Source organism: Lampetra planeri, chromosome 17 (genome assembly GCF_965212315.1).
Source record: "Lampetra planeri chromosome 17, kcLamPlan1.2.h2, whole genome shotgun sequence".
In the NCBI taxonomy this organism is placed as follows: Eukaryota; Metazoa; Chordata; class Hyperoartia; order Petromyzontiformes; family Petromyzontidae; genus Lampetra; species Lampetra planeri.
The window spans coordinates 12,598,936-12,671,024 of NC_136123.1; the positions used below are offsets into that span (position 1 = coordinate 12,598,936).

The 72,089-nt window shown below is 54.9% G+C and overlaps 1 protein-coding gene across 1 annotated transcript; it reads right to left on the reverse strand.

Moving 5' to 3' along the window:
* Nucleotides 1-34,501: 34,501 nt before the first annotated feature.
* LOC144723382 (chymotrypsinogen B-like) lies at nucleotides 34,502-38,083 on the reverse strand. Its single transcript, XM_078602122.1, has 7 exons — nucleotides 37,946-38,083; nucleotides 36,414-36,517; nucleotides 36,162-36,241; nucleotides 35,961-36,042; nucleotides 35,613-35,793; nucleotides 35,286-35,425; nucleotides 34,502-34,797 (listed from the first exon to the last, which is right to left on the reverse strand). The coding sequence occupies exons 1-7, from the start codon at nucleotides 37,995-37,997 to the stop codon at nucleotides 34,636-34,638; spliced, it is 801 nt and encodes a 266-aa protein (XP_078458248.1). The 5' UTR covers nucleotides 37,998-38,083; the 3' UTR covers nucleotides 34,502-34,635.
* Nucleotides 38,084-72,089: the final 34,006 nt, after the last annotated feature.

Consider the following 72,089-nt stretch of genomic DNA (forward strand, 5'->3'; position numbering starts at 1 on the left):
CACCACTCACCCTCACCACTCACCCTCACCACTCATCCTCACCAATCACACCCTCACCAATCACCACTCACCCTCACTGCTCACCTTCACTTCACTGCTCACCCTCACCACTCAGCACTCACCCTCACCACTCACCATCACCACTCACGCTCACCGCTCACCACTACCATTCACCCTCACCACTCACTAATCACCACTCACAACCGCCACTCACCCTCACCACTCACTCTCATCACTCACCCTCACCACTCACCCTCACCACTCACCCTCACAACAACCACTCACCCTCACCGCTCACCACTCACCCTTACCACTCACCGTCACCACTCACCACTCATCCTCACCAATCCCACCCTCACCAATCACCACTGACCCTCACTGCTCACCCTCACTGCTCATCGTCACCGCTCACCCTCACCACTCAACCTCAGCACTCACTACTCACGATCACCCTCACCACTCACCCCTCACTAATTACCACTCACAACCACCACTCACCCTCACCACTCACCCTCACGACTCACCACTCATCCTCACCAATCACACCCTCACCAATCACCGCTCACCCTCACCACTCACCACTCACGCTCACCACTCACCCTCACCACTCACTAATTACCAATCACAACCGCCACTCACAACCGCCACTCACCCTCACCACTCACCCTCACCACTCACCCTCACTACTCACCACTCATCCTCACCAATCACACCCTCACCAATCACCACTCACCCTCACCACTCACGCTCACCACTCACCATCACCACTCACTAATCACCACTCACAACCGCCACTCACAACCGCCACTCACCCTCACCACTCACCCTCACCACTCACCCTCACTACTCACCACTCACCCTCACCACTCACCCTCACCACTCACCATCACCACTCACCCTCACAACAACCACTCACCCTCACCACTCACCACTCATCCTCATCAATCACACCCTCACCAATCGCCACTCACCCTCACTGCTCACCCTCACAATTCACCGTCACAACTCACCACTCACCAATCTCCCTCACCACTCACTCTCACCACTCACCCTCACCATTCACCCTCACCACTCACCCTCACCACTCACCAATCACCACTCACCCTCACCACTCACCCTCACCAGTAACCCTCACCACTCTCCCTCACCACTCACTCTCACCATTCAACTCACCACTCACCAATCACCACTCACCCTCACCACTCACCCTCACCAGTAACCCTCACCACTCAACCTCACCACTCACCACTTACCGTCACAACCACCACTCATCCTCACCAATCACCACTGACCAATCACCACTCACCACTAACCCTCACCACTCACTCTCACCATTCAACTCACCATTCAGCCTCACCACTCACCCTCACCACTCAGCACTCACCGTAACAACCACCACTCACCCTCACCACTCACCCTCACTACTCACCACTCATCCTAACCACTCACCGTCACCACTCTCCACTAACCCTCACCACTCAACCTCACCACTCACCCTCACCACTCATCACTCACCACTCACCCTCACCACTCACCCTCACCACTCACCACTCACGCTCACCACTCACCCTCACCACTCACCCTCACCACTCACCACTCACGCTCACCACTCACCCTCACCACTCACCCTCACCACTCACTAATCACCACTCACAACCGCCACTCACCCTCACCACTCACCCTCACCACTCACTCTCACCACTCACCCTCACCACTCACCCTCACCACTCACCCTCACAACAACCACTCACCCTCACCGCTCACCACTGACCCTTACAACTTACCCTCACCACTCACCACTCATCCTCACCAATCACACCCTCACCAATCACCACTCACCCTCAGTGCTCACCCTCACTGCTCATCGTCATCGCTCACCCTCACCACTCAACCTCAGCACTCACCAATCACGCTTACCCTCACCACTCACCCCTCACTAATTACCACTCACAACCACCACTCACCCTCACCACTCACCCTCACTACTCACCACTCATCCTCACCAATCACACCCTCACCAATCACCGCTCACCCTCACCACTCACCACTCACGCTCACCACTCACCCTCACGACTCACTAATCACCACTCACAACCGCCACTCACAACCGCCACTCACCATCACCACTCACCCTCACCACTAACCACTCTCTCACCCCTCACCACTCATCACTCACAACTCACCCTCACCACTCACCACTCACGCTCACAACTCACCCTCACCACTCACCCTCACCACTCACTAATCACCACTCACAAAAGCTACTCACCCTCACCACTCACCCTAACCACTCACTCTCACCACTCACCCTCACCCTCACAATAACCACTCACCCTCACCGCTCACCACTCACCCTCACCACTCACCCTCACCACTCATCCTCACCAATCACACCCTCACCAATCACCACTCACCCTCACCACTCACTCTCACCATTCAACTCACCATTCAGCCTCACCACTCAGCCTCACCACTCAACCTCAACACTCACCCTCACCACTCACTGTCACAACCACCACTCATCCTCACAAATCACCACTGACCAATCACCATTCACCACTCACCCTCACCACTCACTCTCACCATTCAACTCACCATTCAGCCTCACCACTCACCCTCACCACTCACCACTCACCGTAACAACCACCACTCACCCTCACCACTCACCCTCACTACTCACCACTCATCCTAACCAATCACCACTCACCACTCACCCTCACCACTCTCCACTAACCCTCATCACTCAACCTCACCACTCACCCTCACCACTCATCACTCACCACTCACCACTCACGCTCACCACTCACCCTCACCACTCACCCTCACCCTCACCACTCACTAATCACCACTCACAACCGCAACTCACCGTCACCACTCACCCTAACCACTCACCCTCACCACTCATTCTCATCATTCACCCTCACCACTCACCCTCACCCTCACAACAACCACTCACCCTCACCGCTCACCACTCACCCTCACCACTCACCCTCAGCACTCACCATTCAGCCTCACCACTCACCCTCACCACTAACCCTCACCAATCTCCCTCAGCACTCACCCTCACCACTCACCACTCTCCCTCACCACTCACTCTCACCATTCAACTCACCATTCAGCCTCACCACTCACCACTCACCACTCACCGTCACAACCACCACTCACTCTCACCACTCACCCTCACTACTTACCACTCATCCTCACCAATCACCACTGACCAATCACCACTCACCACTCATCACTCACAACTCACCCTCACCACTCAACACTCACGCTCACAACTCACCCTCACCACTCACCCTCACCACTCACTAATCACCACTCACAAAAGCCACTCACCCTCACCACTCACCCTAACCACTCACCCTAACCACTCACTCTCACCACTCACCCTCACCCTCACAATAACCACTCACCCTCACCACTCACCCGCACCACTTATCCTCACCAATGACACCCTCACCAATCACCACTCACCCTCACTGCTCACCCTCACTGCTTACCCTCACCGCTCAGCACTCACCCTCACCACTCACCCTCACCACTCACGCTCACCACTCACCACTACCATTCACCCTCACCACTCACTAATCACCACTCACAACCGCCACTCACCCTCACCACTCACCCTCACCACTCACTCTCACCACTCACCCTCACCACTCACTCTCACCACTCACCCTCACAACAACCACTCACTCTCACCGCTCACCACTCACCCTTACCACTCACCCTCACCACTCACCACTCATCCTCACCAATCACACCCTCACCAATCACCACTCACCCTCAGTGCTCACCCTCACTGCTCATCGTCACCGCTCACCCTCACCACTCAACCTCAGCACTCATCAATCACGCTCACCCTCACCACTCACCCCTCACTAATTACCACTCACAACCTACACTCACCCTCACCACTCACCCTCACTACTCACCACTCATCCTCACCAAATCACACCTTCACCAATCACCGCTCACCCTCACCACTCACCACTCACGCTCACCACTCACCCTCACGACTCACTAATCACCACTCACAACCGCCACTCACAACCGCCACTCACCCTCACCACTCACCCTCACCACTAACCACTCTCTCACCCCTCACCACTCATCACTCACAACTCACCCTCACCACTCACCCTCACCACTCACTAATCATCACTCACAAAAGCTACTCACCCTCACTACTCACCCTAACCACTCACTCTCACCACTCACCCTCACCCTCACAATAACCACTCACCCTCACCGCTCACCACTCACCCTCACCACTCACCCTCACCACTCATCCTCACCAATCACACCCTCACCAATCACCACTCACCCTCACCACTCACTCTCACCATTCAACTCACCATTCAGCCTCACCACTCAGCCTCACCACTCAACCTCAACACTCACCCTCACCACTCACTGTCACAACCACCACTCATCCTCACAAATCACCACTGACCAATCACCACTCACCACTCACCCTCACCACTCACTCTCACCATTCAACTCACCATTCAGCCTCACCACTCACCCTCACCACTCACCGTAACAACCACCACTCACCCTCACTACTCACCACTCATCCTAACCAATCACCACTCACCACTCACCCTCACCACTCTCCACTAATCCTCACCACTTAACCTCACCACTCACCCTCACCACTCATCACTCACCAATCACCCTCACCACTCACCCTCACCACTCACCACTCACGCTCACCACTCACCCTCACCACTCACCCTCACCACTCACTAATCACCACTCACAACCGCAACTCACCCTCACCACTCACCCTAACCACTCACCCTCACCACTCATTCTCACCATTCACCCTCACCACTCACCCTCACCCTCACAACAACCACTCACCCTCACCGCTCACCACTCACCCTCACCACTCACCCTCAGCACTCACCATTCACCCTCACCACTCACCCTCACCACTAACCCTCACCAATCTCCCTCACCACTCACCCTCACCACTCACCACTCTCCCTCACCACTCACTCTCACCATTCAACTCACCATTCAGCCTCACCACTCACCACTCACCACTCACTGTCACAACCACCACTCACTCTCACCACTCACCCTCACTACTTACCACTCATCCTCACCAATCACCACTGACCAATCACCACTCACCACTCATCACTCACAACTCACCCTCACCACTCACCACTCACGCTCACAACTCACCCTCACCACTCACCCTCACCACTCACTAATCACCACTCACAAAAGCCACTCACCCTCACCACTCACCCTAACCACTCACCCTTACCACTAACTCTCACCACTCACCCTCACCCTCACAATAACCACTCACCCTCACCACTCACCCTCACCACTCATCCTCACCAATGACACCCTCACCAATCACCACTCACCCTCACTGCTCACCCTCACTGCACACCCTCACCGCTCAGCACTCACCCTCACCACTCACCCTCACCACTCACGCTCACCACTCACCACTACCATTCACCCTCACCACTCACTAATCATCACTCACAACCGCCATTCACCCTCACCACTCACCCTCACCACTCACCCTAACCACTCACCCCCACCACTCATTCTCACCATTCACCCTCACCACTCACCCTTACCCTCACAACAACCACTCACCCTCAGCACTCACCATTCACCCTCACCACTCACCCTCACCACTAACCCTCACCAATCTCCCTCACCACTCACCCTCACCACTCACCCTCACCACTCCCCACTCTCCCTCACCAATCACTCTCACAATTCAACTCACAATTCAGCCTCACCACTCACCCTCACCACTAACCCTCACCAATCTCCCTCACCACTCACCCTCACCACTCACCCTCACTAATCACCACTCACAAAAGCCACTCACCCTCACCACTCACCCTAACCACTCACCCTAACCACTCACTCTCACCACTCACCCTCACCCTCACAATAACCACTCACCCTCACAACTCACGCTCACCACTTATCCTCACCAATGACACCCTCACCAATCACCACTCACCCTCACTGCTCACCCTCACTGCTTACCCTCACCGCTCAGCACTCACCCTCACCACTCACCCTCACCACTCACTCTCACCACTCACCCTCACCACTCACCCTCACCACTCACCCTCACAACAACCACTCACTCTCACCGCTCACCACTCACCCTTACCACTCACCCTCACCACTCACCACTCATCCTCACCAATCACACACTCACCAATCACCACTCACCCTCAGTGCTCACCCTCACTGCTCATCGTCACCGCTCACCCTCACCACTCAACCTCAGCACTCACCAATCACGCTCACCCTCACCACTCACCCCTCACTAATTACCACTCACAACCTACACTCACCCTCACCACTCACCCTCACTACTCACCACTCATCCTCACCAAATCACACCCTCACCAATCACCGCTCACCCTCACCACTCACCACTCACGCTCACCACTCACCTTCACGACTCACTAATCACCACTCACAACCGCCACTCACAACCGCCACTCACCCTCACCACTCATCCTCACCACTAACCACTCTCTCACCCCTCACCACTCATCACTCACAACTCACCCTCACCACTCACCACTCACGCTCACAACTCACCCTCACCACTCACCCTCACCACTCACTAATCACCACTCACAAAAGCTACTCACCCTCACTACTCACCCTAACCACTCACTCTCACCACTCACCCTCACCCTCACAATAACCACTCACCCTCACCGCTCACCACTCACCCTCACCACTCACCCTCACCACTCATCCTCACCAATCACACCCTCACCAATCACCACTCACCCTCACCACTCACTCTCACCATTCAACTCACCATTCAGCCTCACCACTCAGCCTCACCACTCAACCTCAACACTCACCCTCACCACTCACTGTCACAACCACCACTCATCCTCACAAATCACCACTGACCAATCACCACTCACCACTCACCCTCACCACTCACTCTCACCATTCAACTCACCATTCAGCCTCACCACTCACCCTCACCACTCACCGTAACAACCACCACTCACCCTCACTACTCACCACTCATCCTAACCAATCACCACTCACCACTCACCCTCACCACTCTCCACTAATCCTCACCACTTAACCTCACCACTCACCCTCACCACTCATCACTCACCAATCACCCTCACCACTCACCCTCACCACTCACCACTCACGCTCACCACTCACCCTCACCACTCACCCTCACCCTCACCACTCACTAATCACCACTCACAACCGCAACTCACCCTCACCACTCACCCTAACCACTCACCCTCACCACTCATTCTCACCATTCACCCTCACCACTCACCCTCACCCTCACAACAACCACTCACCCTCACCGCTCACCACTCACCCTCACCACTCACCCTCAGCACTCACCATTCACCCTCACCACTCACCCTCACCACTAACCCTCACCAATCTCCCTCACCACTCACCCTCACCACTCACCACTCTCCCTCACCACTCACTCTCACCATTCAACTCACCATTCAGCCTCACCACTCACCACTCACCACTCACTGTCACAACCACCACTCACTCTCACCACTCACCCTCACTACTTACCACTCATCCTCACCAATCACCACTGACCAATCACCACTCACAACTCATCACTCACAACTCACCCTCACCACTCACCACTCACGCTCACAACTCACCCTCACCACTCACCCTCACCACTCACTAATCACCACTCACAAAAGCCACTCACCCTCACCACTCACCCTAACCACTCACCCTAACCACTAACTCTCACCACTCACCCTCACCCTCACAATAACCACTCACCCTCACCACTCACCCTCACCACTCATCCTCACCAATGACACCCTCACCAATCACCACTCACCCTCACTGCTCACCCTCACTGCACACCCTCACCGCTCAGCACTCACCCTCACCACTCACCCTCACCACTCACGCTCACCACTCACCACTACCATTCACCCTCACCACTCACTAATCACCACTCACAACCGCCACTCACCCTCACCACTCACCCTCACCACTCACCCTAACCACTCACCCCCACCACTCATTCTCACCATTCACCCTCACCACTCACCCTCACCCTCACAACAACCACTCACCCTCAGCACTCACCATTCACCCTCACCACTCACCCTCACCACTAACCCTCACCAATCTCCCTCACCACTCACCCTCACCACTCACCCTCACCACTCCCCACTCTCCCTCACCACTCACTCTCACCATTCAACTCACCATTCAGCCTCACCACTCACCCTCACCACTAACCCTCACCAATCTCCCTCACCACTCACCCTCACCACTCACCCTCACTAATCACCACTCACAAAAGCCACTCACCCTCACCACTCACCCTAACCACTCACCCTAACCACTCACTCTCACCACTCACCCTCACCCTCACAATAACCACTCACACTCACCACTCACGCTCACCACTTATCCTCACCAATGACACCCTCACCAATCACCACTCACCCTCACTGCTCACCCTCACTGCTTACCCTCACCGCTCAGCACTCACCCTCACCACTCACCATCACCACTCACTCTCACCACTCACCCTCACCACTCACCCTCACCACTCACCCTCACAACAACCACTCACTCTCACCGCTCACCACTCACCCTTACCACTCACCCTCACCACTCACCACTCATCCTCACCAATCACACCCTCACCAATCACCACTCACCCTCAGTGCTCACCCTCACTGCTCATCGTCACCGCTCACCCTCACCACTCAACCTCAGCACTCACCAATCACGCTCACCCTCACCACTCACCCCTCACTAATTACCACTCACAACCTACACTCACCCTCACCACTCACCCTCACTACTCACCACTCATCCTCACCAAATCACACCCTCACCAATCACCGCTCACCCTCACCACTCACCACTCACGCTCACCACTCACCCTCACGACTCACTAATCACCACTCACAACCGCCACTCACAACCGCCACTCACCTTCACCACTCACCCTCACCACTAACCACTCTCTCACCCCTCACCACTCATCACTCACAACTCACCCTCACCACTCACCACTCACGCTCACAACTCACCCTCACCACTCACCCTCACCACTCACTAATCACCACTCACAAAAGCTACTCACCCTCACTACTCACCCTAACCACTCACTCTCACCACTCACCCTCACCCTCACAATAACCACTCACCCTCACCGCTCACCACTCACCCTCACCACTCACCCTCACCACTCATCCTCACCAATCACACCCTCACCAATCACCACTCACCCTCACCACTCACTCTCACCATTCAACTCACCATTCAGCCTCACCACTCAGCCTCACCACTCAACCTCAACACTCACCCTCACCACTCACTGTCACAACCACCACTCATCCTCACAAATCACCACTGACCAATCACCACTCACCACTCACCCTCACCACTCACTCACACCATTCAACTCACCATTCAGCCTCACCACTCACCCTCACCACTCACCGTAACAACCACCACTCACCCTCACCACTCACCCTCACTACTCACCACTCATCCTAACCAATCACCACTCACCACTCACCCTCACCACTCTCCACTAATCCTCACCACTTAACCTCACCACTCACCCTCACCACTCATCACTCACCAATCACCCTCACCACTCACCCTCACCACTCACCACTCACGCTCACCACTCACCCTCACCACTCACCCTCACCCTCACCACTCACTAATCACCACTCACAACCGCAACTAACCCTCACCACTCACCCTAACCACTCACCCTCACCACTCATTCTCACCATTCACCCTCACCACTCACCATCACCCTCACAACAACCACTCACCCTCACCGCTCACCACTCACCCTCACCACTCACCCTCAGCACTCACCATTCACCCTCACCACTCACCCTCACCACTAACCCTCACCAATCTCCCTCACCACTCACCCTCACCACTCACCACTCTCCCTCACCACTCACTCTCACCATTCAACTCACCATTCAGCCTCACCACTCACCACTCACCGTCACAACCACCACTCACTCTCACCACTCACCCTCACTACTTACCACTCATCCTCACCAATCACCACTGACCAATCACCACTCACCACTCATCACTCACAACTCACCCTCACCACTCACCACTCACGCTCACAACTCACCCTCACCACTCACCCTCACCACTCACTAATCACCACTCACAAAAGCCACTCACCCTCACCACTCACCCTAACCACTCACCCTAACCACTCACTCTCACCACTCACCCTCACCCTCACAATAACCACTCACCCTCACCACTCACCCTCACCACTCATCCTCACCAATGACACCCTCACCAATCACCACTCACCCTCACTGCTCACCCTCACTGCACACCCTCACCGCTCAGCACTCACCCTCACCACTCACCCTCACCACTCACGCTCACCATTCACCACTACCATTCACCCTCACCACTCACTAATCACCACTCACAACCGCCACTCACCCTCACCACTCACCCTCACCACTCACCCTAACCACTCACCCCCACCACTCATTCTCACCATTCACCCTCACCACTCACCTTCACAACAACCACTCACCCTCAGCACTCACCATTCACCCTCACCACTCACCCTCACCACTAACCCTCACCAATCTCCCTCACCACTCACCCTCACCACTCACCCTCACCACTCCCCACTCTCCTTCACCACTCATTCTCACCATTCAACTCACCATTCAGCCTCACCACTCACCCTCACTACTCACCACTCACCACTCACCGTCACAACCACCACTCACTCTCACCACTCACCCTCACTACTCACCACTCATCCTCACCAATCACCACTGACCAATCACCAACTCACCACTCACCTCTCTCCACTAACCCTCACCACTCACCCTCACCACTCACCCTCACCACTAACCACTCTCTCACCCCTCACCCTCACCACTCATCACTCACAACTCACCCTCACCACTCACCACTCACGCTCACAACTCACCCTCACCACTCACCCTCACCACTCACTAATCACCACTCACAAAAGCTACTCACCCTCACCACTCACCCTAACCACTCACTCTCACCACTCACCCTCACAATAACCACTCACCCTCACCGCTCACCACTCACCCTCACCACTCACCCTCACCACTCATCCTCACCAATCACACCCTCACCAATCACCACTCACCCTCACTGCTCACCCTCACTGCTCACCTTCACCGCTCAGCACTCACCCTCACCACTCACCCTCACCACTCACGCTCACCACTCACCACTACCATTCACCCTCACCACTCACTAATCACCACTCACAACCGCCACTCACCCTCACCACTCACCCTCACCACTCACTCTCACCACTCACGCTCACCACTCACCCTCACCACTCACCCTCACAACAACCACTCACCCTCACTGCTCACCACTCACCCTCACTGCTCACCACTCACCCTTACCACTCACCCTCACCACTCACCACTCATTCTCACCAATCACACCCTCACCAATCACCACTCACCCTCACTGCTCACCCTCACTGCTCATTGTCACCGCTCACCCTCACCGCTCACCACTCACCCTCACCACTCACCCTCACCAATCTCCCTCACCACTCACCCTCACCACTCACCCTCACCACTCCCCACTCTCCCTCACCACTCACTCTCACCATTCAACTCACCATTCAGCCTCACCACTCACCCTATCTACTCACCACTCATCCTCACCAATCACCACTGACCAATCACCAACTCACCAGTCACCACTAACCTCTCTCCACTAACCCTCACCACTCACCCTCACCACTCACCCTCACCACTCATCACTCACAACTCACCCTCACCACTCACCACTCACGCTCACAACTCACCCTCACCACTCACCCTCACCACTCACTAATCACGACTCACAAAAGCCACTCACCCTCACCACTCACCCTAACCACTCACTCTCACCACTCACCCTCACCCTCACAATAACCACTCACCCTCACAATAACCACTCACCATCACCGCTCACCACTCACCCTCACCACTCACCCTCACCACTCATCCTCACCAATCACACCCTCACCAATCACCACTCACCCTCACTGCTCACCCTCACTGCTCACCCTCACCACTCAGCACTCACCCTCACCACTCAACCTCACCACTCACGCTCACCACTACCATTCACCCTCACCACTCACTAATCACCACTCACAACCGCCACTCACTCTCACCACTCACCCTCACCACTCACCACTCACCCTCACAACAACCACTCACCCTCACCGCTCACCACTCACCCTTACCACTCACCGTCACCACTCACCACTCATCCTCACCAATCCCACCCTCACCAATCACCACTCACCCTCACTGCTCACCCTCACTGCTCATCGTCACTGCTCACCCTCACCACTCAACCTCAGCACTCACCACTCACGCTCACCCTCACCACTCACCCCTCACTAATTACCACTCACAACCACCACTCACCCTCACCACTCACCCTCACGACTCACCACTCATCCTCACCAATCACACCCTCACCAATCACCGCTCACCCTCACCACTCACCACTCACGCTCACCACTCACCCTCACCACTCACTAATTACCACTCACAACCGCCACTCACAACCGCCACTCACCCTCACCACTCTCCCTCACCACTCACCATCACCACTCACCCTCACAACAACCACTCACCCTCACCACTCACCACTCATCCTCATTAAACACACCCTCACCAATCGCCACTCACCCTCACTGCTCACCCTCACAATTCACCCTCACAACTCACCACTCACCACTCTCCCTCACCACTCACTCTCACCACTCACCCTCACTGCTCACCCTCACTGCTCACCCTCACCGCTCAGCACTCACCCTCACCACTCACCCTCACCACTCACGCTCACCACTCACCACTACCATTCACCCTCACCACTCACCCTCACCACTCACTCTCACCACTCACCCTCACCACTCACCCTCACCACTCACCCTCACAACAACCACTCACCCTCACTGCTCACCACTCACCCTCACTACTCACCACTCACCCTTACCACTCACCCTCACCACTCACCACTCATTCTCACCAATCACACCCTCACCAATCACCACTCACCCTCACTGCTCACCCTCACTGCTCACCCTCACCGCTCAGCACTCACCCTCACCACTCACCCTCACCACTCACGCTCACCACTCACCACTACCATTCACCCTCACCACTCACTAATCACCACTCACGACCGCCACTCACCCTCACCACTCACCCTCACCACTCACTCTCACCACTCACCCTCACCACTCACCCTCACCACTCACCCTCACAACAACCACTCACCCTCACTGCTCACCACTCACCCTCACTGCTCACCACTCACCCTTACCACTCACCCTCACCACTCACCACTCATTCTCACCAATCACACCCTCACCAATCACCACTCACCCTCACTGCTCACCCTCACTGCTCATTGTCACCGCTCACCCTCACCGCTCACCACTCACCCTCACCACTCACCCTCAGCACTCACCATTCACCCTCACCACTCACCCTCACCACTAACCCTCACCAATCTCCCTCACCACTCACCCTCACCACTCACCCTCACCACTCCCCACTCTCCCTCACCACTCACTCTCACCAGCCAACTCACCATTCAGCCTCACCACTCACCCTATCTACTCACCACTCATCCTCACCAATCACCACTGACCAATCACCAACTCACCACTCACCACTAACCTCTCTCCACTAACCCTCACCACTCACCCTCACCACTCACCCTCACCACTAACCACTCTCTCACCGCTCACCCTCACCACTCATCACTCACAACTCACCCTCACCACTGAACACTCACGCTCACAACTCACCCTCACCACTCACCCTCACCACTCACTAATCACCACTCACAAAAGCCACTCACCCTCACCACTCACCCTAACCACTCACTCTCACCACTCACCCTCACAATAACCACTCACCCTCACAATAACCACTCACCATCACCGCTCACCACTCACCCTCACCACTCACCCTCACCACTCACGCTCACCACTCACCACTACCATTCACCCTCACCACTCACTAATCACCACTCACAACCGTCACTCACTCTCACCACTCACCCTCACCACACACCCTCACCACTCACCCTCACAACAACCACTCACCCTCACCGCTCACCACTCACCCTTACCACTCACCGTCACCACTCACCACTCATCCTCACCAATCCCACCCTCACCAATCACCACTCACCCTCACTGCTCACCCTCACTGCTGATCGTCACTGCTCAACCTCACCACTCAACCTCAGCACTCACCACTCACGCTCACCCTCACCACTCACCCCTCACTAATTACCACTCACAACCACCACTCACCCTCACCACTCACCCTCACGACTCACCACTCATCTTCACCAATCACACCCTCACCAATCACCGCTCACCCTCACCACTCACCACTCACGCTCACCACTCACCCTGACCACTCACTAATTACCACTCACAACCGCCACTCACAACCGCCACTCACCCTCACCACTCACCCTCACCACTCACCATCACCACTCACCCTCACAACAACCACTCACCCTCACCACTCACCACTCATCCTCATTAAACACACCCTCACCAATCGCCACTCACCCTCACTGCTCACCCTCACAATTCACCCTCACAACTCACCACTCACCAATCTCCCTCACCACTCACTCTCACCACTCACCCTCACCATTGACCCTCACCACTCACCCTCACAACTCACCAATCACCACTCACCCTCACCACTCACCACTCACCCTCACCACTAACCATCACCACTCTCCCTCACCACTCACTCTCACCATTCAACTCACCATTCAGCCTCACCAATCAACCTCACCAATCACCACTGACCGTCACAACCACCACTCATCCTCACCAATCACCACTGACCAATCACCACTCACCACTCACCCTCACCACTCACTCTCACCATTCAACTCACCATTCAGCCTCACCACTCACCCTCACCACTCAGCACTCACCATAACAACCAACACTCACCCTCACCACTCACCCTCACTACTCACCACTCAACCTCACCACTCACCCTCACCACTCACCACTCATCCTCATTAAACACACCCTCACCAATCGCCACTCACCCTCACTGCTCACCCTCACAATTCACCCTCACAACTCACCACTCACCACTCTCCCTCACCACTCACTCTCACCACTCACCCTCACTGCTCACCCTCACTGCTCACCCTCACCGCTCAGCACTCACCCTCACCACTCACCCTCACCACTCACGCTCACCACTCACCACTACCATTCACCCTCACCACTCACCCTCACCACTCACTCTCACCACTCACCCTCACCACTCACCCTCACCACTCACCCTCACAACAACCACTCACCCTCACTGCTCACCACTCACCCTCACTACTCACCACTCACCCTTACCACTCACCCTCACCACTCACCACTCATTCTCACCAATCACACCCTCACCAATCACCACTCACCCTCACTGCTCACCCTCACTGCTCACCCTCACCGCTCAGCACTCACCCTCACCACTCACCCTCACCACTCACGCTCACCACTCACCACTACCATTCACCCTCACCACTCACTAATCACCACTCACGACCGCCACTCACCCTCACCACTCACCCTCACCACTCACTCTCACCACTCACCCTCACCACTCACCCTCACCACTCACCCTCACAACAACCACTCACCCTCACTGCTCACCACTCACCCTCACTGCTCACCACTCACCCTTACCACTCACCCTCACCACTCACCACTCATTCTCACCAATCACACCCTCACCAATCACCACTCACCCTCACTGCTCACCCTCACTGCTCATTGTCACCGCTCACCCTCACCGCTCACCACTCACCCTCACCACTCACCCTCAGCACTCACCATTCACCCTCACCACTCACCCTCACCACTAACCCTCACCAATCTCCCTCACCACTCACCCTCACCACTCACCCTCACCACTCCCCACTCTCCCTCACCACTCACTCTCACCAGCCAACTCACCATTCAGCCTCACCACTCACCCTATCTACTCACCACTCATCCTCACCAATCACCACTGACCAATCACCAACTCACCACTCACCACTAACCTCTCTCCACTAACCCTCACCACTCACCCTCACCACTCACCCTCACCACTAACCACTCTCTCACCGCTCACCCTCACCACTCATCACTCACAACTCACCCTCACCACTGAACACTCACGCTCACAACTCACCCTCACCACTCACCCTCACCACTCACTAATCACCACTCACAAAAGCCACTCACCCTCACCACTCACCCTAACCACTCACTCTCACCACTCACCCTCACAATAACCACTCACCCTCACAATAACCACTCACCATCACCGCTCACCACTCACCCTCACCACTCACCCTCACCACTCACGCTCACCACTCACCACTACCATTCACCCTCACCACTCACTAATCACCACTCACAACCGTCACTCACTCTCACCACTCACCCTCACCACACACCCTCACCACTCACCCTCACAACAACCACTCACCCTCACCGCTCACCACTCACCCTTACCACTCACCGTCACCACTCACCACTCATCCTCACCAATCCCACCCTCACCAATCACCACTCACCCTCACTGCTCACCCTCACTGCTGATCGTCACTGCTCAACCTCACCACTCAACCTCAGCACTCACCACTCACGCTCACCCTCACCACTCACCCCTCACTAATTACCACTCACAACCACCACTCACCCTCACCACTCACCCTCACGACTCACCACTCATCTTCACCAATCACACCCTCACCAATCACCGCTCACCCTCACCACTCACCACTCACGCTCACCACTCACCCTGACCACTCACTAATTACCACTCACAACCGCCACTCACAACCGCCACTCACCCTCACCACTCACCCTCACCACTCACCATCACCACTCACCCTCACAACAACCACTCACCCTCACCACTCACCACTCATCCTCATTAAACACACCCTCACCAATCGCCACTCACCCTCACTGCTCACCCTCACAATTCACCCTCACAACTCACCACTCACCAATCTCCCTCACCACTCACTCTCACCACTCACCCTCACCATTGACCCTCACCACTCACCCTCACAACTCACCAATCACCACTCACCCTCACCACTCACCACTCACCCTCACCACTAACCATCACCACTCTCCCTCACCACTCACTCTCACCATTCAACTCACCATTCAGCCTCACCAATCAACCTCACCAATCACCACTGACCGTCACAACCACCACTCATCCTCACCAATCACCACTGACCAATCACCACTCACCACTCACCCTCACCACTCACTCTCACCATTCAACTCACCATTCAGCCTCACCACTCACCCTCACCACTCAGCACTCACCATAACAACCAACACTCACCCTCACCACTCACCCTCACTACTCACCACTCAACCTCACCACTCACCCTCACCACTCATCACTCACCACTCACCCTCACCACTCACCCTCACCACTCACCACTCACGCTCACCACTCACCCTCACCACTCACCCTCACCCTCACCACTCACTAATCACCAATCACAACCGCAACTCACCCTCACCACTCACCCTAACCACTCACCCTCACCACTCATTCTCACCATTCACCCTCACCACTCACCCTCACCCTCACAACAACCACTCACCATCACCGCTCACCACTCACCCTCACCACTCACCCTCAGCACTCACCATTCACCCTCACCACTCACCCTCACCACTAACCCTCACGAATCTCCCTCACCACTCACCACTCACCACTCTCCCTCACCACTCACTCTCACCATTCAACTCACCATTCAGCCTCACCACTCACCACTCACCACTCACCGTCACAACCACCACTCACTCTCACCACTCACCCTCACTACTTACCACTCATCCTCACCAATCACCACTGACCAATCACCACTCACCACTCATCACTCACAACTCACCCTCACCACTCACCACTCACGCTCACATCTCACCCTCACCACTCACCCTCACCACTCACTAATCACCACTCACAAAAGCCACTCACCGTCACCACTCACCCTAACCACTCGCCCTAACCACTCACTCTCACCACTCACCCTCACAATAACCACTCACCCTCACCACTCACCCTCACCACTCATCCTCACCAATGACACCCTCACCAATCACCACTCACCCTCACTGCTCACCCTCACTGCTCACCCTCACCGCTCAGCACTCACCCTCACCACTCACCCTCACCACTCACGCTCACCACTTACCACTACCATTCACCCTCACCACTCACTAATCACCACTCACAACCGCCACTCACCCTCACCACTCACCCTCACCACTCACTCTCACCACTCACCCTCACCACTCACCCTCACCACTCACCCTCACAACAACCACTCACCCCCACCGCTCACCACTCACCCTTACCACTCACCCTCACCACTCACCACTCATCCTCACCAATCACACCCTCACCAATCATCACTCACCCTCAGTGCTCACCCTCCCTGCTCATCGTCACCGCTCACCCTCACCACTCAACCTCAGCACTCACCAATCACGCTCACCCTCACCACTCACCACTCACTATTCACCACTCACAACCGCAACTCACCCTCACCACTCACCCTAACCACTCACCCTCACCACTCATTCTCACCACTCACCCTCACCGCTCACCACTCACCCTCACCACTCACCCTCAGCACTCACCATTCACCCTCACCACTCACCCTCACCACTAACCCTCACCAATCTCCCTCACCACTCACCCTCACCACTCACCCTCACCACTCTCCCTCACCACTCACTCTCACCATTCAACTCACCATTCAGCCTCACCACTCACCCTCACCACTCACCACTCACCACTTACCGTCACAACCACCACTCACTCTCACCACTCACCCTCACTACTCACCACTCATCCTCACCAATCACCACTGACCAATCACCAACTCACCACTCACCTCTCTCCACTAACCCTCACCACTCACCCTCACCCTCACCACTAACCACTCTCTCACCCCTCACCCTCACCACTCATCACTCACAACTCACCCTCACCACTCACCACTCATGCTCACAACTCACCCTCACCACTCACCCTCACCACTCACTAATCATCACTCACAAAAGCTACTCACCCTCACCACTCACCCTAACCACTCACTCTCACCATTCACCCTCACCCTCACAATAACCACTCACCCTCACCGCTCACCACTCACCCTCACCACTCATCCTCACCAATCACACCCTCACCAATCACCACTCACCCTCACTGCTCTTCCTCACTGCTCACCCTCACCGCTCAGCACTCACCCTCACCACTCACCCTCACCACTCACGCTCACCACTCACCACTACCATTCACCCTCACCAATCACTAATCACCACTCACAACCGCCACTCACCCTCACCACTCACCCTCACCATTCACTCTCACCACTCACCCTCACCACTCACCCTCACCACTCACCCTCACAACAACCACTCACCCTCACTGCTCACCACTCACCCTTACCACTCACCCTCACCACTCACCACTCATCCTCACCAATCACACCCTCACCAATCACCACTCACCTTCACTGCTCACCCTCACTGCTCATCGTCACCGCTCACGCTCACCGCTCACCACTCACCCTCACCACTCACCCTCAGCACTCACCATTCACCCTCACCACTCACCCTCACCACTAACCCTCACCAATCTCCCTCACCACTCAACCTCACCACTCACCCTCACCACTCCCCACTCTCCCTCACCACTCACTCTCACCATTCAACTCACCATTCAGCCTCACCACTCACCCTCACCACTCACCACTCACCGACACAACCACCACTCACTCTCACCACTCACCCTCACTACTAACCACTCATCCTCACCAATCGCCACTGACCAATCACCAACTCACCACTCACCACTCACCTCTCTCCACTTACCCTCACCACTCACCCTCACCACTCACCCTCACCACTAACCACTCTCTCACCCCTCACCCTCACCACTCATCACTCACAACTCACCCTCACCACTCACCACTCACCCTCACCACTCACTAATCACCACTCACAAAAGCCACTCACCCTCACCACTCACCCTAACCACTCACTCTCACCACTCACCCTCACCCTCACAATAACCACTCACCCTCACCTCTCACCCTCACCACTCACCCTCACCACTCATCCTCACCAATCACACCCTCACCAATCACCACTCACCCTCACTGCTCACCCTCACTGCTCACCCTCACCACATAGCACTCACCCTCACCCTCACCACTCACGCTCACCACTCACCACTACCATTCACCCTCACCACTCACTAATCACCACTCACAACCGCCACTCACCCTCACCACTCACCCTCCCCACTCACTCTCACCACTCACCCTCACCACTCACCCTCACCACTCACCCTCACAACAACCACTCACCCTCACCGCTCACCACTCACCCTTACCACTCACCGTCACCACTCACCACTCATCCTCACCAATCCCACCCTCACCAATCACAACTCACCCTCACTGCTCACCCTCACTGCTCATCGTCACCGCTCACACTCACCACTCAACCTCAGCACTCACCACTCACGCTCACCCTCACCACTCACCCCTCACTAATTACCACTTACAACCACCACTCACCCTCACCACTCACCCTCACTACTCACCACTCATACTCACCAATCACACCCTCACCAATCACCGCTCACCCTCACCACTCACCACTCACCACTCACGCTCACCACTCACCCTCACCACTCACTAATCACCACTCACAAACGCCACTCACAACCGCCACTCACCCTCACCACTCACCCTCACCACTCACCCTCACTATTCACCACTCATCCTCACCAATCACACCCTCACCAATCACCACTCACCCTCACCACTCACGCTCAACACTCACCCTCACCACTCACGCACACCACTCACCATCACCACTCACTAATCACCACTCACAACCTCCACTCACAACCGCCACTCACCCTCACCACTCACCCTCACCACTCACCCTCACTACTCACCACTCACCCTCACCACTCACCCTCACCACTCACCATCACCACTCACCCTCACAACAACCACTCACCCTCACCACTCACCACTCATCCTCATCAATCACACCCTCACCAATCACCACTCACCCTCACTGCTCACCCTCACCATTCACCCTCACAACTCACCACTCACCAATCTCCCTCACCACTCACTCTCACCACTCACCCTCACTATTGACCCTCACCACTCACCCTCACCACTCACCAATCACCACTCACCCTCACCACTCACCACTCACCCTCACCACTAACCCTCACCACTCTCCCTCACCCTCACCACTCACTCTCACCATTCAACTCACCATTCAGCCTCACCACTCACCCTCACCACTCACCACTCACCGTAACAACCACCACTCACCCTCACCACTCACCCTCACTACTCACCACTCATCCTAACCAATCACCACTCACCACTCACCCTCACCACTCTCCACTAACCCTCACCACTAAACCTCACCACTCAACCCTCACCACTCATCACTCACCACTCACCACTCACCCTCACCACTCACCTTCACCACTCACCACTCACGCTCACCACTCACCCTCACCACTCACCCTCACCCTCACCACTCACTAATCACCACTCACAACCGCAACTCACCCTCACCACTCACCCTATCCACTCACTCTCACCACTCACCACTCACGCTCACAACTCACCCTCACCACTCACCCTCACCCTCACCACTCACTAATCACCACTCACAACCGCAACTCACCCTCACCACTCACCCTCACCACTCATTCTCACCATTCACCCTCACCACTCACCCTCACCCTCACAACAACCACTCACCCTCACCGCTCACCACTCACCCTCACCACTCACCCTCAGCACTCACCATTCACCCTCACCACTCACCCTCACCACTAACCCTCACCAATCTCCCTCACCACTCATCCTCACCACTCAACCTCACCACTCCCCACTCTTCCTCACCACTCACTCTCACCATTCAACTCACCATTCAGCCTCACCACTCACCCTCACCACTCACCACTCACCACTCGCCGTCACAACCACCACTCACTCTCACCACTCACCCTCACTACTCACCACTCATCCTCACCAATCACCACTGACCAATCACCAACTCACCACTCACCACTCACCTCTCTACACTAACCCTCACCACTCACCCTCACCACTCACCCTCACCACTAACCACTCTCTCACCCCTCACCCTCACCACTCATCACTCACAACTCACCCTCACCACTCACCACTCACGCTCACAACTCACCCTCACCACTCACCCTCACCACTCACTAATCACCACTCACCCTCACCCTCACAATAACCACTCACCCTCACCGCTCACCACTCACCCTCACCACTCACCCTCACCACTCATCCTCACCAATCACACCTTCACCAATCACCACTCACCCTCACTGCTCACCCTCACTGCTCACCCTCACCGCTCAGCACTCACCCTCACCACTCACCCTCACCACTCATGCTCACCACTCCCCACTACCATTCACCCTCACCACTCACTAATCACCATTCACAACCGCCACTCACCCTCACCACTCACCCTCACCACTCACTCTCACCACTCACCCTCACCACTCACCCTCACCACTCACCGTCACATCAACCACTCACCCTCACCGCTCACCACTCACCCTTACCACTCACCCTCACCACTCACCACTCATCCTCACCAATCACACCCTCACCAATGACCACCCACCCTCACTGCTCACCCTCACTGCTCATCATCACCGCTCACCCTCACCACTCAACCTCAGCACTCACCACTCACGCTCACCCTCACCACTCACCCCTCACTAATTACCACTCACAACCACCACTCACCCTCACCACTCACCCTCACTACTCACCACTCATCCTCACCAATCACACCCTCACCAATCACCGCTCACCCTCACCACTCACCACTCACGCTCACCACTCACCCTCACCACTCACTAATCACCACTCACATCCGCCACTCACAACCGCCACTCACCCTCACCACTCACCCTCACCACTCACCCTCACTACTCACCACTCATCCTCACCAATCACACCCTCACCAATCACCACTCACCCTCACCACTCACGCTCAACACTCACCCTCACCACTCCCGCTCACCACTCACCATCACCACTCACTAATCACCACTCACAACCGCCACTCACCCTCACTACTCACCCTCACCACTCACCCTCACCACTCACCCTCACAACAACCACTCACCCTCACCACTCACCACTCATCCTCATCAATCACACTCTCACCAATCACCACTCATCCTCACCACTCACCCTCACTAATCACCACTCATCCTCACCAATCACACCCTCACCAATCACCACTCACCCTCACTGCTCACCCTCACTGCTCACCGTCACCGCTCACCCTCACCACTCAACCTCACCAATCACACTCACACCTCACCCCTCACTAATCACAACTTACAACCACCACTCACCCTCACCACTCACCCTCACTACTCACCACTCATCCTCACCAATCACACCCTCACCAATCACCGCTCACCCTCACCACTCACCACTCACGCTCACCACTCACCCTCACCACTCACTAATCACCACTCACAACCGCCACTCACAACCGCCACTCACCCTCACCATTCACCCTCACTACTCACCACTCATCCTCACCAATCACACCCTCACCAATCACCACTCACCCTCACCAATCACGCTCACCACTCACCATCACCACTCACTAATCACCACTCACAACCGCCACTCACCCTCTCCACTCACCCTCACCACTCACCCTCACCACTCACCACTCACGCTCACCCTCAACACTCACCCCTAACTAATCACCACTCACAACTGCCACTCACCCTCACCACTCACCCTCACCACTCACCCTCACTAATCACCACTCATTCTCACCAATTACACCCTCACCAATCACCACTCGCCCTCACCACTCACCACTCACCACTCACCACACTCACCACTCTCCCTCAACACTCACCCTCGCCACTCACCCTCACCACTCACCAGTCACGCTCACCACTCACGCCTCACCCTCACTACTCACCCTAACCACTCACCCTCACAACAACCACTCACCCTATTCCCATTTTAAAAAAACTTGCTTACGTGTCGCCAAGTGTACACCACTCACGCTCACCGCTCACCCTCACCGCTCACCACTCACCCTTACCACTCACCGTCACCACTCACCACTCATCCTCACCAATCCCACCCTCACCAATCACCACTCACCCTCACTGCTCACCCTCACTGCTCATCGTCACCGCTCACCCTCACCACTCAACCTCAGCACTCACCACTCACGCTCACCCTCACCACTCACCCCTCACTAATTACCACTCACAACCACCACTCACCCTCACCACTCACCCTCACTACTCACCACTCATACTCACCAATCACACCCTCACCAATCACCGCTCACCCTCACCACTCACCACTCATCACTCACGCTCACCACTCACCCTCACCACTCACTAATCACCACTCACAAACGCCACTCACAACCGCCACTCACCCTCACCACTCACCCTCACCACTCACGCTCAACACTCACCCTCACCACTCACGCACACCACTCACCATCACCACTCACTAATCACCACTCACAACCGCCACTCACAACCGCCACTCACCCTCACCACTCACCCTCACCACTCACCCTCACTACTCACCACTCACCCTCACCACTCACCCTCACCACTCACCATCACCACTCACCCTCACAACAACCACTCACCCCCACCACTCACCACTCATCCTCATCAATCACACCCTCACCAATCACCACTCACCCTCACTGCTCACCCTCACCATTCACCCTCACAACTCACCACTCACCAATCTCCCTCACCACTCACTCTCACCACTCACTTTCACCACTCACCCTCACCATTCACCCTCACCACTCACCACCACCACTCACCAATCACCACTCACCCTCACCACTCACCCTCACCACTAACCCTCACCACTCTCCCTCACCACTCACTCTCACCATTCAACTCACCATTCAGCCTCACCACTCACCCTCACCACTCACCACTCACCGTAACAACCACCACTCACCCTCACCACTCACCCTCACTACTCACCACTCATCCTAACCAATCACCACTCACCCTCACCACTCTCCACTAACCCTCACCACTAAACCTCACCACTCACCCTCACCACTCATCACTCACCACTCACCACTCACCACTCACCCTCACCACTCACCTTCACCACTCACCACTCACGCTCACCACTCACCCTCACCACTCACCCTCACCCTCACCACTCACTAATCACCACTCACAACCGCAACTCATCCTCACCACTCACCCTATCCACTCACTCTCACAACTCACCACTCACGCTCACAACTCACCCTCACCACTCACCCTCACCCTCACCACTCACTAATCACCACTCACAACCGCAACTCACCCTCACCACTCACCCTAACCACTCACCCTCACCAATCATTCTCACCATTCACCCTCACCACTCACCCTCACCCTCACAACAACCACTCACCCTCACCGCTCACCACTCACCCTCACCACTCACCCTCAGCACTCACCATTCACCCTCACCACTCACCCTCACCACTAACCTTCACCAATCTCCCTCACCACTCATCCTCACCACTCAACCTCACCACTCCCCACTCTTCCTCACCACTCACTCTCACCATTCAACTCACCATTCAGCCTCACCACTCACCCTCACCACTCACCACTCGCCGTCACAACCACCACTCACTCTCACCACTCACCCTCACTACTCACCACTCATCCTCACCAATCACCACTGACCAATCACCAACTCACCACTCACCACTCACCTCTCTCCACTAACCCTCACCACTCACCCTCACCACTCACCCTCACCACTAACCACTCTCTCACCCCTCACCCTCACCACTCATCACTCACAACTCACCACTCACCACTCACGCTCACAACTCACCCTAACCACTCACCCTCACCACTCACTAATCACCACTCACAAAAGCCACTGACCCTCACCACTCACCCTAACCACTCACTCTCACCACTCACCCTCACCCTCACAATAACCACTCACCCTCACCGCTCACCACTCACCCTCACCACTCACCCTCACCACTCATCCTCACCAATCACACCTTCACCAATCACCACTCACCCTCACTGCTCACCCTCACTGCTCACCCTCACCGCTCAGCACTCACCCTCACCACTCACCCTCACCACTCATGCTCACCACTCACCACTACCATTCACCCTCACCACTCACTAATCACCACTCACAACCGCCACTCACCCTCACCACTCCCCCTCACCACTCACTCTCACCACTCACCCTCACCACTCACCCTCACCACTCACCCTCACAACAACCACTCACCCTCACCGCTCACCACTCACCCTTACCACTCACCCTCACCACTCACCACTCATCCTCATCAATCACACTCTCACCAATCACCACTCACCATCACCACTCACCCTCACTAATCACCACTCATCCTCACCAATCACACCCTCACCAATCACCACTCACCCTCACTGCTCACCCTCACTGCTCACCGTCACCGCTCACCCTCACCACTCAACCTCACCAATCACACTCACACCTCACCCCTCACTAATCACCACTTACAACCACCACTCACCCTCACCACTCACCCTCACTACTCACCACTCATCCTCACCAATCACACCCTCACCAATCACCGCTCACCCTCACCACTCACCACTCACGCTCACCACTCACCCTCACCACTCACTAATCACCACTCACAACCGCCACTCACAACCGCCACTCACCCTCACCATTCACCCTCACTACTCACCACTCATCCTCACCAATCACACCCTCACCAATCACCACTCACCCTCACCAATCACGCTCACCACTCACCATCACCACTCACTAATCACCACTCACAACCGCCACTCACCCTCACCACTCACCCTCACCACTCACCCTCACCACTCACCACTCACGCTCACCCTCACCACTCACCCTCACTAATCACCACTCATTCTCACCAATTACACCCTCACCAATCACCACTCACCCTCACCACTCACCACTCACCACTCACCACACTCACCACTCTCCCTCAACACTCACCCTCGCCACTCACCCTCACCACTCACCAGTCACGCTCACCACTCACGCCTCACCCTCACTACTCACCCTAACCACTCACCCTCACTCACCCTCACAACCACCACTCACCCTATTCCCATTTTAAAAAAACTTGCTTACGTGTCGCCAAGTGTACACCACTCACGCTCACCGCTCACCCTCATCGCTCACCCTCACCACTCACGATTCACGCTCACCACTCACCCTCACCACTCACCCTGACCACTCACTAATCACCACTCACAACCGCCACTCACAACCGCCACTCACCCTCACCACTAACCCTCACCACTCACCCTCACCACTCACCCTCACCACTAACCACTCTCTCACCCCTCACCCTCACCACTCATCACTCACAACTCACCACTCACCACTCACGCTCACAACTCACCCTAACCACTCACCCTCACCACTCACTAATCACCACTCACAAAAGCCACTGACCCTCACCACTCACGCTAACCACTCACTCTCACCACTCACCCTCACCCTCACAATAACCACTCACCCTCACCGCTCACCACTCACCCTCACCACTCACCCTCACCACTCATCCTCACCAATCACACCTTCACCAATCACCACTCACCCTCACTGCTCACCCTCACTGCTCACCCTCACCGCTCAGCACTCACCCTCACCACTCACCCTCACCACTCATGCTCACCACTCACCACTACCATTCACCCTCACCACTCACTAATCACCACTCACAACCGCCACTCACCCTCACCACTCACCCTCACCACTCACTCTCACCACTCACCCTCACCACTCACCCTCACCACTCACCCTCACAACAACCACTCACCCTCACCGCTCACCACTCACCCTTACCACTCACCCTCACCACTCACCACTCATCCTCATCAATCACACTCTCACCAATCACCACTCACCCTCACCACTCACCCTCACTAATCACCACTCATCCTCACCAATCACACCCTCACCAATCACCACTCACCCTCACTGCTCACCCTCACTGCTCACCGTCACCGCTCACCCTCACCACTCAACCTCACCAATCACACTCACACCTCACCCCTCACTAATCACCACTTACAACCACCACTCACCCTCACCACTCACCCTCACTACTCACCACTCATCCTCACCAATCACACCCTCACCAATCACCGCTCACCCTAACCACTCACCACTCACGCTCACCACTCACCCTCACCACTCACTAATCACCACTCACAACCGCCACTCACAACCGCCACTCACCCTCACCATTCACCCTCACTACTCACCACTCATCCTCACCAATCACACCCTCACCAATCACCACTCACCCTCACCAATCACGCTCACCACTCACCATCACCACTCACTAATCACCACTCACAACCGCCACTCACCCTCACCACTCACCCTCACCACTCACCCTCACCACTCACCACTCACGCTCACCCTCACCACTCACCCTCACTAATCACCACTCATTCTCACCAATTACACCCTCACCAATCACCACTCACCCTCACCACTCACCACTCACCACTCACCACACTCACCACTCTCCCTCAACACTCACCCTCGCCACTCACCCTCACCACTCACCAGTCACGCTCACCACTCACGCCTCACCCTCACTACTCACCCTAACCACTCACCCTCACTCACCCTCACAACCACCACTCACCCTATTCCCATTTTAAAAAAACTTGCTTACGTGTCGCCAAGTGTACACCACTCACGCTCACCGCTCACCCTCATCGCTCACCCTCACCACTCACGATTCACGCTCACCACTCACCCTCACCACTCACCCTGACCACTCACTAATCACCACTCACAACCGCCACTCACAACCGCCACTCACCCTCACCACTCACCCTCACTACTCACCTCTCATCCTCACCAATCACACCCTCACCACTCACGCTCACCACTCACCCTCACCACTCACGCTCACCACTCACCATTACCACTCACCCTCACCACTCACTAATCACCACTCACCCTCACCACTCACCCTCACAACAACCACTCACCACTCATCCTCATCAATCACACCCTAACCAATCACCACTCACCTTCACTGCTCACCCTCACCGCTCACCACTCACCCTCACCACTCACGCTCACCCTCACCATTCACCCCTCACTAATCACCATTCACAACCGCCACTCACCCTAACCACTCACCCTCACCACTCACCCTCACCATTCACCCTCACCACTCACCCTCACCACTCACCAATCACCACTCACCCTCACCACTCACCACTCACCACTCACCCTCACCACTCACCTTCACCACTGACCCTCACCACTCACCCTCACCACTCATCCCAACCACTCACCCCTAACCACTCACCCTCACTACTCACCATCACCACTTACCCTCACCACTCACTATTCACCACTCACCCTCACCACTCACCCTCCCCACTCTCCCTCACCACTCACTCTCACCATTCAACTCACCATTCAAGCTCACCATTCACCCTCACCACTCACCACTCACCGTCACAACCACCACTCACCCTCACCACTCACCCACACTACTCACCACTCACCCTCCCCACTCTCCACTAACCCTCACCACTCAACATCACCACTCAACCTTACCACTCACCCTCACCACTCACCCTCACCACTAACCAATCTCTCACCCCTCACCACTCACCCTCACCACTCACCCGCACTACTCACCACTCACCCTCACCACTCTCCACTAACCCTCACCACTCAACATCACCACTCAACCTTACCACTCACCCTCACCACTCAATCTCACAACAACCAGTCACCCTCACCACTCACCACACTCACCACTCACCCTCACCAGTCACCCTCGCCACTCACCCTCACCACTCACTAATCACCACTCACAACCGCCACTCACCTTCACCACTCACTCTCACCACTCACCCTCACCACTCACCCTCACCACTCACCCTCACAACAACCACTCGCCCTCATCGCTCACCACTCACCCTTACCACGCACTCTCACCACTCACCACTCATCCTCACCAATCACACCCTCACCAATCACCACTCACCCTCACTGCTCACCCTCACTGCTCACCGCCACCGCTCACCCTCACCACTCAACCTCACCACTCACGCTCACCACTCACCCCTCACTAATCACCACTCACAACCACCACTCACCCTCACCACTCACCCTCACCACTCATCACTCATCCTCACCAATAACACCCTCACCAATCACCGCTCACCCTCACCACTCACCACTCACGCTCACCACTCACCCTCACCACTCACAACCGCCACTCACCCTCACCACTCACCCTCACCACTCACCCTCACAACAACCACTCACCCTCACCACTCACCACTCATCCTCATCAATCACACTTTCACCAATCACCACTCACCCTCACTGCTCACCCTCACCGCCCACCACTCACCCTCACCACTCACCCTCACCACTCACCACTCACGCTCACCCTCACCACTCACCCTCACTAATCACCACTCATCCTCACCAATCACACCCTCACCAATCACCACTCACCCTCACCACTCACCACTCACGCTCACCACTCACTACTCACCCTCACCACTCACCACACTCACCACTCACCCTCACCACTCTCCCTCACCACTCACCCTCGCCACTCACCCTCACCACTCACCAGCACGCTCACCAATCACCACTCACGCTCACCACTCACCCTCACTACTCACGCTCACCACTCACCATTACCACTCACCCTCACCACTCACTAATCACCACTCACAACCGCCACTCACCCTCACCACTCACCCTCACCACTCACTCTCACCACTCATCCTCATCAATCACACCCCGACCAATCACCACTCACCCTCACTGCTCACCCTCACCGCTCACCACTCACCCTCACCACTTACCCTCACCACTCACGCTCACCCTCACCACTCACCCCTCACTAATCACCACTCACAACCGCCACTCACCCTCACCCTCACCACTCACCCTCACTACTCACCACTCTTTCTCACCATCACACCCTCACCAATCACTACTCACCCTCACCACTCACCCCCACCACTCACGCTCACTACTCACCCTCACCACTCTCCACACTCACCCTCATCACTCTCCCTCACCACTCACCCTCACCACTCACCAGTCATGCTCACCACTCACCAGAGGTGGGACAAAGTCATTGTTATGCAAGTCCAAGTCGAGTCGCAAGTCATCAAATTCATGACTCGAGTCTGACTCGAGTCCAAGTCACATGACTCGAGTCCACATCTCATAGGTGGGACAAAGTCATTGTTATGCAAGTCCAAGTCGAGTCGCAAGTCATCAAATTCATGACTCGAGTCTGACTCGAGTCCAAGTCACATGACTCGAGTCCACACCTCTGCCACTCACCACTCACGCTCACCACTCACCCTCACTACTCACCCTCACTACTCACCCTAACCACTCATCACTCACCCTCAACACTCACCCTCACCACCACCACCCCTATTCCCGTTTTTTTAAAAAAAACTTGCTTACGTGTCGCCAAGTATGCTTAACATTTCTTACAGACACACACATTTACAAATTTAGCTTTTGACATTACACATACAAAACGTCAGCTTGTACTACTGTCATGATAGCAGGTACCACCACCACAGTAATGGTGATTGGTGAGGGTGAGTGGTGAGCGGTGAGTGGTGAGGGAGAGCGGTGAGTGGTGAGCGGTGAGGGTGAGTGGTGAGTGGTGAGGGTGAGTGGAGAAGGTGAGTGGTGAGTGGTGAGGGTGAGTAGAAAGGGTGAGTGGTGAGGGTGAGTGGTGAGAGTGAGTGGTGAAGGTGAGTGGTGAGGATGAGTGGTGAGGGGTGAGTGGTGAGGGTGAATGGTGAGAGTGAGTGGTGAGTGGTGAGGGGTGAGTGCTGAGGATGAGTGGTGAGGGAGAGTGGTGGTGGTGAGGGTGAAGATGGTTGGTGAGGGTGAGTAGTGAGCGTGAGTGGTCAGGGAAAGGGGTGAATGGTGAGGGTGATTGGTGAGGGAGAGTGGTTTGGGTGAGTAGTGGTGGTGAGGGTGAGTAGTGAGTGGTGCGGGTGATTAGTGAGTGGTGAGGGTGAGTGGTGAGTGTGAGTGGTGAGGAGTGAGGAAGAGTGGTGAGGAAGAGTGGTGAGGAAGAGTGGTGAGGAAGAGTGGTGAGGAAGAGTGGTGAGGGTGAGTGGTGAGCGTGAGTGGTGAGGGAGAGGGGTGAGTGGTGAGGGTGAGTGGTGAGGGAGAGGGGTGAGTGGTGAGGGTGAGTGGTGAGGGTGAGTGGTGAGTGTTAGTGGTGAGAGTGAGTGGTGAGGGTGATTGATGAGGGTGAGTGGTAAGCATGAGTGGTGAGAGGGGTGAGTGGTGAGTGGTGAGGAAGAGGGGTTAGTGGTGAGGGTGAGTGGTGAGCGTGAGTGGTGAGGGTGAGTGGTGAGGGTGAGTGGTGAGGGTGAGTGGTGAGAGTGAGTGGTGAGTGTGAGTGGTGAGGGAGAGGGGTGAGTGGTGAGGGTGAGTGTGAGTGGTGAGGGGTCTGTGGTGAGTGTGAGTGGTGAGTGATGAGTGGTGAGGTGGTGAGTGTGAGTGTGAGTGGTGAGTGTGATTTGTGAGGGTGAGTGGTGAGCGGTGAGAGTGAGTGGTGAGGATGATTGGTGAGGGTGAGTGTTGAGGGAGAAGGGCGAGGGTGAGTAGTGGTGGTGAGGGTGAGTAGTGAGTAGTGAGGGTGGGTAGTGAGTGAGGGTGAGTGGTTAGGGTGAGTGTGAGTAATGGTGAGTGGTGAGTGTGAGTGGTGAGTGATAGTGAGTGATAGTGAGTGGTGAGGGAGAGTGGTGATGATGAGTGAGGGAGAGTGGTGAGGGAGAGTGTTGAGGGTGTATACATTTTTTGCCTATGATGACAGCAGTACATGCTGACGTTTTGTATGTTAAATGTAAAAGCTAAATGTGTGAATGTGTGTGTCGGAAATGTTAAGCAAACGTGGCGACACGTAAGTATATTAAACGGGAATAGGGCGATTCTAAAGGAATCTACAACCTTCGATGATTCCTTTGCGCGATTCAAAGAATCGATTCCTGGCGCTTAGGAGGTTTCCATTTTTAATTACAGAGTTTTATTTTCATTGATATGTTATGTTTTAAAGTTTTCAGGAGTTTTTAATTATATTTTTGCCCTGGTCAACGCCGGATATTTCCCATTCGTAGCAGTTTATATCAACTCTATAACCAACTTATATTAAACGGGAACAGGGCGATTCTAAATGAATCTATAACCTTCGATTCCTTTGCGCGAAACAGAGAATCGATTCTTGGCGCGGTCGGTTTTACATTTTAAATTACACAGTTGTATTTTCATTGGTATGTTATGTTTTAAAGTTTTCAAAAGATTTTAAATGTATTTTCCCCCCGGGCAACGCTGGGTATATCGAGTTTATAGCACAAAGTCGTCGCCTGACAAGTGTAGGGTGTCGAGGCCTAGTACCGTGCAGAGCCTCCGGCCTCGCCTAGATTGCCCACCCGGCCGAGGCTGAGTGCTGTGGCCGTTACCCCCCCCTCCCCCCGCGCTACAATAATACTGTCTAATCGCTATAATTTTATTATCTACCGACCCTATAATAGTAATTGCACACATTGGGGTGGTGGGGGAATGAAGAGGACGTGAAACTTTGATTCAGCGTCGCGTGTTAATGCGTGTGCATATTTTTAACAGGAATTAAAAATGGCGTCCACCTCGAAGCGACGGTGTTGCTGCCCATTGCCAGGGGCAACCGCCCGTTGCCAGGGGCCAACCGCCCGTTGCCAGGGGCAACCACCTTCGCGCATGCGCAATGGCGTGCTTCGTCATGTGCCGGTCGGCAATAGTAAATAAATAAATAAAGAGAAATCGCAATAAATCGATAATCAGTCCGATTTAAAGTTTAGAGACGAAAAATCGGAAATGCCTAAGTTCACCGCGGGGCCGGGGGCGTGCCCAAGGGCAAAATGTAATCTCGGCGAACCCCACGGTCCGAGAGTTAAATCCCCCGGAAGCGAGCGTACGCAGACGGACAGACAGACAAACGGACAGACAGACAAAAAGTGACGTTTATAGGTAAGATGATGTTTAGATTACATTTCCTATTTTTTTAACTCGTATTCCTTAAACTGCCTACAAATGGAATACGCGATCTCACCCAAGAAAACCTGTATTATGGATGATATTGGTCGTGAAAGCCTACGTGTTAAACCAAAACAAGTCAAGGATGAAATAAATCAAACTTTTTGGAAAAAAATATTGGTCAACAATTTTATTAATGATAAAACATGTCATCAACAAATTGATTCGTACAATATCCAAGGTCTTCACAATCACGAATCCAATGCGACCAATTGAAAGCAATTACTGAATCGTTGCCCATCGGTGTGTCTAGTTGGCAGCCATGGTCTGGTCCATCCAGCTTCGCAGGGCGGTGACGCGCGCGTACACGGCCGGCATGCTGGTGGAGCACGAGCTGCTGCCCCACGACACGATCCCCACGAGGTTCCACACGCCGTTCTTCTCGCACACCAGGGGGCCGCCAGAGTCGCCCTGGAGAGAAGACACGCAAGGTGCATAACCACAAGCATATCGGAATGAGCTTCGATATCGAGACAGAATAAAGTAAAATAAAAACATCCTACCCATATTTGATGACAATTGAGTTGTGTTGAGATACACTTCACTTATATGGTGGTGCAGGTCTGCAATCATTACACATTTTTTTAAAAATAATGTATGTGCATTGTGCATGGTAATAATGAGCTGTCACCAATTTACATTAGATGATGAAATACTAAATATATTGCCAGTTAAAATTAAGTATTGAGGTATATATCAAAGTTCAATCCTATTAAATTGTCAACAACTACTTTCATCAATGGTTTACTTTCAAACATGTTACATTTTTACAAGATAGTCCCATAAACCCCACCATCCCTCATACCTCCAATGATGATCGCCTACCTTCTGGTGTAGGCATGAAAACGCTTACTTCAAATACCACTTTAGCTTCGTAATGGAAGGCCGTTAACGTTTACCATGCAGGAGCTGGCTCCAGCACCACCAGCGCAGATCATGACACTGGTGATGACGTTCACGGTGCCCCACTTCTGCTGGCAGATGGGGGTAGGCACAATGGGCAGAGCGGTCTGCTGCAGGATGGGAGGCGTGTTGAAGGCTGTGAACACACACATAGAAGAATGCCAAACAACATAATAATGGTTAGATCATCTCTTTAATAATATTCTTAATAACTATTTGGCACGAATTACTGTCAAAGTTGTATAGGCCAACTAGCTGTAGGAAGTCTGAATGAATACCCTGCGCAAAGTAAATTGTGTTAATTATTGGTCTTTGATGCTCACCGGAAGAGCGGACCTTGCCCCAGCCAGAGGTGACACACATCATGTTATCTTCGAAGACATCCGAGGCGGCGGGCAGGCAGACGGGAGAGACACGGTCCACGATCTGAGCGGGCTGAGCCAGCTTCAGCAACATGATGTCGTTGTTGATGTTGTAGGAGTCCCACTGCTGGTGAGTGATGGCCTGTGTGTGCAAACAGAACGAGATGTTATAATACCTTAAACTCACTACATTTGTTAAATTCAGGGTACCTGATCAACACAATTGGTCTCAGTTGAACTTCATCTATTGCAATGTCTAGGAAGTTGCATGGAATGTTCATGAGGTCAATTCATGGCTCGCAAGTTTACCTTAGAGACGACAAGAGACTGGATGTTCTCGGCGTTGGAGTTCCTGTCGTGCTCGCCCAGGACGACGCGGTCACGGGACGGGCTGCGGACGCATTTAAGAAAACCGAACATTTACTGATTGATAAAGATATTCTTCCTCGTTTTAAAGTTGTTAACAATGAGCGGTGCTATGCTGGTGCAGTGACTCCTGCATGCGCTTACTTGAACTCGCAGTGGGCAGCGGTCACCACCCACGAGGGGTCGATGAGGGAGCCACCGCAATAGTGCCATGTGGTGGAATCCTGTAGTGGCAAGACGCGACAGAATTGGTGTCGTGTCGCACTCTGGGACACGTTTAGCACACCTCACATACCAAACAGCAGTTCGTACAGGCCGACTTTCACTTGTGTCGTGGACACCGCGATACGGTTCATGTCAATGTAGACTCATGATATACTAACATTGAGCACTCACCTGCAGGGACACCTGCCAGGGCCAGGAGCCCGACACCGCATTCTCGCCGTTGACGATGCGGGAGTAGCCGGTGATGACCGGCTTGATGGCCGGGACACCGCACCCTGTGATGTGTAAAGATAACGGTCATTTATCGTGAACATTACAGATGCTCAATTCTCGATTTGAAGCGTTCGTGACTGCAAGGATTCATACTCTTTGTTTTTTTCGGTAAAGTCACGTTGGTAAAAAATAAAATAAAATAAATGAAGACAACTAAATTAAATCACGACGTTTCGGGCGCAACACAAGTCCGTCATCAGGTGGGAAAGCATTGCCTACTGCTGATGCAGTCTGCAGAGGCTCCTTGAATGATTTGCCTACAAAGCTAGTGGAGGAGCTATGTAAATATTGTTGCATCATTAGACCATGAGAGAAGTCGACGGCTTGGTGGGGCATTCATCCACCAGCGGATAGATCATTGCCCATAATTACATACATACAATATGAAAGAATTATAGTTAGACAGCAGTTTGCGCTATGTGTATAAAAACTATAGTGTGTGGAAGACCCGACTTATGGAAATCCGACTATATGGAAATTGCAATACTGTATGCATAAATGTTTGCATTAGTTATGTAAGCGCAAATGGTGCAGCGTGGTGAGGTTGCGGATGAATACAGAGGGTGAGGGGTAAAGCTTTGAGTTACGCTGTTACATTGGTACCCTGAGTCGACTACCCGTCACATAGTCTCTTTTTTCCTTTGTAGCATTACGTAATTGTTTGTTTTCTATGCTTTGTGGTATTCATAAACAATTAGACACAGTCCAGTGTATGTTCCATTCGTTGAATTATGGGCAGTGTTAGGGTAGATATTTGATCAAATGAAAACATCATAGGAAGTGTAGAGCGTATGTACAGCGATTCGATACAGGTAGCGATAGAAAGCGGATGGCAGCGTTATACCGTACAATACTCAGAGAAAACGGTAGGGAAGGCACAACTATTCCAGATATGGGATTTTATCGTTGATTTGAGGGGGAAATTGTTTAGTTTCCGACGTAAAATTTTCGGGTTACGGATGTTTCTCAGGAACCTAACCCTTCTGTAACCCTGGTACTGCTTGTCTACACAATCTTGATAGTTTAAAAGTACAGATCTTTTGAGTTTCATCCCAAGGCAAAATGTATGTACATCTTCCCCAGCTCTCATATCAATTGGGGGATTTATTAGTGTATTTCGTTAAAGTATTCTGGCAAATTGTGAGTACACCATGTCTTGGTTTATCGACAAAAAATGACCCAGGGTTCAGTGAATCCCTCACTATGGCGTACATGTTCAAATGGTTCTCTCGCATGATGATTGATGAATAAAAAATTAGCTGGCGTATTTTAAGAGCCTCTATAATTAGTATTCTTATAAAGGCCTTATAAAGGAATTCAATTTAAGCCTTAAAGCGTAGATTTCCTATCCTACCACGCTGCGTGCGACTCCCATTTTACGTTGTGAGTGTTTGAGTTCAACAGGTGTGCAATGGCAGTACAGTCCTTACCGAAGGTGGCGCCGATGAAGGCGAAGCAGGAGACGAGCCAGAAGAGAGACATTGCTACTGTGGTAGACGGTGCTGGCCTCCTGCTGTTGGGCAGCCCCTTTTATACAGAAAATCTGTCGCGTGGCAGCGAGTTTAAACCTTTATTTAGAATTCTAGCGGTTGGCCTTGCCCTTGGATAAGCATTGGAGTACTGGTGCCACATGCCACTAATCTATATCTTCCCATGAACAACCAATATTGCGAAGGTCGGCTGAAAAACACACATAGCGATATGGAGCAACACATTTATTTCACACACTTTGGTTTAAACATGCCATTTTGTAAATGGGTGTTCAACCAATATTAAATTGTGTTGAAGTTAAAGACAGTTGTTTTGTAAAGACCAGCGTTTGAATGAATAAGAACAGGTAAAAAGGGATTTTCCAAACTTCATTACATATTTTGTTAGAGTGAGGGTTAACCTTAACCAAATTTTGAGGATTATCAGAGTTAAAACTTGGTCAGCATTAATTCAACTGAATTGTACAATTTTAATTACATATGTGAAATATAGATCATTTAGGTGAGTAATGCGAAGTGCATGATGCACGGGAGATGTGGCCTTATGCCACGTGTGACAGCCCGACCTCGCCTGAAAAAAGCGTGTGAGGTGCAATCTTTTGCAGTGTTGGAGAGAAGACGACCCGGGCTGCGGAGTCTGCTGAGGCCGGAGCAGCCGATAAGTGATGGATGGGAATGTTAGTGATGTTATTTATACTTAGGAGGGAATGTTTTGAAATATTTTTGGATGCAAAGAGAAAAACACGGATACAGGAGCAAGTTTAAAACAATATTGTACTAATGCAGGTGTGCACAAACGAGCCATGCATCGGGCCATAACCCTTCAATACATTTTCAAAGGTTATCAAATATTTCAGGGCAGATATTTGCTTTACATTTGATAATTTAGGTTACATATGATGTGGTTAACCAGTTACTCTATTTCAAATTGCAAAATGTGTGATTCGGTGATATCCGTGCCACGGCCGCGGAGCAACTCCGCAAGCGCCCCGACTCCCACCCTGAGCACATGCACACACGCAGTACACACATGCAATATCCCAGCCGGGGATCGGCTGGCACAACGGGTTTTCATCCGAAGAGCCCATAAGTGGGAAGGCCCACAGTTTTCCGGTGCCAGGAGATAGGCCGACCATCCCAGGACAAATCACAATGCGGCGCCCCTAAATTGACTTACAATTGTATGGGCGCACAAAGGTTCACCGAGCCAGCCACAATGAGTCATGCAAGACATCGGGGAGGGGCTGGGGTTAAATATTAGGCGCCCAGAGCAAACGATGAGGTCAGGGGATCCCAGCACCACAGACCAAGTACACACTAGCCGGGTGTGTATTCGCCAGCTGGACGCCCTTCCAGATTAATGAGTACGGGTGCAGAGACAATGGGTTGAAAAATAACGTAACGTAATGCTCCATGTAAGGGCAGAGAAACGGTTCAAAACACAGATAGGCTCATGATTAGCTGCGCCGGATGACGTAGCTCTGGATTTCAAAAGTCAAGGGGATAAAAAAATTAACCCGTAAAAACAAAGTTTTTCACTATAAATCCTTTATATGCGTGGCGGCTATAGTCCTCTCGTCCTCTGGCTTGAGATGGCTGCCACCTATGGGTCAGATGATTGCCTGCCACCATTAAGCAATTGGTAATTAAATATAATTAATTTTTTCCTAAAAAGTGTAAAATTTTGGGAAAAAAATGTCACGAAAATAAATTGTCACGCACAACGAGTCTGTGTGCAAAATGTCAGCTCGATTGGATCACGGGAAGTGGGTTAAAAAACGACCGAAAGATTTGCACGGTCGTAAGCGCGCAAGCAAGTGAACTTAATATAAAGGATTTAAAAAGGGGCGCGATAAATGGTTCAAGAGATCTCATCTTCAAAAGCCTGGTCGCTAAGACCCCCCCCCCCCCCCTGCCGTCCTGCCTCCTCGAACCGCTTGCAGCATCTGTGTGATGCCAGCGAATGCTGCTACAAGGCAGTAATAGGCAAGGTTTTTTCGTCATCCTCCCTCCGACTCTCACAGCGTCCATGCGACGCCGTGAGTACAGCTGCGAGGTACATGATAGAGCGTGTGAGTGTTTGGGGACTTGGATCGCAGTAGGCTAGGCTCTGCTCACAGAATATTCCCTCCGGGCAGTGCAGGGTTTGTGCCGTGAATAAACGTTAGCACAGAGAGAGTGAGAGCAGAGCCGCAGCACAAGCACTCATTAATAATCGCTTACAGGTGTAATAAAGGACTCGATCCTGGGTCTGTCTCCGTTGTCCTTTATTCGGGTTCTTACACTTTTCCCACACGGCCCTCGCTCAGAGCTCTCCCCTTGGCAGCTCCATAGCTGCCCTCGCTCCCGTAGCCTCCACACCTCTGCAGCTCCGCTGCAGATCCCCTGTGCAGTCCTCCGGCTGCCCTCACTGCAGCTCCACCGCTGCCCTCACTGCAGCTCCACCGCTGCCCGTCGTTCCTCCGTGCTTGGTCACCGCTGGCCGACGGTGCCAAGTCTTACTCTCCGTGTGTGTGGCGATCTCACCACTCCTCGACCTCCGCCCTGCGTGGCCTCACTGTAACTCTATCTCCCACACTCCCCCGTCTCTTCCGGTATATCTCCCTTAAGACCTCACCCCTCTCTCACACGTGACCTAACTCCTCCCCCCCATGACGTCATATCCGCGAAGTCGTTTACACCCGCATTACACCACCCTCCCCCGTAGAGAAAATCCAGCCGACCTCGGCTGAACAATAACGAGACAAGTAATGCGAGCGAACACAACCATCACACATTCAAGGACAACGAAGCATACAAAAAATATAACAACAACAACAAAACACAACAGTAAAATTTAACGAAATGTAAGGGACTTTGAGCGCGTTCGGGTCGCCGGTCCGTCCCGGACGGGCGGCGGCCCTCCTGCAGACCGGGAACGTGACGGGGTTTTAGGAGCGACAGGATGAAGTCCTCCTGTCGCTATTGGAGGCCCGTCAACGTCCCGGTCCCGTGTCCCTGAAGGCCCAGCGTCGGGGGTGCGTCGCGATCGTGTCTGCGACGGGGTCGGAAGGGCGGCAGGGCTCGGAGTCCCCGCAGCCGTGGTAGGCACACCCCGAGCAGAGTCTCCTGTCTCCAGCAATGTCACGGCCGGCTTGTCTGTAAAAGGCACGACAGGCGCTCTTGCAAGGTCAACAAGCACAGGCAAGGATGAGTCGGCAGCCACAGACCCCGGCAAGGCAACATCGGGAGATGACGCATCGTCTCGAGGGGCCACATATGGTTTCAAGCGCGACGTGTGAACGAACCAACGCCGAGATCCAAACCGAACACGTGCAGACTGTGGGTTGGGAACCTCGATGAGGCGGACCGGCCCTTGCCATGGTTTGTGTAATTTAGGAGAGGTACCTGGCCGCACCTGCGGGCAATGGAGCCAGGCCATGTCCCCCACCTTCCAGGGGCACTCCCCCTTCGAGCGTCGAGCACACCGCTCGTTCCGGGCCTGGGCTTTGGCAGTAGCCATGCGGGCCCCCTCCCGTGCCTCAGTAACCCGGCGAACGGTATCCCGAATGTAATCAGGAAGAGGCTTAGCAGGTCCGCTCACTCCAGTTCCCAACTGCACATCCATTGGCGGCACGTTCTCGCGACCGTACATAAGGAAAAACGGCGAATATCCTGTAGCCGCATGCGGCGTCATTCGGTATGCCGAAAGTACCCCAGGGATATGCAAATCTCAATCCGATTGTTTTTCACTCACGGTGTAACACAACATGGCGGACAATGTCCGATTTAGCCGTTCGACCATACCATCCGTTTGCGGATGGTAGGGAGATGTCCGTATCTTTTTAGTTCCAAGAGCCGCGCACACCTCCCCCAACAATTTAGAAGAAAAATTACGGCCTTGGTCTGTGAGGAGCCTCTCCGGCGCCCCCTTGTCCATAACGTACCCGAATAGAAAGGCGTCTGTGATAGACGCCGCTGACTGGTCAGGCAAAGGCCAGGCCATCGGCCAGCGGGAGAGGTACTCTACCCCAACTAGCAAGTATTTATTTCCCTTAGCGGATGGCAGGAAGGGTCCCAAAATGTCCAACGCCACCAATTCGTTAACTCTAGACACCTGAATAGACTGTATGGGCGGCACATATGGTTGTTTAGGTGGTTTTCGCCGGGCACAATCGGGACACGCGCGAACGTGACCGATGACATCCGTTGTCATGCCGTGCCAAAAATAGTCTCGCTGCAGCATCAATAGGGTCTTCTGCACCCCCAGATGTAAAAGCGTGTCCCCATGCAGAGTCCTAATCAACTCGTACCGCAAGGATGCCGGTACAACCAGACGCCAGCGTTCCTGTAACCCTTCCCTCCACATCAGCAGACCATCGCGGAGAGCGGTTTCTGGCATACCCCCCGTACCCAGTCCCCCACTCTTCTTCGCAGTCCGATTCCGTAACGAGACCAATGAACCATCCAACATTTGTTCCCGAATCCACACAGCCCTTGGAAGATTCAGAATCCCATCAGCCGGTTCCGGCTCCTTTGGAGCTTCCGGCACGTCGACCGCCAACGCAACAGGCTGAGGGGATTGCTGAATCGGTGCACATCTATGCGTCCCCGACGCGCACGCGCAAGGGGATTGCTGCGGCAACCTAGAAAGCGCGTCCGCATTCGCGTGATGCACCCCCTTCCGATGGTGAATTTGGAAGGAAAATTCTTGCAGCGTGTCCAACCACCGCGCCAACTGGCCGGATGGCTGGTCCATCTTAAGAGCATACTGCAAGGCCGCATGATCCGTGCGAACAATAAACGAACGAGCATAGAGATACGGTCGAAATTGGCGGAGAAAGAAAACAATAGCCAAAAGTTCCCTGCGTGTGACGCAGTAGCGAGTTTCTGCGGGAGACAAAACCCGGCTACCATACGCCACCACGCGTTCCACACCACCTTTTGATTGAGACAACACGGCCCCAATGCCTGTGTCACTCGCATCCGTATCCAGAATGAAGGGGTGATCGAAATCAGGATAATCTAACGTCGGTGCCGTAGCCAGTCGATCGCGCAGGCCCTGAAACGCCGCCTCTTCCGGCGGTCCCCAAGCAAATTTCCTTCCTTTACCCGTACGGAGGTGCAAGGGCCTCGCGATCGTCGCGAAATCCGGAACAAACCTCCGATAGTATGAGGCAAACCCCAAAAAGTGACGTACATCCCCCACCATGGCCGGGGTTGGCCAGTCACGGACGCATGCTGTCTTGTCCGGATCCGTGGCCACCCCGTCCGCACTTACGATATGCCCCAAATAGCGCACGGACCGTTGCAGTAGGTGACATTTCATAGGCTTAAATTTCAAATTTGCGGGACGCATCCTGGCGAACACCGCCTCCAACCGCAGTAAATGCTATTCAAATGTGCGGCTGAAGACGATAATATCATCTAAATATATCAGACATGTCTCCCACTGCAACCCCGTTAACACCAACTCCATCAACCTTTGAAATGTGGCAGGGGCAGCATTCAGCCCCATCGGAAGACAATTAAATTGGAATAACCCCTGCGGCGTACGGAAAGCAGTCTTCTCCCGCGAGGGCTCGTCAAAAGGAAGCTGCCAGAATCCCGAAGAGAGATCTAGCGTTGAAAAGAACTTCGCCCCCGACAAGGCATCGAGGGAGTCGTCCATACGCGGCAGGGGGTACGCATCTGCCACAGACACTTTATTCAATTTTCGAAAGTCGACACAAAATCGCAATTTGCTATCCTTTTTAACCAAAACAACAGGCGCGCCCCATGGGCTGTTAGATGGAGATATTATGTCCGCAGCCAACATGTCATCCACTGCCCCTCGAACCTGATCTCGCTCCGCCGGACTCATCCGATGCGAGTTCAACCGAATAGGGGCAGCGTCCCCTGTGTCAATATGATGGTAAGGCAACGAGGTGCGTCCCAAGTCCAAATCGTCGGAGCTAAACACATCAGAATAACTCAATAATAATTTACGAAGCGCACAACGTTGTTCACCGGAAAGGGAAGAATTTTCCCCACACAATTCGGCGATCCAGCGATTATCAGCGGCAGCAGGACCTCAAACACCACCAACCACGACCTGGCTGCCCAGATGATCTTGTGCCGTAAACGCCGTAGTGGCATGTGCCACAACCATACCAGCCGGCACACACACATTTTCGGAACTTGCATTAAGTACCTGCAGAAACGGCTGCTGGTCATGCCGGACAATAGTTTGCGCCCCAACGAGCGCCGCTCCGCCCGTTATAGTGGCGGACGGCGACAACAAAATCCCAATTGCACCCTGATGACCAGGTACAGGCTTCCGATATCGCAAGGGGATAAGCATCTGTGAGCCAGGTGGAATATCAACAGATACCTCGGACAGCACCTGCACCTGAGCGACCGGAGCAGGTCGCCCCCAGGGCGACGGTAGAAATGTAATTTTTCGCCCACCCGGTAATTCAATGCAGTTTTGATTAATTCGAATTAGAATGGGCATCTTGGCCAGGAAGTCAGTTCCCAACAAGCAAGGAACCGCGAGGGACCTCGAAATTAACACAATTCCCGAGGCCGACACTCCCCCGATAAATATTGTAGCGTCCACCTGGCCCACAATGCCCATGCTACCCCCGTTGGCAGCGACGCAGGAATCGTAAACCGGACGCACGGCCTCAGGTGGGATGTTCAACAGATGGAAAATGACATCCGATATAATGGTCGCGGACGCCCCGGAATCCACTAACACACGTACGTCCACCCCTTGTATAGAACCAGGTACAGTGGACGAACCAGTAGCGGCCGTGACGACCCGCCGTGCCAATTTACGCCACTGCGTTACCGAGCGACGTGGCCCAGTCGATGGCCTCCCCCCATTATTAACAACACCCGGATCGCACGACAACGGTGATGAGTGAGGTGTCAAGCCTTGCCGGGTGTCTGGTGCGCACCGACTTGCCTGTCCTGGAGGATCCTTCCGTGGCACGTCCGCTGACGAGGCCTCCTGCTGGGGCGGACCCGGGACGCGGGCCCAGCAGTCCTTAGCATAATGGCCTTTACGGCCGCAGCGGAAGCAGTCGATGTTGTTGCGCCGCGCCGCATGCACCCCGTCCCGACGCTCCCGTGGCGGCGGCGCAGATCGCGGCCCCGGCGTACTGCGGGCCGACCACTGAGCAGAGGCGGCTGTCAGCTCCTGCGGGCCCCCCCCCGTCAGGAACGTACACCGCCTTCTTGGGATCCCAACCCGCGGCACCTCCTTCGACGATGGGCCCCCCCATCCACGCCGTGACTTGCTTCCAACTGCGCAGGTTGAACTGGGCATCAAGACATTTAGCGGCCGCCCGGGATGTGAGCTTTTCATGGACACACACCGGCATAGGAATCCCCAAATCCCGGGACAGCTCGAGCATCTTACCCAAGATGAGAGGTTCGAGCAGGTCAGGCTCCGTCTCCGGGTATGCAGCCATGGCCAACTCCAATACTGCACCCCTGTATGCCACCGGCGACACCTCGGGTGCTCGCTGACGTTGAACAAACCGGCGATGAGCATCATCCGGTGGCTCATATGCATCTGCCATCTCGTCGAAAACTCCTCTCAATGTTTTCTTCTTCTCGGCCTTTATAGAGCGGAAGAATCTCACCGACTCGTCATCGAGAAGAGTCGGTAAAACCTCCAATGCCTCAGCGTCCGTCCATCTTGCTGAGCGTACCGCCACCAGAAATTTGCAGGTGAAAGCACTCCAATCGCCCCCGATGGAGAATTCTTTGACGGTCGTGAGATGACGACTGCGACTCCTTGTTGCACCGTCCTCAACCGATGAGTCACCAGGCGGCATATTCAAAATGGCGTCGCATCGCAACGTGTTCAAGATGGCGGCCTCTCGCCGCGGAGAGCGCAAGATGGCGGCTTCCCACCGTTCTTCTCCTACCACGCCCAAGATGGCGTCTTCTTGCCGCGTGGCCAATGGCGCCGACAGCAGAGGCAAGGCAGCGACCTGCGGACCTCCATCGGCTCTCCCCAACGCCGTCCTCGGCGTGACGAGCTCGCACAATTGCGCGAGCACGATTTTCAGTGTCTCCAGCTGCACCGCCATCTGTGTCCATCGCCAATCCGCGTCCTCTGGTGCAGACGGGTCCACCGACGCGGCGACATCTTGGACTCCCGGACCCGCACTTGTTCCCGCATGGATCTCCTCCTCCATCGCAGGCAGGTCGACCGCCCGAGGAAGGTCGTCGTCGTCGGATGACGTAGCAGATGATGGCGCAGGAATATTCTTTCTTCTGAGCTGTTTTGACATGCCGTTTCACTTCTGACACCAGTGTAATAAAGGACTCGATCCTGGGTCTGTCTCCGTTGTCCTTTATTCGGGTTCTTACACTTTTCCCACACGGCCCTCGCTCAGAGCTCTCCCCTTGGCAGCTCCATAGCTGCCCTCGCTCCCGTAGCCTCCACACCTCTGCAGCTCCGCTGCAGATCCCCTGTGCAGTCCTCCGGCTGCCCTCACTGCAGCTCCACCGCTGCCCTCACTGCAGCTCCACCACTGCCCGTCGTTCCTCCGTGCTTGGTCACCGCTGGCCGACGGTGCCAAGTCTTACTCTCCGTGTGTGTGGCGATCTCACCACTCCTCGACCTCCGCCCTGCGTGGCCTCACTGTAACTCTATCTCCCACACTCCCCCGTCTCTTCCGGTATCTCTCCCTTAAGACCTCACCCCTCTCTCACACGTGACCTAACTCCTCCCCCCCATGACGTCATATTTGCGAAGTCGTTTACGCCCGCATTACACAGGTGTGGGCGCGGTCGGACTGCTGTGGCCCGCGTTAGCGTGAGTGGTGGTATGCACAGAAGAGTAATCACAGAGCCACAGTGTGTGCGCGTGTTAGAATATAATTGCCAGCTGGAGCACGCCCGTTCGTGCAGCCGCTTCGCGTTAGTCTTAGTGCGGACGCAGGTAGGAATATAACCACCCGCCGGTGCACGGGTTCATGCGGCCGCTTGAGCGTCAGCTGTGGTGCGGGTGCGTATTGGAATATAATCACCAGGAGGTGCGTGTGTGTGTTCGTGCAGCCGCTTGAGTGTTAACTGTGGTGTGTGCGTGGTAGGGTATAATCGCCTTCAGGTGCCTGCGCGTGCTCGCCGCCGCGTTTCCATTAGTGGTGGTGTGTATGCGGGCGTGTGGAGTAACCCCGTGTGGCAGTGAGCCAGCAATTTAGCTATGTCCCTCAGAGAGGGCGCTAGGATGGGGGGGGGGGGGCGATCACCCGGTCGCCGGGGGCGGGAGCCAACCGACGCGGTGGAGGAGGGAGTGGAGGGGACAGACTTCGCGCCCCACCTGCCCGGGGTGGACGCCGGCTCCCACAATAGTATCAGCTTATTGTGGGATCATATTTCATACCTGTCAACCCCCTTATCAGTGCCTATCTTATTACAGACCAATTCAAACCGTATTGATCACCCTGTGCCTTTATCAATGTCAACGTTTATTCTTTCAAAGTCCCATCACAAGGGAGAAACACAAAAAATTGAAAAAACATTATTTTTGCCCGTATTGAAACGGCTGCACGCCGTATGGACCTGAAAACTCAATTTCCCAGTACATGAATACGGGCAAACCGTATGGGTTGACAGGTAATATATATGGCCCAAATACCATGCTGCCATCCCGGCCATTGCAGTGTCTGGTTGGTGGTCGTGCCCCGCCTCTGCCGTGCACTTTCAATTAGGGAGAGTTCGCCGTTAATGAAGCTCCTATGCCTCCACATTTCTGTGACCAGTGGGCGTTCGACATCTACCGTACCACCGAGTATGGAGGCTGCGAGTCTCCCAGGCATTCACCTTGCTGCAACTAGTGACAGGCGTGACTTCGCTGCATCAGAGCCCAGGGGTCTGAGGCTTATTGTATATATGTAGAGGTGTAATTGTGTATGGGCGCGGATGGCCAGAGGTGTGGACTCGAGTCATGTGACTTGGACTCGAGTCAGACTCGAGTCATGAATTTGATGACTTGCGACTCGACTTGGACTTGCATAACAATGACTTTGTCCCACCTATGAGATGTGGACTCGAGTCATGTGACTTGGACTCGAGTCAGACTCGAGTCATGAATTTGATGACTTGCGACTCGACTTGGACTTGCATAACAATGACTTTGTCCCACCTCTGCGGATGGCTAACAAACACAAGGGGCGTGATTAGGGCCGTACACAGAGGAGGTGCTCACACCGACGTCCGCACCTGCATCCCCCACGGGCCCCTCCCGGGGGCCGAGTACTATGAAAGGTGGTGAGCCGGAGTGCTCGAGGTCGGAGTATCAGCTTTAACCAGCGAAGACTGAAGACCAGCTAGCATAGGCCCCGGAGCTCCCCTGGCTCGCTGTCCTTGTCAGGGCCGACCAGGGCAAGCCGGTGGCGTGGCCCCGAGAGCCCAGACTCAGGGTGCCGGGATCCCAGCTTGACCAGGGCTGGGTTAGGTAGCCTCCCTTAGCTCCGTAGTGGAGGACTTGGGCTTAGGTTAGTGGGGTTAGATGTTGTGTCTCCCTGTTAGTTGAGTAAAGGGGACGTTAACCCCTTAAGTACTGTGTGTACCCGCTACTGTACACAAGTTGGTGTTAATAAATAAGTGTGCCTCCGATCCCGTCGTCAAGCCTCCTGAATACTTACTACATCTGGTGTCAGAAGTAAAACGTTCAACGATGGACACACGAGGGACGACAAGTACCAGGGAGTCGGAGATGGAGGATACCGCGGCCGAATCGCCACCAGAGATGGCCGAGGTCGGATCGGAGCAGCCGGGGCCGAGTACACCCGCGCTGCTACGACAGGAAGGGGGGGATGCGTCGGCCGAGGGACTTCGGCTGGCTCACTCCCGCCTGGCGGAGCTGCTCTACGCTGCGGCCGCCGCGTTGGAAGAGATCACGCGGCTGGGGGCTGGAGGGGCTGCGCGGGACGACGACAGCAGCCGACGCGCGGTGACAGTTCCCACCACCCCGATGCGGCTCGCGGTTAAATTTCCCGCCGTCACTACAGTGCGACCAGGGGGTCGGGGCCGGCCCGCGTCAGGTGACTGCTGAGGGCCAAGCACGAGCCGTGACATCATCAACACCGGCCAGCGCGTCAACAACAGAGCGACCGACGATGCCATGCTCGCAACCCGCCCACACTGTAACATCTGCTGGGAACGACGGAGCGCGATCCGCAGCCACGAACGTCACGTTACAGCAGCGACTGCCGACTCTCAAAGAATTCGTGGGCGCGGACGGAGACTGGGGCGGCTTCAAAAGGCGGTTCATCGCTCATCAAGAGATGGCGAACTGGACGGACGCCGAAGCACTACGCGCGCTGCCGGCGATGCTGGACAACGACGCCCTGGCTACTCTCACCTCGGCGCCTAAGGAAAAGCGCGCCACGCTGCACTTGGCACTGCAGCTGCTGTCAGCTGTCTATGGCCCGCCTTCGGACTGCAGGCAGCTGTTCCACGATCGGCATCGGGGCGCCAACGAATCGCCCCTGGCCTTCCGGACGGCTCTCCTGGCCCTGGCAAAGGCAGCTTTCCCGCAGATGGACGAGGAGGGAGTGGACGCTATGGTGGCTGAAAAGCTGCTGCTACTCGCGGATGAGCTGGACGTCGCCGTCTTGGCACAAGACGACGCAGAGATGTCGTCCTTGCTGGTCGCACGCCACATCCACGGGGGCTTGCGGTCCCTGCGTCGCAAGGCCGCCAAGGGGGTGGCCGGCCATGCCATGGCGGCCACCACCCTCCCATCGGAGGAGGTCTGCGGGGTGGAGCGGCGGGGGGAATGGAGATCGGCGGCACCACAGGCTCGGAATGGACCGAGCCGCCAGGAGCAGCCCAGGCCATCTCGGGCGCTCACACGCTGCTACAACTGTGGCCTTCAAGGCCACGTTGCTTCAGGGTGCCGGGCTCCCCGCCAGCGCGGGGCAACACCTCGTCAGGACGCCGCGCCGTCTCCACCCAAGCTCCAGCAGAGAAATACGGCGAGTCGTGGCACCTCACACGTTTGGCCCATGCACACATCCGACACACACTCACGCGCTCAACCGAACAGGGCTCGCAAATCGACGGCCGTTGCGCCCGATTGTTCTGAAATGCGGCGAGCACTCCAACCGGGTCAGTGGTCGGAGCTCGCCCATCGTGTCGTTGCAGCGTCGGCGGGATCGTCGGTTGTGGTCGGTCATATTGATGGGGTAGAGGTGCGGATTTTAATTGACACAGGAGCGTCGGCGACCATTATATCTGATTTGATCTATAACATTCTTCCTGTTCAAAGTCGTCCCTTGCTCCCCGTTGACGTGCCATGCTATGCTGCTAACGGGGGCTCGCTAGGCATCATTGGCCAAATCCGCGCCAAAATTTGCATTGGAGACATTAAATTATCCGGCCCTGTTTTGGTTTCCTCCTCACTGGCGGTTCCGTGCCTGTTGGAGACGGAGTTCTTGGCCAAAATGCCCATTCGTATCTTGATTGACCAGGGGTGCATCGAGCTCCCGTCGGGTCGGCGCGTAACGTTTTTGTCTTCCCCCACCACGGGGCGTCGGGCGTTTGCAACCGTGCAGGCGCTCGTGGCAAAAACTGTGCGCGTACCCCCGGGGGCTCAGATGCTCGTCCCTCTTAGGTTGCGTCGGCCGTTTGCTGAAGGGGTTGCGGATCGGGGGGTCTTGTTGGGACCATCTCGGGCCGGGGTCAATGGCCCCGATTTGCTTGCGGCTCAGACCATGGTGAAAGGGGATGGGGACCCCTTCATTGCAGTCCTTAATGTAGGATCGCGAACGGCCGTGGTTCCTCAAGGGACCGTGCTTGCACACACAACGCCGGCACCCTATGAGGAACCACTCGTGGGTCAGGTAACCATCGATCCTCCATCGCGACCGCATTCGGACTGTGATGACGGATGGCTGGATGCACTTTGCGCGGGATCAGTGGACCTGTCCGACTCGCAGCGTGCGCAGCTGCGAGTTCTCCTGAAAGAATTTGCCGACGTTTTTAGTCAACACAAATTTGATATTGGTTGTACTAAATTGCTGCGACACCATATTGACACGGGTGACAGCGCGCCAATCTGCCAAAATCCCTTTCGGCTGAGTCCCGCCGAAAAGGATCATGTCAAATCGGCCGTTGATGACATGCTAGCCGCCGATATCATTTCCCCTTCCAACAGCCCGTGGGGCGCGCCGACGGCTCACTGCGGTATTGATGGCTCACTGCGGTTTTGTGTCGACTTTCGGCGATTGAACAAAATTTCTGTGGCAGATGCATACCCGCTTCCTAGAATTGATGAGTCGCTCGATGCCTTGGCGGGGGCGTGATTCTTTTCCACCCTCGATTTACTTTCTGGATTCTGGCAACTTCCTCTGGATGACGAATCAAAACCTAAGACTGCTTTTCGTACACCGCAAGGTCTCTTCCAATTTAACCGCTTGCCGATGGGCTTACATTCTGCGCCGGCAACTTTTCAGCGGTTAATGGAACTGGTCTTGGCAGGCTTGCAATGGGATTCGTGTTTAATTTACTTGGACGATGTCATCGTCTTTAGCAAATCCTTCGAGGAACACCTCCAGAGGTTGCGTGCTGTTTTTCTCAAAATGCGGGCTGCCAATTTGAAATTTAAACAGCAGAAGTGCCATTTGCTCCGCGAATTGGTGCGGTATTTGGGTCACATTGTTGGGCGCTCGGGGATATCCACTGATCCCGCCAAAACGGAATGCGTCAGCTCCTGGCCGACTCCCACCTCGGTGGGAGAGGTCAGGAGTTTCATTGGGTTCGCGTCGTACTACCGACGGTTTGTGGCTGACTTCGCTACGATCATGAAACGATTGCATGCCTTGACGTCCAAGGGAGTCAGGTTTCATTGGGGGCCGGAGGAGGAGGCTGCTTTTCGCGCCCTCCGGAATGCCCTGGTGGGGGCTATGCCATTGAATTACCCCGATTTCTCACAACCCTTCTTGCTCGATACAGACGCAAGTAACACGGGCATTGGGGGCGTGCTGTCCCAGCTCATTGGGGGCGTAGAGCATGTGGTGGCTTACTGTAGTCGGGTACTGTCTCCAGCGGAACAACGGTACTGCGTTACCCGTCGGGAATTATTGGCAATTGTTTATTTCATTCAGTAGTACCGCCCGTATCGGTACGGTCGGCGTTTCACCGTCCATACAGATAATGCGGCTCTACAGTACGCCCTGCGGGTTCAACAACCATCGGGCCAGTTGTCTCGATGGTTGGAGATTCTCCAGGACTACGACTTTGTCACCACATATCGTAAGGGCGTCCGCCACACGAACGCTGATGCCCTGTCGCGGTTGCCACCCACTTCGGAGTGCGCTTGCCTCTTGGGTTCGGGGCGTTGTAGGCTCCCAAACGTCACCACCGATTCGGTCCTCGTGGCCGCCGCCGATGCGCCTTCGGCTTCGGGTCCTATCGAGCAAGAAGGGAGGGATTCGTTGCTGGGGTTGTCGGTCGCGGAGTGGGGACGCCTCCAAATGGAGGACACCTCCCTCCTCGCTCTGCGCCGTCGCACCGGGGGGGTTGGTCAGGGGGTGGCGAACGTTGACTCGTGGGGGTTGTTCCAGGGTCTTTTAATGCACTGGGACGGAAAATCCCGCCGCCAACGGCTCGTGGTGCCTGCAGCATTAAGGGGTAAGGTAGTATGGGCTGCTCATGAGCGGCTCCTGCACTTGGGGGTTCACAAGACCTTTGCCACGCTCCAGCTCGATTTCTTCTGGCCGGGCATGGCAAAGGACGTGGGGGATCTCCTGGGGTCGTGCACGCAATGCGCGCAGCGGAAGCCACCAGCAAGGGGGTCCAACCCTCCGCTGCAGTCCATAAAGGTTTCCCGGGTTAACGAGCTCGTTGCTCTAGATATTCTCGGGCCATTTCCCGCTACACCCAGGGAAAATAGGTATTTGTTGACAGGGGTCGAATACTTCACGAGATGGCCTATGGCCTGGCCCCTGGCCAACCAGTCGGCAGCAGCCATCGCGGAGGCCTTTGTCCAGGGCTATGTCCTCGACAATGGTGCTCCGGAACGGCTGCTGACTGACCAGGGTAAGAATTTTTTGGGGAAACTCCTCCGCGAGGTGTGCGACCTCTTGGGTACGGAGAAAATTCGGACCTCCCCAAATCACCCACAAACTGACGGGATGGTGGAACGGCTGCATCGGACCATCACGTCCATGCTGTCCCAGCAGGTATCGGAATCCCAGACAGAATGGGACCTTCGCATTGCCGGTGTGTTGCAAGCCTACAGGATGGCTCCCCATGCGGCCACCGGATTTTCCCCTTTCTTTTTAATGTATGGCCGCGAGGCTAACCCCCCTGTGACGTCCCAGCTGAAGCTCTCGGCGCCTCAGGTGAAGTCTACATTGTCCGAACACGTTAAATTTTACATCGGCAAATTATCTGAGGCGCGGGAAGCGGCCGTGCAAAATTCTGAACTCCGCCAGAAGGCGAACGAGAGGCTTCGGCTGGGGCAGGTACATGTGTTCAAATGGAAACCAGGGGACAAGGCATGATTGCACTGTCCCCAGGTGCCGCTGGCGACCTCGTCAAAGTTGGTACGGCCGTGGCGGGGGCCCGTGGAGGTCGTACAGGTCTTGCGGCCGCAATGTGTATGCGTCAAATGGGGGAGGCGTCGGTGGTAGGTGCACCCCTCAAGGTTGAAACCATTCATTGCGCCGCCCCGTGGTTCGCACACACACACGCATGGCCAAACGTGTGAGGGGTCCGCCGACTCCCCGACGTCGCTGCTCTCGCCTAAACTGACATCAACTGTTCCATCTCCAGGTGCAACTGGAGTGACGGGTCCACGACCGCCAACCCCCCCGGGGGGGTCGGGGGTCACTCGGCAGCGAAACCAGACTCTCTCGCACCCGGACCGTCAACAACCGCCACTGAGCATGCCGGGACGGGCCCTTGTGACGGGCCCGCCGCGAGAACGCGCGCCAAAACGCGCAGACTATTGTGAGGTCGGCCGTTGGGGGGCCTTTGCGGACGAGGGGGGGAGGCGTCCAGAGAGCGTGCATATATGTTGGTTTTGCGGAATGGGGTATTTATTCGGGGGGGTGCGCCGGGTTATTTTTTTTCTTTCTCTTTCTTCTTCTACCTGTTTCCTGTTGTTGTTGTTGTTGTTATGGTTGTCATTGTTCTTGTTAAAATTACGCGAGGCACACACGGTTTTGGGAAGGGATGCACCTTTATTCTGATTTTGTTGCAGCCGGGGATGGCTGCGAGCTGTACAGGGGGGGGGTGATGTAGATGTGTAATAGTGTATGGGCGCGGATGGCTAACAAACACAAGGGACGTGGTTAGGGACGTACACAGAGGAGGTGCTCACACCGACGTCCGCACCTGCATCCCCCACGGGCCCCTCCCGGGGGCCGAGTACTATAAAAGGTGGTGAGCCGGAGTGCTCGAGGTCGGAGTATCAGCTTTAACCAGCGAAGACTGAAGACCAGCTAGCATAGGCCCCGGAGCTCCCCTGGCTCGCTGTCCTTGTCAGGGCCGACCAGGGCAAGCCGGTGGCGTGGCCCCGAGAGCCCAGACTCAGGGTGCCGGGATCCCAGCTTGACCAGGGCTGGGATAGGTAACCTCCCTTAGCTCCGTAGTTGAGGACTTGGGCTTAGGTTAGCGGGGTTAGATGTTGTGTCTCCCTGTTAGTTGAGTAAAGGGGACGTTAACCCCTTAAGTACTGTGTGTACCCGCTACTGTACACAAGTTGGTGTTAATAAATAAGTGTGCCTCCGATCCCGTCGTCAAGCCTCCTGAATACTTACTACATATACAAGGGTCTTTAAAAATTATTTTAAAAAATATACAAATTAAATGAAAATTAAAAAATGTGCCATTATCCGAATCTATGCTAATTATGAACTTATGCTAATGTATGTAAATATGATAATTAGGCTATGCTTCGTTGTCTCGGGTTGTATTATCAATCGGGATAATACGATGAATTTCGCTTTAACGTTTACTGATTATGTTTTAGTGTGTTTATGTCAGGTCTCAAGATTCAGATCTCACCGCAGGATGCAGTTCTTATAATTAAGATTATTATGCATGCACTTAGGAAGGCACCACTCAGACACTTCTGTGTTAAGCAACTTTAATCTTTAAACAAAAACATACCACTCTAATATGCGACTCTTATGCTTGGAATGTCAACACAGTACTCCTGGAGATGTCCTCCTCATTGCTCAGTACATTTAACCCTCAATGATCACGTTTGTTAAACTGCTGGGTAGCAGAACAATCGTTTAATTCCACAGAGTAAAGCGAGCATACACGGCGATGGGAAAAAGTCCTTAAAATGAATGTGACAATATTCATACGAACAGCAATAAAGAAACATATCCCGAAAGCAAAAGTAGACCTCAATGAATGCATTGGTAAGATTATGCAATTAACGAAATGTCTTGGAACAATGGTGTGCGGCAGTGTGCCTGTCTGTCTAGAAAATGCGTATCAATTGGCTAAGGGCTTCAATAAATTCACGGGCAAGATTCTGTGGTCAAAAGAAAGATTTCAGAATCAGAATCAGAAATCAGAAAGGGGGTTTTATTCGCCATGAAAGTTCGCACAGACAAGGAATTTACTTTGGCCGGAAGGTGCATATGTGTAGGGGTTATTACGGGAGAAACGGCGGACGAGAAACACAGGGGTGTGTGCACTCACACACACGGGTGGTCGCACCGACGTCCGCATCCGTGATCCCCCACGCCCCCAGCCCTCTGAGGGGATCCCTATAAAAGGCGGGGAGCCAGAGAGCTCGAGGCAGTACGACACGAAGCTGACCAGTGAAGATCGAAGACTCGGAGATTAGGCCCTGGGACTCCCCTGTCTCGCTGCCCTTGTCAGGGCCGAGCTGGGTAAGCCAGCAGCGCGGCCCAAGAGCTCCCGCACTTCTGCCCTTGTCAGGCAAGGCCGGCTTAGCTGGTGCCGAGATCTGTGCTTGCCAGGGCCAGATCAGTCAGCCTCCCGTAGCCCAGTAGAGGAGGACTGGGGAACAGGACAGAGGGCATAGTACTAGGGTGGGTTTCCCATAGTACGGGTGAAGGGGCCGTTACCCCTTCAACTATTGTGCCTGTCACTGAGTTACTAAACAGAGTGTGCCTCAACTCCGACCTCGTCTCCTCGAACTTACTACATATGTAATATTGTAAATTACAGCGGGAGACCACTTGACGGGTAGCACACTTTATTAACACTTGTCTTTGCCACAATAACACGTGTGGTCACTACAGCTCACGCTACACGTTCCACCCGACACGTGTGGTCACTACAGCTCACGCTACACGTTCCACCCGGCTACACACACACGGGCTCTCCAGCCCCGTAGCATCCAGGGGAACCTACAGACCCACCCCAGCTTGGGTATGGGTCACGACCACTGGGTCCCGCGTACCGGCCCTCACACGGACGTCCGGCCCCGGGTCCCAAGGTCCCGCCTCTGAGCCACACAGGGTCCCGGCCCTTACAAGGACAGCGGGACTAGGGGTCTCAGGGCCCTATCTCTTCCTCCTCCGTCTTCCGTCTTCACTGGTCACCCACTCCCCGAGCGCCCGCGCGCACCGCCTTTTATAGTCCTCTGCTCCCGAGGAGACGGAGCATATGCGGACCGCGATGTGAGCACCCACCCTAGTTCACCAATCACCACGCGCTGCCACACGATCCCTTTTCCCAGCTTGTGTCAGCGCACACAACCAATCACCACGCGCTGCCACACGATCCATCACTGTCAGCGCGCGTCACCACTACACAGCCAATCACCACGCGCTGCCCCACGATCCCTACTGCCAGCGCGTATCACCCCTACACAAACATTCAAGATATAGGAATCTTAAATTTTAAATAAGTGGTTTACAAGTCTAACTATACTAAAGGTACAAGTCTAACTAATACTAAGGAGCTAAAGAATGTAAAAATGGAATAAAATAAAATTTAAAATATACAATAGCTATAATATACAATATAAAATTACAAAAATGCAAATAGGGTAACATAGTGCAGATATTGTGTTAAAGTCAGTTTGAGCCCCTGGCCTTGTTGAAGAGGCCAGCAGCGGATGGGAAGAAACTGTTTTTGTGGCGTGAGGTTTTGGTCCTGATGGACCGCAGCCTTCTGCCGGAGGGGAGTAGCTGGAACAGAGAGTGTGCAGGGTGGGAGGAGTCGGCAACAATCTTCCTCGCTTGCCTCAGGGTCCTCGAGGTGTACAGGTCCTCGAGGATAGGCAGATTGCAGACAATCACCTTCTCAGCAGTGCGAATGATACGCTGCAGTCTGCTCTTGTCCTTGGCAGTGGTAGCAGCGTACCAGATGGTGATGGAGGAGGTGAGGATGGACTCAATGATGGTTGTGTAGAAGTGCACCATCATTGCCTTTGGCAGGTCGAATTTCTTCAGCTGCCGTAGGAAGTACATCCTCTGTTGGGCTCTCTTTATGAGGGAGCTGATGTTCAGTTCCCACTTGAGGTTCTGGGAGAGGATAGTGCCCAGGAAGCGGAAGGACTCCACAGTGTTGACTGGGGAGTCGTACAGGGTGATGGGGGTGAGTGGGGTTGTATTCTTCCTGAAGTTCGCAACCATCTCCACTGTCTTAAGAGCATTAAGCTCTAAGTTGTTCTGGCTACACCAGGTCACCAGGTTGTCAGCTTCCCACCTATAGTCAGACTCATCCCCACCAGAGATGAGCCCAATGATGGTGGTGTCCTCCGCAAACTTCAAGAGTTTGACGTCTCCATGTGAGTGTGTTGATTCGTAACGTAGGTTTCTAAATGTTTAGTTTCATCAATGAATTCATTGGTACAGTTATGCATTTAACAAAAAGAATGACTAATATACTTCTAAACGACCGTATCCACGTAGCTCAATGGGCAGCAATGCTTTTCATGATCAGCTTAATAGTTGACGCACCACCTTAGGATGGCCACCCTTTTTGAAACACAGAGATAACTTTGGAGTACTCTTATTAGTCCCAATATGTGCGTTATGTGTGTGTTGGTGTATTGTCTCCTTGCTCAACTCCTTGCGTTAAGCAGACACCGAGGTGGCGTTTCTTGTACCAAAATTAGTTTGTTCCCTGCTGGGCGATGCATTGTGGGTGTGTGAGTGTGGGAGTTTCATACACACGGCGCTCTCTCTCGCTCGGCGGCAGCTGCAGGCTCCTTTCACTGCTGGATGCGCTGAGTTGGCACGACGCTTGTCTTTGAAGGTGCTCGATCGCGCTCGCAGCTCGTCCGCTGACTGCTCACACCCCCGCCCGGTGGTCGCTGGTTGCGCGCTCTCTCCTGCTTGTGCTCTCTGGTGATGCACGATGCACTCGCAGCTCGTTCGCTGGTGGCAGACACCCTTGCACAGTGGCGCTGGTTGCGCGCTCTCTCCTGCCCCGTGCTCTCTGGCGATGCACGAGGCGCTCGCAGCTCGTTCGCTGGTGACAGACACCCTTGCTTAGTGGAGCTGGTTGCGCTGGTTGCGCGCTCTCTCCTGCTCCGTGCTCTCTGGCGGTGCACGATTGCGCTCGCAGCTCGTCCGCTGCGGCTGGTCTTCTGCGATGCTCGCTTGGTCGATGCTTGGCGCTTTCCGCCCTTCCTCGTGGTTGATTGCTTGACGTTGCTCGTCACTCTTTCTCTTGGGCTGCAGCTGCTGGTGGGAGCTGGCACTCAATGTAGAATTAACTTTTTGCGATACTTCATCCTTCAGCTCATCGCTACTCTGCAAGCCTCGCCATCCTTGGTTGATTGCGGGGCCCACCCCGGAGTCTGCCCCTTGCAGCACTCAATTGTGTGTTTCGTGTCTCCGTTTATATCTGAAATTCTCTCCCCTCGGCTCGCCTTCTCACAAAGGACCGGAATTCCTTTGATTTTGCTCTTTGCTGTGGGGGCAGTTGTTTGTCCGGTGTATGTGTGTGTGTGATTCCAATAAACATTTAGGCTAGCCTACCTACGATCCATCCTGGGTTTAACCAGGCTGGATTATGTGAGGAGCTCACAAATCCTTGATAGATCTGGGCAAAGTCCTATCGGTGAGCTCCTCCGGCAGGCAAGGCTTCGTTGGCTGGGTCATGTAGCCCGCATGCCCAGCCACCGCATGCCTAAACAGCTTTTGTTCGGCCGGATCGAGGAGACTAAACGGGCGCGGCACAGGCTAGAGAAGAGATGGACTGATGTGGTACAGGAGGACGTGGAGCTGAGTGAACTTGCCGATGACTGGTACCAGCGGTGTCAAGATCGGCCTCTGTGGAGGAGGCTCGTGAAGGACGCTACTGGGCAGTTGGAGGCAGTCGCCCTCCAACAACAACGGAGGCGGAGGAACGACGCTAACAACAACGAGCGGAGCGCCGGGTGGCTAAAGCACAGCAAGTTGGCACAGTAGAGGGCACAGGTGGTGCATCAGCCAGTCATCTCGGTCATCTCAGTCAGTCGACCCGTGGCACCTGGGTCTGCCCCGTGACCTCCTGCCAGCGGGCATTCGACACTTCACGTGGCCTCAAGGTGCACATGGCCTGGCACAAGCGTCGTGGTGACGTCACCGCCACTTAGTGGCCAATGGCGGTTGTTGTTGTTGTTGTTGATTCCAATGATTAATCTGGATGACCTTCGGTCTAATACTTCCCAAGGAATTTTTGGTCTATCTAGATTTGAAGCTTTCGCGACTGCAGGAATCCATGCTCTTTGGTTATTTTGGTAAAGTCACGTAGTTAGAAAGATACAATAAGAAACAATATGTGAGGTTACTGAGAGTAAAATAAGGTATGTAATAACACAAGGCCATTAATGTGGACTGCAGTCTGTAATGTTGATTTGTTCTTGTTGCTAAGTTTCGAACTTTTACTGAAGTAAAAAAAACGCCAGTTGTAACGTCCGTTTGCCCTGTTTTTGTCAAAGGTTTTATGCACCCCCCCCCCCTTGCACCGGGGTTTTATTACATTTTATGGCTTATCTCCAGCTGCCTTCTTGCATGGCTTGTGAGGGCAGCGGGGTGAGGGATGAGGGTGTTTCGTTACACCTTTTTTGTGCCCCATGCTACACCCTGGTTGATTATTATTAAAAATATATTGGCCGAATTATTCTTAATATCAATTTTGGAAATAGGCCTATGCCCTTTTAAAAATGATCAGTGGTCGATTGGCCACGGGTTATTTTTAAACACAATAAATGCCTTTTTCCATTATGAACCAACAATTGTCCTCAAGTCTCAGCTGCTATTTTCCTTATTTTTCCCGCACAAATCCACGATCCATCGATCCTATGAGCGATCGTATCGAGGCCCGCCAGCGGCTATTTTAGTGGGTGGTTTACCCTCAAAGCTGGTGAAATCGGTAGTGGCGTGAGCCAATACCGATCCAGCCGGAACAACGATCCGGTTCGGGCCCCCATTCAACACTTGTATGAACGGAACCTGACCCGGCCGAACAATAGTTTGAGCCGCTACTAGGGAAAAATATTTAGCCACCGAATTCGACAGGGATAACAGCACACCCGTCGCACCGTCCGCAGCATCCAAAGGCTTTCGGTAACGCAGCGGAATAAGCATATGCGAGCCCGACGGCACCTCTACCGTGGCAGCAACAATCGCGTTAACCGCGTTACCCGGGGGCGAACGGCCCAGCAGGGAAGGCAGGAACGACATCCTACGGCCCCCTGGCATTTCTAAGTAACCTTGGTCGACGAGTATCTTAACTGGCATGCGGCGCAAGAAATCGGTGCCTAATAGGCATGGGACGGCCAGTGAACGAGAAATCAACACTGGTCCCTCCGCGGTGATATTCCCGATAGCAATGCACACATCAACTTGCCCGAAAATACCCATGCTACCCCCATTAGCAGCAACACACGCGTCATTAACCGGTCGGATCCGTGATGTAGGAATGGACAGGAGATGAAAAATGACATCGGAAATGATGGTGGCAGACACGCCTGTGTCCACCAAAATACGGACATCGATCCCATCGATGGTACCTCGTACCGTCAATGAGCCCGACGCGGCTGCTACCACCCTACGAGCCACTTTTTTCCATTGTGCCGTAGAGTGTGGCATCGACACAGGTGTACAACAATTTCCGTCCGGAGCGCAAACATGTGTGCGAGTGGATGGGTGATGTGACAAGACTTGCCGGGTGTCCGATTTGTGCCAACTCGTCCGAGGGTGTCGTGCATCCGCGTCCGGTGGACGAGATGGAAGCCGACCCGACGGGAGCTGAGAAGGCTGAGGTGGGCAGCGGCAATCCCGGGCGAAATGGCCCCATCGGCCACACTTGAAGCACGTGGCCGTGGTCGCCCGGCGGTCGCTCGTCCCGGGCCCTGCACGTGGTTGACCTGTATCATCACGCTGGTCGCGCAGCCAGCGTTTCGGGACCCAGCGAGAAACAGCAGCCATCACCTCGTCGTCGCCGGAGTCATCGGAGCAGTGGACGACCCGACGTGGAGACCACCCCAACGGTGGACCGTCTATTTTGGGATTCCCCGTCCATGCCGCCATCTAATCCCAGCGCTTCAGATTGAACTTGCCGTCCAAGCAGCGTGCCGCCCATCGCGACGTAAGCGGTTCGTGGCCGCATACCGGCAACGTGATGTTTATTTCCTGGGATAGCTCAATCATTCAGGAAAGGATGAGAGGATCCAGGAGATCAGCCGACGAGTCGGGGTAGGCGGCCATGGCCAACGCTAACAGCGCCCCCCGGTAGGCCAAGGGCGATTCCTCTGATCCTCGACGACGTGACATAAATTTCCTGGTAGCGGCCGTCGGCGGGTCGTAAAACTCCGCCATTTCCGTGAAAGCATCACGAAGCGACTTCTTCTTGGTCGCCGGGATGGATCGGAAGACCGCCAGGGAGACATCATCCAGCAGCGTGGGCAGCGCCTCCAGTGCCTCCGCCTCCGTCCACCGTACGGATCTAAAGGCCGACTCAAAGCACCACGTGAAGGCACTCCAATCGCCCCCGGCGATAAATTCCTTGATTTGAGGAAGGCGATGTCCGCGATGAATTCCGACGCCTCGAGCGTCTCCATTCCCGCTTCCCGCGTTCTTCGCGGCTCCGTCAAAATGGCGTCCGGTGGCCGCGTGGCAACAGCCCCGCCCAAGATGGCGTCCAGCGGCTCCATCGCAGCAGCCCCGCCCAAGATGGAGGCCTCTCCCTGCGCGGCAGGAGCAATGGTGGACGTCGATTCCCGCTGAAAATCCTGGTCATCGGCACTTGGTTGAAAACCACGCGGCCGACCAAGGGCCGCTGAGTATGCGACCGCCGTCACCAGATTCAGCAAAATCGCGCGGAGCGACTCGATCTGCTCGGCCAGTCGCCGCCATCCCTCGTCCGCAGTCGAGGACGTCGCTTCTCCAGCCTGTCGGCGATGAGCGGCGTCGAGGAGAGCAGCAGCCGGAGGCAGAGGACCCGCAGCTCCCAGCAGCTCGTCCTCGTCCGCCTCAACTTCTTCCTCCGACGGAGGGTCCGGTGGGTTCTTCTTCTTGAGGTGCTTGGACATCTTGAAGGATCGTCCAAACGGTCTCAAGAGATACTTCTGACACCAATGTAATAAAGCTCGTTGAGGCGACTTCTGGAATCCGTCTTTTATTCAACTTATATTACAGTTTACTTCACGCTGCTGATAGGCAGCGTGAGAGGGACAGATATAGAGAGAGAGACGCACTGCCACGTGGCAACTCGGAGTCCCGCTCCCGCGTGGCCCCCTTCCTCTGTTCGTTCCCGTTCTGACCACGTGTCGTTCATCTCCACCCCTATTTAATACCCAGGTCACGTGGTACGTTTCCGCCAATCCTTGTTAGCCTGCATGGAATCTTCCAGGCTCCCTCGTCAGGTCCCGGGACCACGCCCCTGACTGATCTCCCCATTGGCTGTAGCCAAAGCCAGCAGAACCAAACCTTATAGCTGTCACCTTTCCATCACATCAGGGCCATGCCCCTAGGCTTCCCCCTATTGGCTGTAAACCAGGACCGGCAGAGCCAATCACCATGACGAGTTGTGATACGTCAGTGAGTCGGATATATCCTCATATTACATTAACATGAAATGTGTTTGTAAGAGAGTCTTGTCTAAATTATCGAGTTCAAATCGGAAACCTTATTCTCTCCGAGATAAGTGATAGGCTAGCTTTAAATAAAATCTGTTTAGAATTCGGTGAGGACACAACAGCAGAAGTGAGTGTGAAAGCGATGGGTATTACCTTGTTATCGCTGCATCTCTTGAGGAAGGCCAGCTTCTCGAGGAGCTGTGACTTCTTGTCTCGTTGTCTATTAAAAACTCTAACAGATAGGTGGAATTCCTCCCCGTAGAGGGTATTAATTCTAGATTTGAAGCTTTCGTGACTGCAAGGATTCATACTCTTAGGTTTTTTCGGTAAAGTCACGTAGGAAAAAAAAATAATGAAAATATTATTATTCAAAAAATGTCCCCTTCTGATTGGAACCACATTGACAACATGACTGCTGCTTCTGCTGACTCGCTGTCAGCCAAATGCAAAGCTAACCTGATCTCTAAATTCAACCTCCTATCAAAGAAGAAACCAGAGCCACACATCACAAAGCTCGACGTCAACAAGACCATTATTAATCAGAGTAACATCCCAATTTCTGACAATCTAAAAACGGTACTGGCCAAGGGACTAAATTTCGCTGTCACCCCTAAACATATACCAGTAGAGGATGTGATTTTTCAGGTTGATGTAGCCCTCAGAGGTATAGGACACATCCATGCGGATGTAGCAAGAGCTGAAATAGCCACTATTCTTAAGAACGCTAAGAAACCCACTAGCAACATTAGCAAAAACGAACGCTCTGTACTCGCGAACCCAAAAAAGAGAGATGATATAGTCATCCTCTCGGCCGACAAGGGCAATGCTACGGTCATCATGGATAAAGGCTCATACTACAACAAAATTCTGGATCTACTCAATGATGGGAGTTACTCCAAAATTTAAAGCGATCCCACTAACAGCCTGACGACAAAAACTAACAAGATCATCACGAGTTCGACTTCCCTAATCGATCCAACCAGACGTCCCTCCCTAAAACCCTCGGCTGCTAGACCTCCCAGATTCTATGGTCTTCCCAAGATCCATAAAGAAGGCACCCCACTACGGCCCATGGTGTCCACGATCAACTCTCCTACCTACAAACTAGCCCGTTTTCTATCAGATACTCTGCTTCCCTTCACTGGCAAGACCTCTTCAGCAGTACTTAACTCAACCCAATTGGTCTCTATGGTCAAGGACATGACACTTTCTCCTGACGATATCCTCGTCTCTGTTTACCAAAGTCCCAGTACCTGACACCCTAACAATAATTGAAGACTTGGTCCAACATGGATTGAATTCGGATGTACCTGCGCTGGTTAGGCATTGCCTCACCAACACTTATTTTACCTGGAATGGCACCTTCTACAAACAGAATGAGGGTACCCCTATGGGGTCCCCCTTGTCACCAGTGATAGCCAATGTGTTAATGGAAAAGTTTGAATCAGACGCCATCCAGACGTCCACCCTGCGTCCTTCCCTGTGGAAAAGGTATGTGGATGACACTTTCGTCATTTGGCCACATGGCCTCCCAGCATTGAACCACTTCCTGGACCACATCAATTCCAGACACCCTTCCATCAGATTCACCATGGAAGTGGAGAAAGATGGCAAACTACCATTCTTAGATATTCTGTTTGAGAGACGACCAGATGGATCCTTGGGACATTCTGTCTACAGGAAAGCCACCCACACAGATTCTTACTTGAAACCTGATTCCCACCACCACCCATCTCAAAAAAATGCTCTCATCAAAACACTATACCAAAGAGCTCATGGCATTTCTGACCATCACCACCTGGCCAGTGAATTAAGACATGTACATCGTGCCCTCAGGATGAACGGATACTCTGACCGCACCATCCGCCAAGCTGTTTTTCTCACCATACAGAAACAGCCACTTGAAACTCCGATCAAAACTATCACGTTGCCATACATAGCAGGCGTGACCAAAAAGATCTCCAAAATTCTAAACAAACATAACATCCAAGTCCGATTCAGTACAGTACATAACATCCGTGATCTAATTCCATCTGTGTAGGATGTCATTCCTGACTTGCAATACCCTGGAGTCTATAAACTGAGTTACAGCTGTGGTGATTGTTACATTGGGGAAACGAAACGTCATATCTCTGATCGTGTCCGCGAGCACAAGTCAGATCTGAAACACGGCAAAATTGAGTCTTCCGCCGTTGCCAATCATTGCTACAACGCTGTGGGTTCTCATGAGATTGTCTTTTCCGAGACCAATGTGCTCTGCAAACCTTCTGGCTACCATCAGAGGTTTGTACACGAAGCCATCCAGATATACAAACACAGACATAACTTCAACCGTGATGATGGGTACAAACTGAGTAATCATTGGAAAGATGTCATTAACCATGTGTAGGGGTGTCAGGGGAAGGATTCCCACCAATAGGGGGGTTAGTGGGAGGGGTGATCGAGGAGATATAAGGAGAGAACGGGCGGGAAGAGGGGGCCTTTGGCGGGAACGATATTGGGACGGCTGGGGACAGGTGTGGATGGAAGAAAAGGATTAAAGGACGAGACCCCTGCAATCTTGTGTCGGCTCTCCTTTACATCTGGTGGCAGCGGTGGGATTATAATTGATACAAAGAAGAATCCCTGCGGAAAAGAGCCAAGGGAAGAGGAAGCAGGGGCCGGGGATCCTTCCCATCCCGGGCAACAAGGGGGCCTGCTATCAGAAGCAGCAGCAGGGGGCCCGGATCGCCTGGAGGACCCCATGGAGGACCGCATGGCCCGCGTGGAGAGGGCACTCCAGGAGCTACTGCAGAGGCTCCCTATGGGGGGCCCGCCAGCACCGGGACCCCCACCCCCACGCGTACTACGGGAGGAGAGGCCACGGGACCCGGAGGCCGACCAGCCAGCCGGGCAGGAGCCGCAACCAACCTCGTCACGCCAGCCACCGCCGCTCCCGCCAAAACCCCCAGGGCTAAACACCCAACACGGAGAGCAGGTGGCAGGACGGCCGCGTCGGCTGGGGCCCGTCGACAAGTTCGTGGCTGAGGAAGAAGATTGGGAGGGGTTTGTCCGCCGATTCGAGGCTGCCTTCCACGCTCTCGATTGGACAGACGAAGAGGCACTACGAGCGCTGCCATCCGTTCTGGGCGAAGAAGCACTCTCCTCTTACACCTCCCTTCCCTCGCACAGCAAGTCCACGCTACAGGCGGCCTACGAGGCTTTGGGGGAGATCTATTGCCCGGCGGAAGGAGCATTTAAACGCTTCCAGTATCGCCAGCGAGGGGCTAAGGAATCCCCTTTAGCCTACAGGGGTGCGCTGCTCGTGTTGGCGAGGAGAGCTTTCCCTCGCCTGGCTGAAGAAGCGCTCGAGGACCTCGTGGTCGAGCACCTCATCGCCTACGCTTGCCGCGCCGGCGTTGTAATGCCCGTGGTGACGCCGGAGAAACGCACCTCGCTGTGGGCTGCCCGGACCATCCAAGCCCACGAGCAGGTCATGGGCCGGGCGCTACCCGTGGGCCGGGTGGCTGGCGCGGCGGGGGGGAACAGCCGAGCCGTTGCCGCGGCGCTACTGGGTCCAGCGACACCAACCGCCGAACCTGCACTGTCGCCACAGGCTGCCTGGGGGGAAGCTGGGAACGGACCCCCGACGTCTGAGCCGGAGCCATCGCTGCGGGAGGTGTAGGGGGCGATCCGGGGACTGGCGGAGCAGAGGGACGAGGGGCGCGACCAGCCGCCGCGTCGCTGGCAGCCGCCTCTACAACATCGCGCCGAGCCCCCCCGACGGAATGCCCCGTGGGTCTGCCACCGTTGTGGTCGAGAGGGGCATGTGGCGAGGGGGTGCCGCACGGAGCCGGAGGCCACCAACGTCACCTGGAACCCGCCGGGGCCGAACGCCGACAGGATCCAGGCGAGTGACGCCGTTCCGCCCGGCCTCTCGGTCGGGCCGAGCAATTACAATTCCGACGCCGCGAACTCACCTGGAGTCTCCTCGGGGTGGGCGCCGGTGGTGTCGTTTCCCGGTCCCCACTGTCCTGGTCAGGGGAAGGGGATCGCGCCGGGGATAGCGCCGGGGCCGGTGATCACGTCGCGACCAGAAGTAGCGTAGCGACCCGGAGTGGCGTCGCGAACGGACGTGACGTTGCATCCGGAAGTGACGTCGCGGCCGAAAGTGGTGTCGCGGATCGCGCCGGGAATTGCGCCGGGGCCGTGGACCGCGCCGGGAATCGCGCCGAGGCCGGGGACCGTGTCGGGGATCGCGCCGAGGCCGGGGACCGCGCCGGGAGTCACGCCGAGGCCGGGAGGGACGTCGCGGGCGGAGGTGACGTCGCGGGCGGAGGTGACGTCGCGGGCGAACGTGACGTCGCGGGCGGAGGTGACGTCGCGGGCGGAAGTGACGTCGCGGCCGGGGGGTGGCGTCGCGGCCGGCAGTGACGTCGATGCCGGGCGTGGCGTCGCGGGCGGGCGTGACGTCGCGGGCGGGCGTGGTTTCGCGGGCGGGCGTGGTTTCGCGGGCGGGCGTGACGTCGCGGGCGGGCGTGGTTTCGCGGGCGGGCGTGGTTTCGCGGGCGGGCGTGGTTTCACGGGCGGGCGTGACGTCGCGGGCGGGCGTGACGTCACCAGTTACCTGCGACGCCGGCGAGTTGCCAGGGGCAACGGCCCGTGTGCTGAGGCGGCACACAAAATTTACATTGTGCCCTGGAGCAGTTCCACGGCCTGCCTCACCACCGCTTTGCGGCGGAGCGAGACGGAACCAGGGGGACCACGCCCCCGTGACAAAGGAAAGAGAGGGGAGAAGGGAGGGGCTCACGGGAAGGCCCACCCCCCAGTCCCCACCGCCCCCTACAATGGGGGGGGCCCCCCCTGGGGGGCCCCCCCCCACACCACAAGGGGGGCCCACCCTACGTCACCAAGGGGGGGCAATTTGCACCACATAGAGAGCCCAGCCCGCAACCCAGGGGGAAGCCCACACTATGTAACAAGGGCGCACTCACCCTGCTGCGACACACTCCAAAGGGAGGAACCCCATCTTCGGTCCATTCACATCCATCCCCCATTATCTCACCATGGACCACAGGATAACGAGACGCCGCCTGGTCAGTGGCCGGACTCAGCCACACAATGGAGGAAGCTGGCAAGGCGGGTGGTAGCGGCCACGTCAGGAACCTCGGTCCTGGTCGGTGAAATCGCGGGAGTGTCGGCACGTATCTTGGTGGATACGGGGGCATCAGCCACGATCATCTCGAGCACCATGCATGAGATGCTGCCGGATAAAATCCGACCTTTAGTCCCCATAAAGACAACGTTCATTGCAGCAAATGGAGGCAGCATGGGCTTCCTGGGCCAGGTTGAAGCCCCGATACAGATTGGGCAGCTTTCGGTAGCAGGACCCATCCTTGTCTCCGCAACGTTGCCCGTACCCTGCCTGTTGGGGACGGACTTTCTGAGGCGGATGCCAATGAAAATCGATCTGGCCAATGGGCAGGTCGAAGTCCAGGGAACGCATCTCCATTTCCTAAAGGCGGAGGGGGCCAGCCGGGGTGTACCCTACGTGCAGGCTCTGGTCAGTAAGTCTGTCTCCATTCCCCCGGCAGCCCAGATGCTGATTCCGCTGCAATATTGGTCCCCCTTCGTGACAGCCCGACCAGACTCACCCATCCTGGTGTCAGCTGCCATGGATCGCCATGCGCTGGTGGGAGCCGAAACTATTGTACAGAGAAACCAGCATCTGTTCATTCAGGTGCTGAACACCTCCGATAGAACAGCGACGGTGCAGGAGGGAACAGTTCTGGCCCACGTTAGTCCCTTGTCACTAGGAGCCCCAGGGACAGAGCCCGAGCTTGTAGGCAGCATCAGCCAGTCCGAGGACAGAGGGGCCGAATCGTGGATGGACCAGCTGGCGGGGCCTGAGCCGGGATTGCCGCCCGACCAGAAACAGCAGCTGCACTCGTTATTGCATGAGTTCTCGGACGTATTCAGCCGGGGACCGTTCGACATAGGGCGCACAAATTTGTCGCAGCACCACATTAACACGGAAGATGCCGCAACCCTGCGCCAAAACACATATAGAATGAGCCCAATGGAAAAAGGGCACATTCAACAAGCGGTGCAGGAGATGCTGCGGGCCGACAATTTCTCCATCCTCGAGTCCCTGGGGGGCACCGGTGGTCCTAGTCAAGAAGTCAGACGGGTCACTGAGATTCTGTGTGGACTTCTGACGCCTCAATGCCGTCACGCTGGCCGACGCATATCCCCTACCACGTATTGACGACTCATTGGATGCACTGGCGGGAGCAAAAATTTTCAGTACGCTGGATTTATTGTCCGGGTTCTGGCAGGTCCCACTAGACGCGGACTCCCGGCCTAAAACAGCGTTCTGGACACCACAGGGCTTGTTCGAGTTCAACTGCCTGCCTATGGGCCTCCAGACTGCGCCGGCGACGTTCCAACGCATAATGGAGTTGGCCTTAGCAGGCCTCCAATGGGAAACGTGCCTCATCTACCTGGATGACGTCATTGTCTTCAGCCGATCATTCGAGGAACACATTGACCGATTACGTCAGGTATTCCTGCGGTTCCGGAACGCGAACTTGAAGCTCAAGCCGTCGAAGTGCCACCTTATGCAGTCATCAGTACGCTACTTGGGCCACGTCGTCAGTGAGTCTGGAGTGGCTACAGACCAGGAAAAGACGGCCTGCGTGAGGGCCTGGGCTGTTCCCACAACGGTTCCAGAGGTACACCGGTTTGTGGGCTTCGTTTCTTACTACCACCGGTTTGTACCCAACTTCGCAACCATTGCCAAGCCCTTGCACGTGTTGACGGCGAAGAACCAGAGGTTTTATTGGGGCCCTCTGGAGGAAGAGGCATTCCAGCAGCTGCGCTCACGTCTGATAGATGCACCGCCATTGGCCTTTCCGGATTTTGGCCTCCCCTTTATCCTGGACACGGACGCCAGTGATGTGGGCATCGGCAGTGTTTTGTCGCAAGTCCAGCAGGGTCGGGAGGTGGTTATCGCCTACAGTAGTCGTGTGCTTTTATCAGCGGAACAGCGCTACTGCGTCACACGTAGGGAACTCCTGGCAGTCGTTCACTTCGTGCAGCAATTCCGACCCTACCTGTATGGTCGCAAATTCACGCGGCCTTGCAGTATTCGCTCCGCATCGACCAGCCTTCGGGCCAGCTGGCCAGATGCAGGAGTACAGGTACCAAGTAGTGCATCGCAAAGGGACCAGACATGCCAACGCAGACGCATTGTCCCGACTGGCGCCCCAGGGCCCTTGTGCATGCACCACAGGCGGGGCACGCTGCAAGGAGGCGAGGCCGGAGGGGACGGTCATCGCTCCCGTACGCACGGTGGAGGACGCACAGGGTGAGGTCCAGCTGACCGACTACGACCTGGGGCTGACCTTGGACGATTGGCGATGGCTACAGCTGGAGGAAGGCCCACTGCGAACGCTATGCGCCTCAGCAGAGGCAGGGGGGGAGGAGTACATCGTATGGGAGGACCTCCTCATGCGATGGGACCCGACAGGGCGCCGACGATGCCTGGTAGTTCCGGAGTCGCTGCGTCAACAATTGGTTATGGACGTACACGGCCGCCAGCTGCTGCACCTGGCGGGGCGGAAGACACTGTACACATTACAGGGTCGGTACTTTTGGCCAGGTATGACCGCTGACATGCATCGATGGGTCGCTACCTGCGTCGAATGTGCGCGGCGAAAGCCGCCACCCCGGGTAAGCCGGGCGGCCCTACAGCCCATCACGGTGACCAGGGTCAACGAATTGGTTGCGTTGAACATCCTGGGACCACTGCCGGTCACGCCACGGGGAAATGAATACCTGTTGGTCGGAGTCGAGTACTGCACGAGGTGGCCGATGGCGTGGGCCCTCCCGGACCAAACGGCACAGACCATCGCCGATGCCTTCGTGGGAGGCTATGTCCTTGATAAGGGGGCACCGGAGCGGTTGCTCACGGATCAGGGCAGGAATTTCTCCTCACAGCTATTGAAGGATGTCTGCTCTATCCTGGGCACTAAAAAGGTCCGAACATCTCCTTATCATCCCCAGACCGATGGGATGGTAGAGCGGCTTAACCGCACCATAGCGGCCATGCTGTCCCAAGTGGTGGACAAAAACCATTCCGACTGGGACCTCCACATTCCATCGGTCTTAGCGGCGTACAGGGTGGCCCCGCACGCAGCGACGGGGTTCTCGCCATTTTTCCTGATGTACGGACGGGATCCCGTTCCGCCTATTGAGGTGCAGCTGACAGACATTCCCGCAAGAGCTGACGCATGGCCGAAGGCACTAAAGACCTCCCTCATTTATTTGAGAGAAGCCCGCCAAGCAGCCGAGGCCACATCGGCCACGAGCCAAGAGAGTAATGTACGGATATGGGAGAGGACAGTGACAGCCAAGCCCTTTAAAGTCGGGGACCAGGCATGGCTACATTGTCCTCAGGTGCCGGTTGGCCTCTCACCAAAGCTGTACCGACCCTGGAAAGGGCCGGTCGAGGTCATTAAAGCACTCCGACCGCAGTGCGTCCAGGTCCAACTGGGTAAGCGACGATGGTTTGTACACCCCACCCGCCTTAAGCCATTCATCTCTCCACCGTCATCTTCACCAACATCACCACCAACATCACTGCCAACATCATCATCATCCCTACCCAGGCCAAGGTCGCCGACCACCACGCGCCGACCGGCAGGGGGTTCGGTGCCCTGTGTTCCCTTGTCACCTACAGCACCCCATGTGAGGCCTGACGGAGCAGCGGCACGAGCGGGGGCCGGAGAGACAGCGGCGCCAGGCAAGGCGACACCGGCACCACCGAACCAGGCACCGCGACGAGAGGGCCTTCGAAGGAGGGGGCTGCCACGGTCATCTGCTGCCTGTGGATGTCCGGGCTGTTATGGGACGCTGGCTGGAGACCCGGGCAGGCCGCGCAATTGATTTTGTTGTGTTATATTGCATTGTATGGTTGTGGGGGGGTTAAGGGCTGTCGTCACTGTCAGTGGTGGGAGGCATGGGGAGACTTAAATGGTCCATGGGGGAGGCAGAACCGAGGACGGTTATTTTTTCTCTGGGGGGGGGGGTGATGTAGGG

Excerpts from the sequence above, each read along its gene's own strand:
- LOC144723382 (XM_078602122.1), bottom strand. The coding sequence starts at position 37,997 with ATGTCTCTCTTCTGGCTCGTCTCCTGCTTCGCCTTCATCGGCGCCACC. Across the intron at positions 36,043-36,161 it reads GCTGCCCACTGCGAGTTCAA|CCCGTCCCGTGACCGCGTCG; the intron begins GTAAGCGCATGC and ends ATGCGTCCGCAG. Across the intron at positions 34,798-35,285 it reads CTGGAGCCAGCTCCTGCATG|GGCGACTCTGGCGGCCCCCT; the intron begins GTAAACGTTAAC and ends TCTTCTCTCCAG.